Genomic DNA, 62,052 nt, shown 5'->3' with positions numbered 1-62,052 from the left:
GTTATATTATGTAAGACAATGGTGCAACACAAATAAAAATAATATTATTTTATAACAAATGCGCTTTCTCCCACGTTGGATAGTGGTTACTGTCCTGAAACACATCAGTGTGCTGTTGAATAGGCGCCTTTTCCTAGACCATGTTGCTATGTGCATAATAGCTAAGTTAACTAGCATATTGGCGTTGAGAACAATGCGGCGGAGGCAGTAGCGGAGTTAGGAGATGAGAAAACAGCCCTTGCCTTAATTGTCTAAGAAAAGTGAGGAGAGAGGAAACCTTAATTTAATTAGGTCTATAATCAATGGCCTAACTTTTAAATATGCCTGGCTTTATAAATCATCCATATACAGTGCATTCGGAAAGTATTCAGACCCCTTGACTTTTTCCACATTTTGTTATGTTACAGCCTTATTCTAAAATTGATTAAATTGTCTTTTACCCCCTCATCAATCTACACACAATACCCCATAATGACAAAGCAAAAACAGGGACTTGGACTGTCAGCTGGAGGAAGTGAGAGAAGCAGGGCAGAGCTTGCCTGAGACCCAGGTCACTGATCCAGCTGCTGCTTGGACTCCGCTACATGCATAACAGGTTCATTTAAAAAAAGAATCTGAAATATCACGTTTACATAAGTATTCAGACACATCCAGCTTTTGTTGTTCCATTACCCCCCATATACACACAAAATATACTTTTCCCCATTACACAGAAGCTCAGCTGCATGCTCGTAGACACATGCACACACACGCGCACACACACACACACACACACACACACACACACACACACACACACACACACACACACACACACACACACACACACAGTCAGAGCATCATAAACCTACTCAGTGCCTCTCAGAATGAACCAGTGAGGCCATTACCGGTCCCACACCCCCACAGTTCCATTAGAAATTCCCTAACGCTGTTCTGTTCTCTCTGGAAGTCCCATTAGAGAGAATGAAGTGAGCTCAGACCTCACTCCAGCTTAACCTCACAGACCGTTAAATGGTCACAATGGCAGCTGACAGAGGACCTTTCTGTCTGGAGTTTAATATAGAGACAATGATTCAGAGCTCTCTTAGAGTTCATGCACTTAGCTCATAGAGTTAGAGTTCATGCACATTTCCCCCAGAATGGAATATTAATGAAATTAAAGCCGTATCGGAATGGGTATTTTGTGAAAGGTTTTCCACAATGGTGTGTTGGTGGGTGTGTGTGTGTGCATGTGCCTGTGTACGCTTGCATGTATTTATTATGATGTGGGTATCTGTAGGAATCTCTGAATCTGTTGCTATAATACTCTATGCTCTAGGACAGGGACGTGGACTGTTGCTATAATACTCTATGCTCTAGGACAGGGACTTGGACTGTCAGCTGGAGGAAGTGAGAGAAGCAGGGCAAAGCTTGCCTGAGACCCAGGTCACTGATTGGCTGATCCAGTTGCTGCTTGGACTCCACTACATGCATAACAGGTTCATACTGTATTTATACTTTTAAAGTCCAAGACTCCATTTGTCTAAAATGAAGAGTACATAAGGGGGAGGTCTTAGAACTACAGGGATCTAAACACGGATATATTTTGGACTTCAAAGTATCGTGATTGCATTGTGCAAGTATTATTTATTCATTGTACTCCTCCCTGTCTGCTGATGTCTGCTTGTCCTGCCTCCTCCGTCCCAGGCGCGTCCTCCACAGAGATCTGAAGGCCAAAAACATCTTCCTGAAAAGGAACATAGTTAAAATCGGTGAGTTCCATTGCAGCAGGGCCCCATGGGAGTTTTTTTATGTTTGTTTGAAATCTTTGAGTCCTTAAAAGTGCAGGGAGGCTGTGTCACTCCTGTTAAATTCACAGGCTCTCTCGGTGTGTCTGCGGCATACACTTATCTACAAAGGGAGTGGATGAATACAAAACTGTTGAAAGTACACACACTATCACCTGTAGATGAAAGTTGATACAAAACACACAATCTGTAGCCCACTGTGTAAATCACTACAAGTTGTTTGTTTTACAAGGTTTAGATCAAATATGTAATTCACTTTAACAAATTAAGACAATAGAACATAATAAGGGCTTGCACTTTAATGGTTAAATTCCAAACAGAAAATGTGCTAATGTTTAATTTCCAAACAGAAAATGTACTGATGGTTCAATTCCAACAGAACATTTGCTAATGGTTCAATTCCAAACAGAAAACCATCTACTTTAATGTGCTAATGGTTCAATTTCAAACAGTAAATGTGCTAATGGTTCAATTCCAAACAGAAAATGTGCAAATAGTTCATTTCCAAACAGAAAATGTGCTAATGGTTCAATTCCAAACAGAAAACTGTCTACTTTAATGTGCTAATAGTTCAATTTCAAAGAGAAAATGTGCTAATGGTTATTTTCCAAACAGAAAATGTGCTAATGGTTCAATTCCAGACAGAAATTGTGCTAATGGTTCATTTCCAAACAGAAAATGGTCTTTCTTTCCTCTTCCTGTGATGACTCATCCTCGTCACTCGAGAGAGGACTGGATAGGTGAAAGCAATATGGCGGACACTTCTTTCAGCCTTTTGATTGGCCTTCTCCATAGTGCTCACACCCATCCCCCTGGTCCTTTCAGATGGAATCAATAGGGGCACAGGAAATAAGACAAGGTTCCAGTTTGAAATTAATCACCCCATAATGCTTGATCAATTAATCTGCTTAGTCTATATTTTGCATTAGTAGGTCATGTTTTGATGTATTGTTGCTGTTTATTGTTCTTTGTTTTGTTTCCTACGTTATGCGAATCTACAAATTAAATATTATTATTATTATTATAAGTGTTGCTCTTCCTCTGTTCAGGTGATTTTGGGGTGTCCTGTCTGCTGATGGGGTCATGTGACCTGGCCACCACCTTCACGGGCACGCCTTACTACATGAGCCCTGAAGTACTGAACCACCAGGGTTACGACTCCAAGTCTGATGTCTGGTAGGTAGGGGGAGCAGCACACTACGGCTAGGCTCAAAGACAGAAAGGTCAAAGTTAGGTTAAAGTTCAAATGTAAAGAAAGGTAAGGTTAGATAGGTTGAGCGGTGAGTTGACATTGACATTTGTCTTGATGATGCACTGTTTGTTATATGTCTAGTAACTTTCTTAACACTTGTAACACTTGTTTTGTGTTGCGGCAGCCACTACAAGTTTTATTGTGTGAATGTTTTTCATGTTTAAAACTTGAGACAAACACCTGTTTAAAGCTCTGCGTTTTGAAGATGAGTTCTTTTTTGATTATCATACCCCTCCGAACCTCGAGAGTTGTTGACATCCAGTTTCCTCCTCCGTCTCTCTGCTTCCTGCTGAGGCTACAGTGCTGAGTTCAGATTGCTGTGTAATGCTGTCACGTATCAAGCAGACTCTCACTGTGAGATTTGGCTGGCATTTCATGAGAACTTGCTACTCACTTCAAAGCAGTCCAAAAGGAGCATGGCTAAGAGGCACTTTGGATATGGACTGGAATATGTGATCAGTAATAAGGTGTAGAAGAGTGGTAGAAATAGATTAATGTATAATGATGAATGGAGTCGATACGGCCGTTGGTCTGATCAGCAGATGAGCATAAAGAACACCTTTAATACCAAGAGCGACGATAGATCCCTCATTTTTCACTGCATTCTGCAGTGCAAGCATCTACTGAACTCGCAAAGTTCTTTGAAAAGAATGGAACAGTGGTAACTGTGCATGACTTTCTTTAGCACCAGTGCTCCACGTATAGTGATATTCCATGGTTTCAAATAATAATATTTTTGAGAAGTTAGTCATAAAGAAGAATCTGATTTCTTGAAGAAAAAAGTACCGCCGGTAGAACATAGTACTGAATGGAGACAAAAGCACTGGCAACTCTGCACTATCCCTCCCAGCGGCTTCGTTCCACCCCTGTCCTTCCTTCCCTATTCATCTGTTTTCAAGAGGAAATTACCACTAATCCCAGAGTGGGAGTGGAAAATTGGCTTATTTTATCCGACAGAGAGGAAGAGAGACGGACAGAGAGGAAGAGAGCAAGAAGCAAATTGAGGAGATGGTGGTGATCTCAGACACCAATACACAGCCCTCTGGGTAGTCTGTTGCCTCCCACTCCTCCTCACTCCGCAAGGCTCAACGTCTCTTCCATAGACCACACTAATGAGAGAGTAAGTGGTCACCTCACGCCTCGACCGCTCTACTGTACCACACACGGCCCCTTTATCTGATCTCACAAGGACGAGAGGGCTCACTGTAGGTAATCAGTAAAGACAGGAAGTGGGAGATGGAGTTAAAGGGTTAGAAAGAGGACGAGGAAGAGGAAATAAATGGAAGGGGACAGAGAGCAACAAGAGCGTTAAGGCAGATTGAGGGAGTCTAGGAGCTAGGTGGAGGTGTGAGAGATGGTGGACTGTGAAGGTAGGTGGAGGTGTGAGAGAGATGGTGGACTGTGGATGTTGGTGGAGGTGAGAGAGAGATGGTGGACTGTGAAGGTAGGTGGAGGTGTGAGAGAGGTGGTGACTATGTAGTAGGTGGAGGTGTGAGAGAGGTGGTGGACTGTGTAGGTGGGTGGAGGTGTGAGAGAGATGGTGGACTGTGTAGGTGGGTGGAGGTGAGAGATATGGTCGACTGTGTAGGTAGGTGGAGGTGTGAGAGATGGTGGACTGTGGAGGTAGGTGGAGGTGTGAGAGAGATGGTGGACTGTGTAGGTAGGTGGCGGTGTGAGAGAGGTGGTGGACTGTGTAGGTGGGTGGATGTGTGAGAGATGGTGGACTGAGTAGGTGTGAGAGATGGTGGACTGATTAGGTAGGTGGAGGTGTGAGAGATGGTGGACTGTGGAGGTAGGTGGAGGTCTGAGAGATGGTGGAGTGAGTAGGTGGGTGGAGGTGTGAGAGATGGTGGACTGAGTAGGTGGGTGGAGGTGAGAGAGATGGTGGACTGAGTAGGTGGGTGGAGGTGTGAGAGATGGTGGACTGAGTAGTTGGGTGGAGGTGAGAGAGAGATGGTGGACTGAGTAGGTGTGATAGATGGTGGACTGAGTAGGTAGGTGGAGGTGTGAGAGATGGTGGACTGTGGAGGTGGGTGGAGGTCTGAGAGATGGTGGAGTGAGTAAGTGGGTGGAGGTGTGAGAGATGGTGGACTGAGTAGGTGGGTGGAGGTGAGAGAGTTGTGGACTGTGTAGGTAGGTGGAGGTGTGAGAGGGTGGACTGTGGAGGTAGGTGGAGGTGTGAGAGAGATGGTGGACTGTGTAGGTGGGTGGAGGTGTGAGAGATGGTGGAATGAGTAGGTGGGTGGAGGTGTGAGAGAGTGGTGGACTGAGTAGTGGTGGAGGTGAGAGATGGTAGTGGACTGGTAGGTGTGTGGAGGTGAGAGATATGGTGGACTGTGGAGGTGTGAGAGATAGTGGAATGTGTAGGTAGGTGGAGGTGTGAGAGAGGTGGTGGACTGTTTAGGTAGGTGAAGGTGTGAGAGATGGTGGACTGAGTAGGTGGGTGGAGGAGAGATGGTAGACTGAGTAGGTGGTAGGTGAGAAGATGTGACTGAGTAGAGTGGTGGAGTGTGAGAGAGGTAGGTGAGGTGTGAGAGATGGTGGAATGTGTAGGTAGGTGGAGGTGTGAGAGAGGTGGTGGACTGTTTAGGTAGGTGAAGGTGTGAGAGATGGTGGACTGAGTAGGTGGGTGGAGGTGTGAGAGAGATGGTGGACTGAGTAAGTGGGTGGAGGTGAGAGAGATGGTGGACTGAGTAGGTGGGTGGAGGTGAGAGAGATGGTGGACTGTGGAGGTGTGAGAGATGGTGGAATGTGTAGGTAGGTGGAGGTGAGAGAGGTGGTGGACTGTTTAGGTAGGTGGAGGTGTGAGAGATGGTGGACTGAGTAGAGTGGAGGTGTGAGAGAGTGGTGGCCTGTGTAGGTGGGTGGAGGTGTTAGAGAGCTGGTGGACTGTGTAGGTGGGTGGAGGTGTGAGAGAGATGGTGGACTGAGTAGGTGGGTGGAGGTGTGAGAGATGGTGGACTGAGTAGGTGGGTGGAGGTGAGAGAGATGGTGGACTGTAAGGTGGTGGAGGTGAGAGAGATGGTAGGACTGTGTAGGTAGGTGGAGTGTGAGAGATAGTGGACTGTGTAGGTAGGCGGAGAGTGTGAGAGATGGTGGACTGTGTAGTGGTGGAGGTGTGAGAGAGGTGGTGGACTGTGTAGGTAGGTGGAGGTGTGAGAGATGGTTGACTGAGTAATAGGGTGGAGGTGTGAGAGAGATGGTGGATTGTGTAGGTAGGTGGAGGTGGAGAGAGATGGTGGACTGTGTAGGTGGGTGGAGGTGTGAGAGATGGTGGACTGTAGTAGGTGTGGAGGTGTGAGAGAGGTAGTGGACTGTTTAGGTAGGTGGAGGTGTGAGAGATGGTGGACTGAGTAGGTGGGTGGAGTGTGAGAGAGAGTGGTGGACTGTGTAGGTAGGTGGAGGTGTGAGAGAGGTGGTGGACTGTGTAGGTAGGTGGAGGTGTAGAGAGATGGTGGACTGTTAGATTGTAGGTGGGAGAGTGTGAGAGATGGTGGACTGTGTAGGTAGGTGGAGTGTGAGAGATGGTGGACTGTGTAGGTAGGTGGAGGTGTGAGAGATGGTGGTGACTGTGTAGGTAGGTGGAGGTGAGAGAGGTGGTGACTATGTAGTAGGTGGAGGTGTGAGAGATGGTGGACTGTAGGTAGGTGGAGGTGTGAGAGATGGTGGACTGTGTAGGTAGGTGGAGGTGTGAGAGATGGTGGGACTGTGTAGGTAGGTGGAGGTGTGAGAGATGGTGGACTGTGTAGGTAGGTGGAGTGTGAGAGATGGTGGACTGTGTAGGTAGGTGGAGGTGTGAGAGAGTGGATAGGGTAGGTGCTGAGGTAGGGTAGAAGTGGAGGTGTGAGAGAGATGGTGGACTGTTGTAGGTAGGTGGAGGTGTGAGAGATGGTGGACTGTAGAGTAGGTGGAGGTGAGAGAGAGGTGGTGGACTGTATAGGTAGGTGGAGGTGTGAGAGGTTGGACTGTGGAGGTAGGTGGAGGTGTGAGAGATGGTGGCCTGTGTAGGTGGGTGGAGGTGTTAGAGAGCTGGTGGACTGAGTAGGTGGGTGGAGGTGTGAGAGAGATGGTGGACTGAGTAGGTGGGTGGAGGTGTGAGAGATGGTGGACTGAGTAGGTGGGTGGAGGTGAGAGAGATGGTTGACTGTGGAGGTGTGAGAGATGGTGGAATGTGTAGGTAGGTGTAGGTGTGAGAGAGGTGGTGGACTGTGTAGGTAGGTGGGTGTAGAGAGATGGTGGACTGTGTAGGTAGGTGGAGGTGTGAGAGATGGTGGACTGTGTAGGTAGGTGGAGGTGTGAGAGATGGTGGACTGTGTAGGTAGGTGGAGGTGTGAGAGAGATGGTGGACTGTGTAGGTGGGTGGAGGTGTGAGAGATGGTGGACTGTGTAGGTAGGTGGAGGTGTGAGAGATGGTGGACTGTGTAGGTAGGTGGAGGTGTGAGAGATGGTGGACTGTGTAGGTGGGTGGAGGTGTGAGAGAGATGGTGGACTGTGTAGGTAGGTGGAGGTGTGAGAGATGGTGGACTGTGTAGGTGGGTGGAGGTGTGAGAGAGGTGGTGGTCTGTGTAGGTAGGTGGAGGTGTGAGAGAGATGGTGGACTGTGTAGGTAGGTGGAGGTGTGAGAGAGATGGTGGACTGTGTAGGTGGGTGGAGGTGAGAGAGATGGTGGACTGATATGTAGGTGGAGGTGTGAGAGATGGTGGACTGTGTAGGTAGGTGGAGGTGAGAGAGAAGTGGTGGACTGTGTAGGTGGGTGGAGGTGTGAGAGAGATGGTGGACTGTGTAGGTAGGGTGGAGGTGTGAGAGAGATGGTTGACTGTGTAGGTAGGTGGAGGTGAGAGATGGTGGACTGTGGATGTGGTGGAGGTGTAGAGATGGTGGACTGTGTAGGTAGGTGGAGGTGTGAGAGATGGTGGACTGAGTAGATGGGTGGAGGTGTGAGAGATGGTGGACTGAGTAGTTGGGTGGAGGTGAGAGAGAGATGGTGGACTGTGTAGGTGGGTGATGTGAGAGAGATGGTGGACTGTTAGGTGAGGTGTGAGGATGGTGGACTGTAGTAGGTGGAGGTGTGAGAGATGGTGGACTGTGTAGGTGGGTGGAGGTGTGAGAGAGATGGTGGACTGTGTAGGTGGGTGGAGGTGTGAGAGAGATGGTGGACTGTGTAGGTGGGTGGAGGTGAGAGAGATGGTGGACTGTGTAGGTAGGTGGTGTGAGAGATGGTGGACTGTCGAGGTAGGTGGAGGTGTGAGAGATGGTGGACTGTATGTAGGTGGAGGTGTGAGAGATGGTTGACTGTGTAGGTAGGTGGAGGTGTGAGAGAGATGGTGGACTGTGTAGGTGGGTGGAGGTGTGAGAGAATGGTGGACTGTGTGAGAGTAGTGTGGAGGTAGAGAGATGGTGGACTGTGAGGTAGGTGGAGGTGTGAGAGATGGTGGACTGTGTAGGTAGGTGGAGTGTGAGAGATGGTGGACTGTGTAGGTGGAGGTGTGAGAGAGATAGTTGACTGTGTAGGTAGGTGGAGTTGTGAGAGATGTGGACTGTGTAGGTAGGGTGAGGTGTGAGCGAGATGGTGGACTGAGTAGGTGGGTGGAGGTGTAGAGAGATGGTGGACTGAGTAGGTAGGGTGAGAGTAGAAGATGGTGGACTGTGGGTAGGTGGGTGAGAGATGGTGGACTGTGGAGTAGGTGGTGTGAGAGAGTTGTGTGACTGTGTAGGTAGGTGGAGTTGTGAGAGATGGTGGACTGTGTAGGTGGGTGGAGGTGTGAGAGAGATGGTGGACTGAGTAGGTGGGTGGAGGTGTAGAGAGATGGTGGACTGAGTAGGTGGGTGGAGGTGTGAGAGATGGTGGACTGTGTAGGTAGGTGGAGGTGTGAGAGATGGTGGACTGTGTAGGTAGGTGGAGGTGTGAGAGATGGTGGACTGTGTAGGTCGGGTGGAGGTGTAAGAGAGGTGGTGGATATGTAGTAGGTGGAGGTGTGAGAGAGGTGGTGGACTGTAGGTGGGTGGAGGTGTGAGAGAGGTGGTGGACTATGTAGGTAGGTGGAGGTGTGAGAGAGGTGGTGAACTATGTAGAGTGGGTGGAGGTGTAGAGAGAGATGGTGGACTGTGTAGGTAGGTGGAGGTGTGAGAGAGATGGTGGACTGTGTAGGTAGGTGGAGGTGTGAGAGATGTGGACTGTGTAGGTAGGTGGAGGTGTGAGAGATGGTGGACTGTGTAGGTAGGTGGAGGTGAGAGATGGTGGACTGTGTAGGTAGGTGGAGGTGTGAGAGAGGTGGTGGACTATGTAGGTAGGTGGAGGTGTGAGAGAGGTGTTGACTATGTAGTGTGGGTGGAGTGTGAGAGAGATGGTGGACTGTGTAGGTAGGTGGAGGTGTAGAGAGATGGTGGACTGTGTAGGTAGGTGGAGGTGTAGAGAGATGGTGGACTGTGTAGGTAGGTGGAGGTGTAGAGAGATGGTGGACTGTAGTAGGTAGGGTGGAGGTGTGAGAGAGATGGTGGACTGTGTAGTTGGGTGGAGGTGAGAGAGAGATGGTGGACTGTATAGGTAGGTGGAGGTGTGAGAGGTTGGACTGTGGAGGTAGGTGGAGGTGTGAGATAGATGGTGGCCTGTGTAGGTGGGTGGAGGTGTTAGAGAGCTGGTGGACTGAGTAGGTGGGTGGAGGTGTGAGAGATGGTGGACTGAGTAGGTGGGTGGAGGTGTGAGAGATGGTGGACTGTAGGTAGGTGGAGGTGTGAGAGATGGTGGACTGTAGTAGGTGAGGTAGGTGAGAGAGGTGGTGGACTGTAGGTAGGTGAGAGTGATGAGAGAGGTGGTGGACTGTGTAGGTAGGTGGATGTGGGAGAGATGGTGGACTGTGTAGGTAGGTGGAGGTGTGAGAGATGGTGGACTGTTAGGTAGGTGGAGGTGTAGAGAGATGGTGGACTGTTAGGTAGGTGGAGGTGAGAGATGGTGGACTGTAGTAGGTGGAGGTAGAGAGATGGTGGACTATGTAGGTGGGTGGAGGTGTGAGAGATGGTGGACTGTAGTAGGTGGTGGAGGTGTGAGAGAGGTGGTGGACTGTGGAGGTAGGTGGAGGTGTGAGAGAGATGGTGGACTGTGTAGGTGGGTGGAGGTGTGAGAGAGATGGTGGACTGAGTAGGTGGGTGGAGGTGTGAGAAGATGGTGGACTGTGTAGGTGGGTGGAGGTGAGAGAGAGATGGTGGACTGTGTAGGTAGGTGGAGGTGTGAGAGAGATGGTGGACTGTGTAGGTAGGTGGTGTGAGAGAGATGGTGGACTGTATGTAGGTGGAGGTGTGAGAGATGGTTGACTGTGTATGTAGGTGGAGGTGTGAGAGATGGTGGACTGAGTAGGTGGGTTGAGGTGTGAGAGAGATGGTGGACTGAGTAGGTGGGTGGAGGTGTGAGAGATGGTTGACTGAGTAGGTGGGTGGAGGTGAGAGAGATGGTGGACTGTGGAGGTGTGAGAGATGGTGGACTGTTTAGGTAGGTGGAGGTGTGAGAGGTTGTGGACTGAGTAGGTGGGTGGAGGTGTGAGAGATGGTGGACTGAGTAGTTGGGTGGAGGTGAGAGAGATGGTGGACTGTGTAGATGTGTGGAGGTGTGAGAGAGATGGTGGACTGTGTAGGTGGGTGGAGGTGTGAGAGAAATGGTGGGACTGTGTAGGTGGGTGGTGTGAGAAAGATGGTGGACTGTCGAGGTAGGTGGAGGTGTGAGAGATGGTGGACTGTGTAGGTGGGTGGAGGTGTGAGAGAGATGGTGGACTGTGTAGGTAGGTGGAGGTGTGAGAGATGGTGGACTGTGGAGGTAGATGGACGTGTGAGAGATGGTGGACTGTGGAGGTGTGAGAAAGATGGTGGACTGTGTAGGTAGGTGGAGGTGTGAGAGAGATAGTGGACTGTGGAGGTAGGTGGAGGTGTGAGAGATGGTGGATTGTGTAGGTGGGTGGAGGTGTGAGAGAGATGGTGGACTATGTAGGTCGGTGGAGGTGTGAGAGATGGTGGACTGTGTAGGTGGGTGGAGGTTTGAGCGAGATGGTGGACTGAGTAGGTGGGTGGAGGTGTGAGAGAGATGGTGGACTGTAGGTAGGTGGAGGTGTGAGAGATGGTGGACTGTGGAGGTGTAGGTGGAGGTGTGAGAGATGGTGGACTGTAGGTGGGTGGAGGTGTGAGAGCTGGTGGACTGTGTAGGTAGGTGGAGGTGTGAGAGATGGTGGACTGTGTAGGTGGGTGGAGGTGTGAGAGATGGTGGACTGAGTAGGTGGGTGGAGGTGTGAGAGAGATGGTGGACTGAGTAGGTGGGTGGAGGTGTGAGAGATGGTGGACTGTGTAGGTAGGTGGAGGTGTGAGAGATGGTGGACTGTGTAGGTAGGTGGAGGTGTGAGAGATGGTGGACTATGTAGGTGGAGGTGTAGAGAGGTGGTGGACTAGTAGGTAGGTGGAGGTGTGAGAGAGGTGGTGGACTGTGTAGGTGGGTGGAGGTGAGAGAGATGGTGGACTGTAGGTGGGTGGAGGTGGAGAGAGATGGTGGAATGTGTAGGTGGGTGGAGGTGTGAGAGAGGTGGTGTACTGTGTAGGTGGGTGGGAGGTGTGAGAGATGGTGGACTGAGTAGGTGGGTGGAGGTGTGAGAGATGGTGGACTGTGGTGGAGGTGGGAGAGATGGTGGAGTGTAGGTAGGTGGGAGGTGTGAGAGAGGTGGTGTACTGTTTAGGTAGGTGGGGGTGTGAGAGATGGTGGACTGAGTAGGTGGGTGGAGGTGTGAGAGATGGTGGACTGAGTAGTTGGGTGGAGGTGAGAGAGAAATGGTGGACTGTGTAGGTGGGTGGTGTGAGAGATGGTGGACTGTGGAGGTAGGTGGTGTGAGAGATGGTGGACTGTGTAGGTAGGGGAGGTGTGAGAGATGGTGGACTGTAGGTGGGTGGAGGTGAGAGAGAGATGGTGGACTGTGTAGGTAGGTGGAGGTGTTAGAGATGGTGGACTGAGTAGGTAGAGTGGAGGTGAGAGAGATGGTGGACTGTGTAGGTAGGGTGGAGGTGTGAGAGATGGTGGACTGTATGTAGGGTGGAGGTGTGAGAGATGGTGGACTGTGGAGGTGGTGAGAGATGGTGGACTGTGAGGTAGGTGGAGGTGTGAGAGATAGTGTGGACTGTGTAGGTAGGTGGAGGTGTGAGAGAGATGGTGGACTGAGTAGGTAGGTGGAGTGTGAGAGATGGTGGACTGTGTGGTGGAGGTGTGAGATATGGTTGACTGTGGAGGTAGGTGGACGTGTGAGAGAGGTGGTGGACTGTTTAGGTAGGTGGAGGTGTGAGAGATGGAGGACTGTGGAGGTGGGTGGAGGTGTGAGAGATGGTGGACTGTGTAGAGTAGGTGGAGGTGTGAGAGATGGTGGACTGTGTAGGTGGGTGGAGGTGTGAGAGATGGTGGACTGTAGTAGGTGGAGGTGTGAGAGAGTGTGGACTGTAGGTGGAGGTGTGAGAGATGGTGGACTGTGAGGTAGGTGGGGTGAGAGAGATGGTGGACTGTGTAGGTGGGTGGAGTGTGAGAGATGGTGGACTGTGGAGGTAGGTGGAGGTGTGAGAGATGGTGGACTGTGAGGTAGAGTGTGGGTGGAGGTGATGAGAGATGGTGGACTGTGTAGGTGGGTGGAGGTGAGAGAGATGGTGGACTGTGTAGGTAGGTGGAGGTGTGAGAGAGATGGTGGACTGTGTAGGTAGGTGGAGGTGAGAGAGATGGTGGACTGTAGGTAGGTGGAGGAGTGTGAAAGAGATGGTGGACTGTGTAGGTAGGTGGAGGTGTGAGAGAGATGGTGGACTGTAGTAGGTAGGGTGGAGGTGTGAGAGATGGTGGACTGTGTAGGTGGGTGGAGGTGTGAGAGAGATGGTGGACTGTGAGGTAGGTGGAGTGTGAGAGAGATGGTGGACTGTGGAGAGTGGAAGTGGAGGTGTGAGAGAGATGGTGGACTGTGGAGGTAGGTGGAGGTGTAGAGAGATGGTGGACTGAGTAGGTGGTGGAGGGTGAGAGAGATGGTGGACTGAGTAGGTAGGTGGAGGTGTGAGAGATGGTGGACTGTGTAGGTAGGTGGAGGTGTGAGAGATGGTGGACTGTGTAGGTAGGTGGAGGTGTGAGAGATGGTGGAATGTGTAGGTAGGTGGAGGTGTGAGAGATGGTGGACTGTGGAGGTAGGTGGAGGTGAGAGAGATGGTGGACTGTAGGTAGGTGGAGTGAGAGATGGTGGACTGTGTAGGTAGGAGGTGTAGAGAGATGGTGGACTGTGTAGGTAGGTGGAGGTGTGAGAGATGGTGGACTGTGTAGGTGGTGGAGGTGTGAGAGAATGGTGGACTGTGTAGGTAGGTTGAGGTGGGAGAGAGATGGTGAATTGTGGAGGTAGGTTGAGGTGTGAGAGATGGTGGACTGTGGAGGTGTGAGAGTTGGTGGACTGTGGGGGTAGGTGGAGGTGTGAGAGGTGGTGGACTGTGGAGGTAGGTGGAGGTGTGAGAGAGATGGTGGACTGTGTAGGTGGGTGGAGGTGTGAGAGAGATGGTGGACTGTGTAGGTAGGTGGAGGTGTGAGAGATGGTGGACTGTGGAGGTAGATGGACGTGTGAGAGATGGTGGACTGTGGAGGTGTGAGAGATGGTGGACTGTGGATGTAGGCGGAGGTGTGAGAGATGGTGGACTGTGGAGGTGTGAGATATGTTGGACTGTGGAGGTGTGAGAAAGATGGTGGACTGTGTAGGTAGGTGGAGGTGTGAGAGAGATGGTGGACTGTGGAGTTAGGTGGAGGTGTGACAGATGGTGAGGTAGGTGGAGGTGTGAAAGAGATGGTGGACTGTGTAGGTAGGTGGAGGTGTGAGAGAGATGGTTGACTGTGTAGGTAGGTGGAGTTTTGAGAGATGGTGGACTGTGTAGGTGGGTGGAGGTGTGAGAGAGATGGTGGACTGAGTAGGTGGGTGGAGGTGTGAGAGAGGTTGTGGACTGAGTATGTGGGTGGTGAGAGAGAGATGGTGGACTGTGGAGGTGTGAGAGATGTTGGACTGTGGAGATAGGTGGTGTGAGAGAGATGGTAGACTGTGGAGGTGTGAGAGAGATTGTGGACTGTGTAGGTAGGTGGAGTTGTGAGAGATGGTGGACTGTGTAGGTGGCTGGAGGTATGAGAGAGATGGTGGACTGAGTAGGTGGGTGGAGGTGAGAGAGATGGTGGACTGTGGAGGTAGATGGAGGTGTGAGAAAAGGTGGACTGTGTAGGTAAGTGGAGGTGTGAGAGAGGTGGTGGACTGTGTAGGTAGGTGGAGGTGTGAGAGATGGTGGACTGTGTAGTTAGGGTGGAGGTGTGAGAGATGGTGGACTGTGTAGTTAGGTGGAGGTGTGAGAGATGGTGGACTGTGGAGGTGTGAGAGAGATGGTGGACTGTGTAGGTAGGTGGAGGTGTGAGAGAGATGGTGGACTGTGGAGGTAGGTGGAGGTGTGAGAGATGGTGAGGTAGGGGTGTAGGTGTGAAAGAGATGGTGGACTGTGTAGGTAGGTGGAGGTGTGAGAGAGATGGTTGACTGTGTAGGTAGGTGGAGGTGTGAGAGAGATGGAGGACTGTGTAGGTAGGTTGAGGTGGGAGAGAGATGGTGAATTGTGGAGGTAGGTTGAGGTGTGAGAGATGGTGGACTGTGGAGGTGTGAGAGTTGGTGGACTGTGGGGGTAGGTGGAGGTGTGAGAGGTGGTGGAATGTGGAGGTAGGTGGAGGTGTGAGAGAGTAGGTGGACAGTGGAGGTAGGTGGAGGTGTGAGAGAGATGGTGGACTGTGGAGGTAGGTGGAGGTGTGAGAGAGATGGTTGACTGTGTAGGTAGGTGGAGGTGTGAGAGAGATGGAGGACTGTGTAGGTAGGTTGAGGTGGGAGAGAGATGGTGAATTGTGGAGGTAGGTTGAGGTGTGAGAGATGGTGGACTGTGGAGGTGTGAGAGTTGGTGGACTGTGGGGGTAGGTGGAGGTGTGAGAGGTGGTGGACTGTGGAGGTAGGTGGAGGTGTGAGAGAGTTGGTGGACAGTGGAGGTAGGTGGAGGTGTGAGAGAGATGGAGGACTGTGTAGGTAGGTTGAGGTGGGAGAGAGATGGTGAATTGTGGAGGTAGGTTGAGGTGTGAGAGATGGTGGACTGTGGAGGTGTGAGAGTTGGTAGACTGTAGGGGGTAGGTGGAGGTGTGAGAGGTGGTGGACTGTGGAGGTAGGTGGAGGTGTGAGAGAGTTGGTGGACAGTGGAGGTAGGTGGAGGTGTGAGAGAGATGGTGGACTGTGGAGGTAGGTGGAGGTGTGAGAGAGATGGTGGACTGTGTAGGTAGATGGACGTGTGAGAGATGGTGGACTGTGGAGGTGTGAGAGATGGTGGACTGTGGATGTAGGTGGAGTGTGAGAGATGGTGGACTGTGGAGGTGTGAGATATGTTGGACTGTGGAGGTGTAGAGAAAGATGGTGGACTGTGTAGGTAGGTGGAGGTGTGAGAGAGATAGTGGACTGTGGAGGTAGGTGGAGGTGTGAGAGATGGTGAGGTAGGTGGGGGTGTGAAAGAGATGGTGGACTGTGTAGGTAGGTGGAGGTGTGAGAGAGATGGTTGACTGTGTAGGTAGGTGGAGTTTTGAGAGATTGTGGACTGTGTAGGTGGGTGGAGATTTGAGCGAGATGGTGGACTGAGTAGGTGGGTGGAGGTGTGAGAGAGATGGTGGACTGAGTATGTGGGTGGTGAGAGAGAAATGGTGGACTGTGGAGGTGTGAGAGATGTTGGACTGTGGAGGTAGGTGGTGTGAGAGAGATTGTGGACTGTGTAGGTAGGTGGAGTTGTGAGAGATGGTGGACTGTGTAGGTGGGTGGAGGTATGAGAGAGATGGTGGACTGAGTAGGTGGGTGGAGGTGTAGAGAGATGGTGGACTGAGTAGGTGGGTGGAGGTGTCTGAGATGGTGGACTGTGTAGGTAGGTGGAGGTGTGAGAGATGGTGGACTGTGTAGGTAGGTGGAGGTGTGAGAGATGGTGGACTATGTAGGTCGGTTGAGGTGTAAGAGAGGTGGTGAATATGTAGTAGGTGGAGGTGTGAGAGAGGTGGTGGACTGTGGAGGTAGGTGGAGGTGTGAGAGATGGTGGACTGTGTAGGTGGGTGGAGGTGTGAGAGATGGTGGACTGTGGAGGTGTGAGAGATGGTGGACTGTGTAGGTAGGTGGAGGTGTGAGAGAGATGGTGGACTGTGGAGGTAGGTGGAGGTGTGAGAGATGGTGAGGTAGGGGTGTAGGTGTGAAAGAGATGGTGGACTGTGTAGGTAGGTGGAGGTGTGAGAGAGATGGTTGACTGTGTAGGTAGGTGGAGGTGTGAGAGAGATGGAGGACTGTGTAGGTAGGTTGAGGTGGGAGAGATGGTGGACTGTGTAGGTGGGTGGAGGTGTGAGAGATGGTGGACTGTGGAGGTGTGAGAGAGATGGTGGACTGTGTAGGTAGGTGGAGGTGTGAGAGAGATGGTGGACTGTGGAGGTAGGTGGAGGTGTGAGAGATGGTGAGGTAGGGGTGTAGGTGTGAAAGAGATGGTGGACTGTGTAGGTAGGTGGAGGTGTGAGAGAGATGGTTGACTGTGTAGGTAGGTGGAGGTGTGAGAGAGATGGAGGACTGTGTAGGTAGGTTGAGGTGGGAGAGAGATGGTGAATTGTGGAGGTAGGTTGAGGTGTGAGAGATGGTGGACTGTGGAGGTGTGAGAGTTGGTGGACTGTGGGGGTAGGTGGAGGTGTGAGAGGTGGAGGACTGTGTAGGTAGGTTGAGGTGGGAGAGAGATGGTGAATTGTGGAGGTAGGTTGAGGTGTGAGAGATGGTGGACTGTGGAGGTGTGAGAGTTGGTAGACTGTGGGGGTAGGTGGAGGTGTGAGAGGTGGTGGACTGTGGAGGTAGGTGGAGGTGTGAGAGAGTTGGTGGACAGTGGAGGTAGGTGGAGGTGTGAGAGAGATGGTGGACTGTGGAGGTAGGTGGAGGTGTGAGAGAGATGGTGGACTGTGTAGGTAGATGGACGTGTGAGAGATGGTGGACTGTGGAGGTGTGAGAGATGGTGGACTGTGGATGTAGGTGGAGGTGTGAGAGATGGTGGACTGTGGAGGTGTGAGATATGTTGGACTGTGGAGGTGTGAGAAAGATGGTGGACTGTGTAGGTAGGTGGAGGTGTGAGAGAGATAGTGGACTGTGGAGGTAGGTGGAGGTGTGAGAGATGGTGAGGTAGGTGGAGGTGTGAAAGAGATGGTGGACTGTGTAGGTAGGTGGAGGTGTGAGAGAGATGGTTGACTGTGTAGGTAGGTGGAGTTTTGAGAGATGGTGGACTGTGTAGGTGGGTGGAGATTTGAGCGAGATGGTGGACTGAGTAGGTGGGTGGAGGTGTGAGAGAGATGGTGGACTGAGTATGTGGGTGGTGAGAGAGAAATGGTGGACTGTGGAGGTGTGAGAGATGTTGGACTGTGGAGGTAGGTGGTGTGAGAGAGATTGTGGACTGTGTAGGTAGGTGGAGTTGTGAGAGATGGTGGACTGTGTAGGTGGGTGGAGGTATGACAGAGATGGTGGACTGAGTAGGTGGGTGGAGGTGTGAGAGAGATGGTGGACTGAGTAGGTGGGTGGAGGTGTCTGAGATGGTGGACTGTGTAGGTAGGTGGAGGTGTGAGAGATGGTGGACTGTGTAGGTAGGTGGAGGTGTGAGAGATGGTGGACTATGTAGGTCGGTGGAGGTGTAAGAGAGGTGGTGAATATGTAGTAGGTGGAGGTGTGAGAGAGGTGGTGGACTGTGGAGGTAGGTGGAGGTGTGAGAGATGGTGGACTGTGTAGGTGGGTGGAGGTGTGAGAGATGGTGGACTGTGGAGGTGTGAGAGAGATGGTGGACTGTGTAGGTAGGTGGAGGTGTGAGAGAGATGGTGGACTGTGGAGGTAGGTGGAGGTGTGAGAGATGGTGAGGTAGGGGTGTAGGTGTGAAAGAGATGGTGGACTGTGTAGGTAGGTGGAGGTGTGAGAGAGATGGTTGACTGTGTAGGTAGGTGGAGGTGTGAGAGAGATGGAGGACTGTGTAGGTAGGTTGAGGTGGGAGAGAGATGGTGAATTGTGGAGGTAGGTTGAGGTGTGAGAGATGGTGGACTGTGGAGGTGTGAGAGTTGGTGGACTGTGGGGGTAGGTGGAGGTGTGAGAGGTGGTGGACTGTGGAGGTAGGTGGAGGTGTGAGAGAGTTGGTGGACAGTGGAGGTAGGTGGAGGTGTGAGAGAGATGGAGGACTGTGTAGGTAGGTTGAGGTGGGAGAGAGATGGTGAATTGTGGAGGTAGGTTGAGGTGTGAGAGATGGTGGACTGTGGAGGTGTGAGAGTTGGTGGACTGTGGGGGTAGGTGGAGGTGTGAGTGGTGGTGGACTGTGGAGGTAGGTGGAGGTGTGAGAGAGTTGGTGGACAGTGGAGGTAGGTGGAGGTGTGAGAGAGATGGTGGACTGTGGAGGTAGGTGGAGGTGTGTGAGAGATGGTGGACTGTGGAGGTAGGTGGAGGTGTGAGAGAGATGGTGGACTGTGGAGGTAGGTGGAGGTGTGAGAGATGGTGAGGTAGGGGTGTAGGTGTGAAAGAGATGGTGGACTGTGTAGGTAGGTGGAGGTGTGAGAGAGATGGTTGACTGTGTAGGTAGGTGGAGGTGTGAGAGAGATGGAGGACTGTGTAGGTAGGTTGAGGTGGGAGAGATGGTGGACTGTGTAGGTAGGTGGAGGTGTGAGAGATGGTGGACTATGTAGGTCGGTGGAGGTGTAAGAGAGGTGGTGAATATGTAGTAGGTGGAGGTGTGAGAGAGGTGGTGGACTGTGGAGGTAGGTGGAGGTGTGAGAGAGATGGTGGACTGTGGAGGTAGGTGGAGGTGTGAGAGAGATGGTTGACTGTGTAGGTAGATGGACGTGTGAGAGATGGTGGACTGTGGAGGTGTGAGAGATGGTGGACTGTGGATGTAGGCGGAGGTGTGAGAGATGGTGGACTGTGGAGGTGTGAGATATGTTGGACTGTGGAGGTGTGAGAAAGATGGTGGACTGTGTAGGTAGGTGGAGGTGTGAGAGAGATGGTGGACTGTGGAGTTAGGTGGAGGTGTGACAGATGGTGAGGTAGGTGGAGGTGTGAAAGAGATGGTGGACTGTGTAGGTAGGTGGAGGTGTGAGAGAGATGGTTGACTGTGTAGGTAGGTGGAGTTTTGAGAGATGGTGGACTGTGTAGGTGGGTGGAGGTGTGAGAGAGATGGTGGACTGAGTAGGTGGGTGGAGGTGTGAGAGAGGTTGTGGACTGAGTATGTGGGTGGTGAGAGAGAGATGGTGGACTGTGGAGGTGTGAGAGATGTTGGACTGTGGAGATAGGTGGTGTGAGAGAGATGGTAGACTGTGGAGGTGTGAGAGAGATTGTGGACTGTGTAGGTAGGTGGAGTTGTGAGAGATGGTGGACTGTGTAGGTGGCTGGAGGTATGAGAGAGATGGTGGACTGAGTAGGTGGGTGGAGGTGAGAGAGATGGTGGACTGTGGAGGTAGATGGAGGTGTGAGAAAAGGTGGACTGTGTAGGTAAGTGGAGGTGTGAGAGAGGTGGTGGACTGTGTAGGTAGGTGGAGGTGTGAGAGATGGTGGACTGTGTAGTTAGGTGGAGGTGTGAGAGATGGTGGACTGTGTAGTTAGGTGGAGGTGTGAGAGATGGTGGACTGTGGAGGTGTGAGAGAGATGGTGGACTGTGTAGGTAGGTGGAGGTGTGAGAGAGATGGTGGACTGTGGAGGTAGGTGGAGGTGTGAGAGATGGTGAGGTAGGGGTGTAGGTGTGAAAGAGATGGTGGACTGTGTAGGTAGGTGGAGGTGTGAGAGAGATGGTTGACTGTGTAGGTAGGTGGAGGTGTGAGAGAGATGGAGGACTGTGTAGGTAGGTTGAGGTGGGAGAGAGATGGTGAATTGTGGAGGTAGGTTGAGGTGTGAGAGATGGTGGACTGTGGAGGTGTGAGAGTTGGTGGACTGTGGGGGTAGGTGGAGGTGTGAGAGGTGGTGGAATGTGGAGGTAGGTGGAGGTGTGAGAGAGTAGGTGGACAGTGGAGGTAGGTGGAGGTGTAGAGAGATGGTGGACTGTGGAGGTAGGTGGAGGTGTAGAGAGATGGTTGACTGTGTAGGTAGGTGGAGGTGTGAGAGAGATGGAGGACTGTGTAGGTAGGTTGAGGTGGGAGAGAGATGGTGAATTGTGGAGGTAGGTTGAGGTGTGAGAGATGGTGGACTGTGGAGGTGTGAGAGTTGGTGGACTGTGGGGGTAGGTGGAGGTGTGAGAGGTGGTGGACTGTGGAGGTAGGTGGAGGTGTAGAGAGAGTTGGTGGACAGTGGAGGTAGGTGGAGGTGTGAGAGAGATGGAGGACTGTGTAGGTAGGTTGAGGTGGGAGAGAGATGGTGAATTGTGGAGGTAGGTTGAGGTGTGAGAGATGGTGGACTGTGGAGGTGTGAGAGTTGGTAGACTGTGGGGGTAGGTGGAGGTGTGAGAGGTGGTGGACTGTGGAGGTAGGTGGAGGTGTGAGAGAGTTGGTGGACAGTGGAGGTAGGTGGAGGTGTGAGAGAGATGGTGGACTGTGGAGGTAGGTGGAGGTGTAGAGAGATGGTGGACTGTGTAGGTAGATGGACGTGTGAGAGATGGTGGACTGTGGAGGTGTGAGAGATGGTGGACTGTGGATGTAGGTGGAGGTGTGAGAGATGGTGGACTGTGGAGGTGTGAGATATGTTGGACTGTGGAGGTGTGAGAAAGATGGTGGACTGTGTAGGTAGGTGGAGGTGTGAGAGAGATAGTGGACTGTGGAGGTAGGTGGAGGTGTGAGAGATGGTGAGGTAGGTGGAGGTGTGAAAGAGATGGTGGACTGTGTAGGTAGGTGGAGGTGTGAGAGAGATGGTTGACTGTGTAGGTAGGTGGAGTTTTGAGAGATGGTGGACTGTGTAGGTGGGTGGAGATTTGAGCGAGATGGTGGACTGAGTAGGTGGGTGGAGGTGTGAGAGAGATGGTGGACTGAGTATGTGGGTGGTGAGAGAGAAATGGTGGACTGTGGAGGTGTGAGAGATGTTGGACTGTGGAGGTAGGTGGTGTGAGAGAGATTGTGGACTGTGTAGGTAGGTGGAGTTGTGAGAGATGGTGGACTGTGTAGGTGGGGTGGAGGTATGACAGAGATGGTGGACTGAGTAGGTGGGTGGAGGTGTGAGAGATGGTGGACTGAGTAGGTGGGTGGAGGTGTCTGAGATGGTGGACTGTGTAGGTAGGTGGAGGTGTGAGAGATGGTGGACTGTGTAGGTAGGTGGAGGTGTGAGAGATGGTGGACTATGTAGGTCGGTGGAGGTGTGAGAGAGGTGGTGAATATGTAGTAGGTGGAGGTGTGAGAGAGGTGGTGGACTGTGGAGGTAGGTGGAGGTGTGAGAGAGATGGTGGACTGTGTAGGTGGGTGGAGGTGTGAGAGAGATGGTGGACTGTGGAGGTGTGAGAGAGATGGTGGACTGTGTAGGTAGGTGGAGGTGTGAGAGATGGTGGACTGTGGAGGTAGGTGGAGGTGTGAGAGATGGTGAGGTAGGGGTGTAGGTGTGAAAGAGATGGTGGACTGTGTAGGTAGGTGGAGGTGTGAGAGAGATGGTTGACTGTGTAGGTAGGTGGAGGTGTGAGAGAGATGGAGGACTGTGTAGGTAGGTTGAGGTGGGAGAGAGATGGTGAATTGTGGAGGTAGGTTGAGGTGTGAGAGATGGTGGACTGTGGAGGTGTGAGAGTTGGTGGACTGTGGGGGTAGGTGGAGGTGTGAGAGGTGGTGGACTGTGGAGGTAGGTGGAGGTGTGAGAGAGTTGGTGGACAGTGGAGGTAGGTGGAGGTGTGAGAGAGATGGAGGACTGTGTAGGTAGGTTGAGGTGGGAGAGAGATGGTGAATTGTGGAGGTAGGTTGAGGTGTGAGAGATGGTGGACTGTGGAGGTGTGAGAGTTGGTGGACTGTGGGGGTAGGTGGAGGTGTGAGTGGTGGTGGACTGTGGAGGTAGGTGGAGGTGTGAGAGAGTTGGTGGACAGTGGAGGTAGGTGGAGGTGTGAGAGAGATGGTGGACTGTGGAGGTAGGTGGAGGTGTGTGAGAGATGGTGGACTGTGGAGGTAGGTGGAGGTGTGAGAGAGATGGTGGACTGTGGAGGTAGGTGGAGGTGTGAGAGATGGTGAGGTAGGGGTGTAGGTGTGAAAGAGATGGTGGACTGTGTAGGTAGGTGGAGGTGTGAGAGAGATGGTTGACTGTGTAGGTAGGTGGAGGTGTGAGAGAGATGGAGGACTGTGTAGGTAGGTTGAGGTGGGAGAGAGATGGTGAATTGTGGAGGTAGGTTGAGGTGTGAGAGATGGTGGACTGTGGAGGTGTGAGAGTTGGTGGACTGTGGGGGTAGGTGGAGGTGTGAGAGGTGGTGGACTGTGGAGGTAGGTGGAGGTGTGAGAGAGTTGGTGGACAGTGGAGGTAGGTGGAGGTGTGAGAGAGATGGTGGACTGTGGAGGTAGGTGGAGGTGTGTGAGAGATGGTGGACTGTGGAGGTAGGTGGAGGTATGAGCGAGATGGTGGACTGTGGAGGTAGGTGGAGGTGTGAGAGAGATGGTGGACTGTGGAGGTAGGTGGAGGTGTGAGAGAGATGGTGGGCTTTGGAGGTAGGTGGAGGTGTGACAGATGGTGGACTGTGGAGGTAGGTGGAGGTGTGAGAGATGGTGGACTTTGGAGGTATGTGGAGGTGTGAGAGATAGTAGACTGTGGAGGTAGGTGGAGGTGTGAGATGGTGGACTGTTGAGGTAGGTGGAGGTGTGAGAGAGATGGTGTACTGTGGAGGTGAGCAGAGAGCAGGAGAAAAGGGAAGAACTAGGAAAGAGAACTGTAGAGAGAGAGAGGCAGAGAGGGAGGGAGGCAGAGTGGGGGAGGGATAGAGATAGAGAGAGGGAGGCAGAGAGGGGGGAGGGAGGCAGAGAGAGAGGCAGAGAGAGAGGCAGAGAGAGAGAGAGAGAGAGAGAGAGAGAGAGAGAGAGAGAGAGAGAGAGAGAGAGAGAAGGGATGTTCTCACATATCATCCCATCCTCCTGTGTCAGACACCCTTGAGACAGCAGGAATATTGGCTTCAATGTCAGGGTCAGAGGTCAAGCTGATCAGATCTGTGAAACACAATAGTTTTTCCTGGATACTTACTGTAGGTCACAATGAGACATTGACTGTGATACATGGATCTCCACTCCTCTTCCCAATCCATTCTTCTTATTTTACATCAAATAATGCAATTATTACTTGATATAAAAACAATGGAATATGTTATATGGAAAACAAGATGGAGGTTTCCAGGGAAATGCAGATGATATTGTCTGTTCATCCTCCATTATGGTATATGAATACATTCATATTCATTGTAGAATCACTCTGTCCATTTTTATTACTTGTATTGTTATTCTTTCGTACTGTGTGGCAGGATGCAATAAAAAAAAGAGAGTGAGACTAAAGACAAAGAGGTGGATGATTGACAAATAATACCTTTAACTCTGACTTCCATCTGCTTCCTGTCATCGTTTGGTTATCTCTCTATTCCATCAAGAGTAATAACGGGAGCTAGTATATTATTTCACGTATGTCTGGTCGGGCTGTTATTATTCTACCATCTAATCTGTTTATTCATGTCCACTTTCCATTGATACCAAACAACCCGCAGGAGAAGTGAGCTTTATTACACCTCAATATAAGATGTATGCAGTTCCATTACCAGATGGTGTTAATGTTCTCACTTCTTACTGATCTGTTTAGAGTCCATGTGGGGTATTAGTCATATTGGAATATGAGACGACATTGATTTACCGATTCAATTACACAGCAGATCAGAGTGTCAGGTCGCACCCCCCCTTCCAAGCGCATGTAATGAATATGGAATGGAATGACAGTCTTGCTACAGTAGGGGTCCTTATCACTGCTCAGATGGATGGGGACCTCAAAGGTTACCTCAATTGGCATCGACTGTTCCGTACGACTGGGCTTCAGGTCAGGACCATTGGATCCTGGTGCAGTTTTATCCTCAACCAATGCAGGTGTACCCAGAGGAGGTGATGATGTCACTACCATTGTGAACTGTGTTGGCTGATTGTGTGTGTGTGTGTGTGTTTCAGGGCCCTAGGCTGTATCCTGTATGAGATGTGTTGCCTGTCACACGCCTTTGAAGCACACAACTTCTTGTCAGTTGTGATGAAGATAGTGGAGGGGGAAACCCCCAGACTGACAGCCAGCTACTCTCTGGAGCTCAACACACTCATGCAAAGGTGAGAAGGTATTCGCTGGAGAATGTACACTCAGTAACACATAGGTCAGAGTTCAATTCTCTCACGTAGTGCTTCAAAGTGTACAAAAAGATACAGGATAAAGAAACTCTTACCCTACTTCAAACCCTTAACTTAGCCATAACCATGGACTGTCTCTCTTTTTGGTCCCAGGATGCTGGAGAAAACCCCGTCGTCCAGGCTCTCTGCTGCAGAAGCTCTGAAGACAAAATTCATTGAGGACAGTATGCAGGTTAGACCTATCCTGGAAACATAACACACATCACAACAATATAAATACTTCTTAAGGCTGACTGATTGGTTGGTTGATTGATTGGGGTGGCTCCAAAGGTCAAATAGGCGGAGCTACGGTACCAGAATCACAGACTAATCAAGCCTATTGGCTGGTTGGAAATACTCAATGCTAAATTGACTTCCTGTCATAGTTCCCTTTTTTCCACAACACATTTTCTGTGTTCATGACCTTTTCTACCATGACAGGTTAGAAAATCAGTATTTCATCTGTCGTCCACATTCTTTTTGACAATTATGAACGCATGCACACACTCATATACGCATAATGTGTCTTACACACACACAGGAATATGAAGCTCACTGAAACGTAAAGCCAGCTAAGCTCATGTGAGATGTCAAATAATGTACTGTATCTGACAAGCATGTATGTAAATGTCCACATTACATGGACACGTCTGGTGGTCTGTGTTTAGTTTCTGCCTTGTGCAGTTTGGTAACCTGACTGTACATGATGTATTCTGTTCATCTTTCTGTCTTTCATCACTGCATTTTATGCATTGCATTTCTCTCTAGCACCTATGGCTGAATGTGCAAGTAAAGTGTATGATGTGGCTATCCCCTTGTATGTCTGTATGCTAGCCTGACACTGTTGTGTCTCCTTCTCAGTAAACATGGTCATTAGTGTTGCCTGGCTGTTCTGTGATGACATAAAACACAATGGTTATTTGATGTCTCTTTTCAATCTCTCCTCCTCCGTCTCTCCTCCATCTCTATCCCTCCTCCTCTGTCTCTCCTCCTCCATCTCTCCTCCTCCATCTCTATCTCTCCTCCTCCATCTCTCCCTCTGCCTCCTCCGTCTCTCCCTCCGCCTCCTCATCTCTCCTCCTCCATCTCTCCTCCTCTCTCTCCTCCTCCATCTCTCCTCCTCCATCATTCCTCCTCCTCCATCTCTCCTCCTCTCTCTCCTCCTCCTCCATCTCTCCTCCTCCATCTCTCCTCCATCTCTCCCTCCTCCGTCTCTCCTTCTCCATATCTTCTCCTTCATCTCTCCCCGCCTCCTCATCTCTCTCTCCATCTCTCCCTCCGCCTCCTCCGTCTCTTCCTCCGCATCTCTCCTCCTCCATCTCTCCTCCTCTATCTCTCCTCCTCCAACTCTCCTCCTCCTCATCCATCTCTCCTTCTCTATCTCTCCTCCTCCAGCTCTCCTCCTCCATCTCTCCTCCTCCATCTCTCCTCCTCCATCTTTCCTCCTCCATCTCTATCTCTCCTCCTCCATCTCTCCTCCTCCATCTCTCCCTCCGCCTCCTCCGTCTCTTCCTCCGCATCTCTCCTCCTCCATCTCTCCTCCTCTCTCTCCTCCTCCATCTCTCCTCCTCCAACTCTCCTCCTCCTCATCCATCTCTCCTCCTCCAACTCTCCTCCTCCAACTCTCCTCCTCATCCATCTCTCCTCCTCCATCTCTCCTCCTCCAACTCTCCTCCTGCTCATCCATCTCTCCCTCTATTTGTATCCAGTGTGGGGCGTGACTGGTGTTATTTGTCCATGACAAGTTTCTTCTATTGTCCTGTGAATATTCCCTCCCTCCCTCGCTCTCTCTCGTGCTCTATCGCTCTCTTTCTCTATCGCTCTTTTTCCTCTCTCTCACTCTCTCCCCTGTGGTTTACCCTCCATGTCCCTCTTTTCTCTTGTTAAAAGATTTCAGTGAGAGAATGAGGGACACAGAGATAGCACCACCCTCTATAATGCTGAGAGAGAGAGAGAGAGAGAGAGAGAGAGAGAGAGAGAGACTGTTAGTAATAAAGCAATAATATTGATCATGTCAACCTTTCTTTATCTCTCTCTTTCTTTCTCTCTCTTTTATTCTGTCTCTTTCCCCCCCCCCTTTCTCTTTCTCTGTCTTTCTCTCTCTCTCTCTACAGATCTTAAAACACAAGTTCTGCAGTCTGACACTGAGAGACAAGCCATCGGCGGGAGAAAGAGACGCAGCACAGATATCGAAAGCGATGTAAGGACATGCTCTATATTCTGTATGGTTTGTCTTTGGTTTGGGTTATTAAGAGAATAACTAAAACCACTATCATCCTCAGACATGAAGAATGAACACTGGCTCCTCAGTTTAGAGCTATGTGGCTGCATCAGTACAGAGGGATTTTCAAGCATTTACCCAAACACACAAATACTGCCATACTCTGTCCCTCTCCATAACCCCCTCTCTATCTTTCTCTCTCTCTCTCTCTCTCTCAATCTCCCCCTCTCTCTCTCACTTCCTCACACTCACATTTTCTCACTCACTCAGACATGGAAGCACAGTTAGTAGCAGCTGTCTCTTAAACAAACCAGACCGTCACTGATTCAAACTGGCACCAATCAGGGAAGGTGCCTGTCAACATTAGTTTAGCTGGCCACACACTCTCCTAGATGTCAGAGCAGCCAGGTGTAACATGCTACAGAGAAAGCCCAGATTAGGTCTAGGTTTTAGCATTCACCACACCCATCTCTTTAGGATTGACACGATCATGTCATTTGGTGTCTGACAGACCACATCTGTAATGACTTGCCAAGGTGCCTTGGTAGCATATGGACAATGCGATATGGTTGTGAGAAATTGTGATTAACTAGGGATTATGCATGAAATGATTCTCTGATATGATGTTACGCTTATTAACTGGTCAGTGACATGATCGTGTTATTCCACTTTTTACATACTTCCCCTGATGACTTGTCGAATGGAATTCTACACACCTTATAGTTAGAGTTAGAATTGTGGTTGAAGCCAGGGTTGAACTGGGATGTGGACATGAAGCTAGGGTTAGGGTTGTGGTTGAGGGTTAGGGTTGAACTGGAATGTGGACATGAAGCTAGGGTTAGGGTTGAACTGGAATGTGGACATGAAGCTAGGGTTAGGGTTGAACTGGAATGTGGACATGAAGCTAGGGTTAGGGTTGAACTGGAATGTGGACATGAAGCTAGGGTTAGGGTTGTGGTTGAGGGTTAGGGTTGAACTGGGATGTGGACATGAAGCTAGGGTTAGGGTTGAACTGGGATGTGGACATGAAGCTAGGGTTAGGGTTGAACTGGAATGTGGACATGAAGCTGGGGTTAGGGTTCAAATAAAATGTTATTTGTCACATGCGCCGAATACAAAAGGTGTAGACCTTTCCGTGAAATGCTTACTTACAAGTCCTTAACCAACAATGCAGACTTTTTAAAAAGTAAGTAAGAAAATATTTGCTAAACATAAAATAAATAAACTAAAGAAGAATAAAAAAAGTAGCACAGTAAAATAACAATAACGAGGCTATATACAGGTGGTACAGGGACCCAGTCAATGTGCGGTACAGGGACCCAGTCAATGTGCGGTACCGGGACCCAGTCAATGTGCGGTACAGGGACCCAGTCAATGTGCGGTACAGGGACCCAGTCAATGTGCGGTACCGGGACCCAGTCAATGTGCGGTACCGGGACCCAGTCAATGTGCGGTACCGGGACCCAGTCAATGTGCGGTACCGGGACCCAGTCAATGTGCGGTACCGGTCCCCAGTCAATGTGCGAGGTACAGGTTAGTCGAGATAAATCAAGGTAATATGAGGCTAGGGTTGAACTGGGATGTGGACATGAAGCTAGGTTGAGGGTTAGGTTTAGGGTTAGGTTTAGGGTTTGGGCATAAGTTCTGGTTAGAGGATCGTGGGAGACAGATTTGAATCAGGGTCTCCAATTAATATCCCTCTGGATTAGATCATCTCTTTCACATGTATATTGTTTGTCTGATTACTGCCCATCTCACTCTAAATGACCTTGTTACATACATTACATGTTGAAAGATGTATTTACATTTACATAGGAAGTGACCTCCAAAAGGTAAACACTAGAATTAAATCAAACCCACCACACTGAGGTGTTTACAGTGCACAGTATCTCTTTTTGACATGGTAAATTCAAAATCCCATTAAGGCAGCAAATATTAATTTTTTAATAAACAGCGCAGAGGTAATTGTGTGTAGGAGTATCTGACCTCTGACCTATCTTACTCGCCAATACTCCAGCCCTCCCAACCTCTGACAGTTGCCCTTTGACCTTTGCCCTTTGAACAGGCAGAGGAAGGTGCACCTGCAGACACTGAGGGAGAAGTCAGAGCTAGACAGAATGACCCCCAGGGAGAGAATGAGGCTGAGGAAGCTGCAGGCTGCCGACGACAAGGCCAAGAGGCTTAGGTAGGATAACCACACACAAACATAAACACACACACACACACAGCCCACACCACAGTCATTCGGTCCATGACCAGTATAGAGCCTGTGAGGTCCCGTTGGGATTCTCCTGGGGCTGATGCATGGCTGGGTTCCCTTTAAAGATGAGGAGAGATTTGTGTAAATGCATTCTCCCCTGCCCTAGTTTCCTTGGGCTGAACTGTGTTGGAGACCTGAATAGGGTAGATGGGAAGGACAACAGGCCAGGCAACAGGGCTAGTAAAGCGCTTTATGGAGTTCTATCTTTTAGCAGGACGCTGATATTATACAGACCATGACCTTCTCTCTCTCTCTCCCTCTTCTTCTGCCTCTCACTTTATCTTTATCTCTCTCTCTCTCTCTCTCTCTCTCTCTCTCTCTGTCTCTGTGTCTCTGTCTCTGTCTCTCTCTCTCTCTCTCTGGGTCTCTATCTCTCTTTCCTCCTCTCTCCCTCTTTCCCACACCCTGTTGTTTCTGGTTGATAACTACAGTGGTATGACTTACTAGTCTTAATGACCAACATAACCCACTACTACCTCACTTTTATACTGTGTTGCATCATTCATCTACAGGTAACTGCCAAAATAAAGGAAACATCAACATAAAGTGTCTTAATAGGGTGTTGGGCAACCATGAGCCAGAACAACTTCAATGCGCCTTAGCATAGATTCTGCAAGTGTCTGGAATGCTATTGGAGGGATGCGACACCATTCTTCCACGAGAAATTCCATCATTTGGTGTTTTGTTGATGGTAGTGGAAAACGCTGTCTCAGGTGCTGCTCCAGAAACTCCCATACATTTTCAATTGGGTTGAGATCTGGTGACTGAGACGGCCATGGAATATGGTTTACATTGTTTTCATGCTCATCAAATCATTCAGTGACCACTTGTGCCCACTTGTGTGGATAGGGGCATTGTCATCCTATCGGGGCATAGCCATGGTAGCCAAAATAATGGCCAAGATTTCAGGGGTTGGTGTGAGGTGTGACCCAGGTGCGGTGCGACCCAGGTGCGGTGCAGGATAGACAGTAGGCAGTAGGCAGAGATGGCGAAACAAGGATCTTTACTGATGGTCCCGAAGCCATGATACAAAATAACGGACTTTACAAGAAAAAGAAAGGCGGAGCAAATAAGACTCCAAAAAACAGGTTGACAGCCAAATATGAAATACTAACTGTGACTGAAATAATAAATAAACAGGGAGAACACTTCTCACATACCTGTCCATACGTCCCGCGATCAGACACTGATTAGTACTGCTAGGCATAGTGAAACTAGCAGAGAAAACTGAGCAAGGGAACACAGGGAAGTGAGGGCATAGATACACAGTTGAACAGGTAGACACAGGTGACACCAATAGGATCATGATTAGTCCAGACTGTGAGTGAGGAGGTGGCTAAGGTTGTGGGAGGATGACACCTAGTGGGTCGCTCCGGAACTGCGACCCCCTCCTGTAACACAAAATAATGGCCTGCCCAGCATTTTTATACATACATTTTTACATTTACATTTTAGTCATTTAGCAGACGCTCTTATCCAGAGTGACTTACAGTTAGTGAGTGCATACATTTTCATACTGGCCCCCCGTGGGAATCGAACCCACAACCCTGGCGTTGCAAGCGCCATGCTTTACCAACTGAGCTACACGGGATATACATGACCCTAAGAATGATGGAACGTTAAGTGTTTAATTAACTCAGGAACCACACCTGTGTGGAAGCACCTGCTTTCAATATACTTTGTATCCCTCATTAACTCAAGTGTTTCCATTATTTTGGCAGTTACCTGTATATTATAATGTAACACTACAGGAGACTTGCTGAGGAGAAATACCAGGAAAACCACATCCGAATGCAGGAGCTGAGGAGCCGCCATTTTGAGAAAGTCAGTTTGGACGTATTGAATGTAAGAGAGACACAATTCAAAAAGTTTAATCAAAAGCTCTCTTAGGAAATAATGCATATAATTGGATGAAAATTATTACTTTTTTTTTTCTCTACGACTTTAATTACTTGAATTCACTAATCGTTTAAGTGCAATTAGTAGCCTGTTCTTTGGCCTGAGTTAAACTCTAAGGGTTTCCATTCTCCGTGAACCTCGTTTGGTATTCCCTTATGGTCTCATTAACCAATCACTCGCTTCATAATTGAAAAAACATTTGTCTTGTTTAAAAAATAAAATAGATACTTATGAGTAATTGAATTGAAAACTCCATCACTTCCACCCAATAGGAGAGTGCAGGAGATGCTGTCCACCAGACTGCACCAATCACAGCCGAGGACTACCAGTCGCTGGGGTGCTCACAACCAATGGGAAGGCAGCAGCAGGACAGGATGCGCATGTCTGAGCCAATGGGGCGTGGTGAGTATACTTTCTTCTCCTACCTTTTATTTCTGTTAACGATAACCTGCTATAGCATCATGTTGTTATGCAGTACATCTTGGTTGGCCTGCAGTACATCTTGATTGGCCTGCAGTGCATCTTGGTTGGCCTGCAGTACATCTTGGTTGGCCTGCAGTACATCTTGGTTGGTCTGCAGTGCCTCTTGGTTGGCCTGCAGTACATCTTGGTTGGCCTGCAGTATATCTTGGTTGGCCTGCAGTACGTCTTGGTTGGCCTACAGTGCGTCTTGGTTGGCCTGCAGTACATCTTGGTTAGCCTGCAGTACATCTTGGTTAGCCTGCAGTACATCTTGGTTGGCCTACAGTGCGTCTTGGTTGGCCTGCAGTACATCTTGGTTAGCCTGCAGTACATCTTGGTTAGCCTGCAGTACATCTTGGTTGGCCTGCAGTACATCTTGATTGGCCTGCAGTACATCTTGGTTGGCCTGCAGTACAGTACATCTTGGTTGGCCTGCAGTACAGTACATCTTGGTTGGCCTGTAGTACAGTACATCTTGGTTGGCATGCATTGTGTGTCTCTGGTGGTTTCAGACAGAATATGACATTCTCCTGTTGTATCCTGACATCTCTGTCTCACCTGAACCTGTCCCAGTCCCCATGTCAATGTCTGTGGAGAACCATACCCTCTGTCCCTCTCCTCTCAAAGTGTAAAAAAAGAGGGGAGAGTTCACTTCGATGTGAATGGCTACATCTTTTCAGACGGGGTGAAATTCGTTTTTATCTAATCAGTTTGTCTAATCAAAGTTGTCTCAAGCTGAGCGCTGCTGCATATTTTGAGGGCATAAACAGAAAAAGTATGGTTGCATTGTGACTATATCCCTGAACATTAAAACGGCAATCAGCAGTTGAAACAATAACAAAGCGTACTCCCCACCACTGTTTCAGTAAAAGGCTGAGCGATGGGGCTGGAGAAATGTAACCACTCTCAAATTCATAGGCAGAGCTATGGATGCAAGGACTGACCATCTATGATATCAAAATGATAGTTGTAACCATATTTTGAAGCTATACAGTGTTTGTTTACATTTACTTTGTTTACAAACATCAGAGTAAAACAATATTTTATTTTGGGTTCTGATGGGGTACGACAGTTGAACTAAGCTCATGAGGCATTTATAAGTTATATTCTTCAAGAATCAATGGATACCATTAATTTATAAAATGTACTGTATGTAGCAACTGCAGAAAGGTTTGTTGAAATTAAACCTTATGTAAACCCTGATGAAAATGTTGCTTTGGCAAATAAAAACCTGTTTAGTTTTTCCCCAGTACACCTTAAAATGTGTTGTGTGCTTGAATCTTCACCAAATGTTTATCCTCTATTTGACAACGCTCAGGCACTTGGAGGAATACACACACGCACACGCATACACACACACACATCTCTGTATCTGTCCACACTGCCAATACAAACATGCCATAATAAACAGGTAAACACCTTGTATATAAACTGTGGGATCTAGGGAGGTTAGGAGATTATTGTCTGCTGTGCTCTGGGACTGTCATGTAATTTTCACACACCCAATTAGGGCCGGCCCTTCGCCCAATCACACGCCCAATCAGGGCTGGCCCTCCGCCCAATCACACGCCCAATCAGGGCCGGCACTTCGCCCAATCACACGGCCAATCAGGGCCAGCCCTTCACCCAACCATCTCAGATCAGTGAAGACCAGGACTTAAGAATAAGAAAATAGGAGACTTCAACAACTGTTGTACTGTAGCAGCTGTAGTGCCCATCAGGGTTGGGGTCAGTCTGTTGTACTGTAGCAGCTGTAGTGCCCATCAGGGTTGGGGTCAGTCTGTTGTACTGTAGCAGCTGTAGTGCCCATCAGGGTTGGGGTCAGTCTGTTGTACTGTAGCAGCTGTAGTGCCCATCAGGGTTGAGGTCAGTCTGTTGTACTGTAGCAGCTGTAGTGCCCATCAGGAATTGAGGTCAGTCTGTTGTACTGTAGCAGCTGTAGTGCCCATCAGGGTTGGGGTCAGTCTGTTGTACTGTAGCAGCTGTAGTGCCCATCAGGGTTGGGGTCAGTCTGTTGTACTGTAGCAGCTGTAGTGCCCATCAGGGTTGGGGTCAGTCTGTTGTACTGTAGCAGCTGTAGTGCCCATCAGGGTTGGGGTCAGTCTGTTGTACTGTAGCAGCTGTAGTGCTCATCAGGGTTGGGGTCAGTCTGTTGTACTGTAGCAGCTGTAGTGCTCATCAGGGTTGGGGTCAGTTTAGTCTCTTGTTGCCATACCTCCAAAATCACCACATTGTCACGCCTCCCATTTTAGGGAAGGCGACGAGGCTAGGGTCAGTTCAAACTCAAGTGTAGAAGTGGACAATTGATTTCAATTCAAAATAAGGTTTGCAATTCACTTTGTAATCCGCCATTAATTTAAATGACTATCATTTAAATGACCGACCGGCTCGATTCGGTCTTTTGTAGCAACATTTGAAATTGTGTTTTTTACATGGGATAAAAGTAAAGACTCAGAGCTAGAAAATTGTATATCATACACTACAGTTGAGGAACAATGGGAAAGTTATTCTGCTTTGAAAGTTGATAAACTTGTAACCTCACTTTTGAGAAAATGGCCCTTGAATGTTTTGGTACCTACTGGAGAGCTCTTTTTTGTCTACACCCATTCAGCATCATTCACACCCTTTTAAGCTTTAGCCCACCCATCTCTTTAAGGATTCACATGTGAGGGCATGTACTAAACAACCAAAGATTTCAAGACTAAAGGCTGGCTTATACTATGGGTGTGCTCAGAGTGCCAGAGTGTGCTCTGGGCGTTCATAAACTCAGAGCATTGTCAGACTGGCCTTTTGTAAATTCTGAGCGTTTTTCTCTCGGAGCATTCAGAGCGCACACTGGACGCTCTGGCCGAAAAGTAGGGTTGATCCGAGCGTTCTGCCCTAACAACAGCAGTTAAGCACCCAAGCTAACTGGCTAAAGTTGGCTAGAACAGCTCACTCTGACCATTTTACTCGCCTTAGCAGAGCTGGTTAGGCTGTTTTTATGTTATCCAGAGCATTGGTGACTGCAACTGTGCTGCTGGCAACAATTTAATTATGCTTTTTCCCCAACGTTTACTGACACCGGCCATATTCAACGGGTGTTGAGCGTTCGTAAATTCGTCAGTTATTCTGCGCTCTGGCACACTCAGACAAGAGTGCTCTGAAATCGGAGTAGATAGCCAGAGCAAATGTATCAGCTACATCTATCGACAGTTGTAGCAGTGACATCATAAACATTATATTGAATAGTTACTTGCATAGCGGAGTCTTTTGTTTAGACATGTAGCTAGCTAGCTAAACAATGAACCATCATTTACATTTACATTTAAGTCATTTAGCAGACGCTCTTATCCAGAGCGACTTACAAATTGGTGCATTCAACTTAGGATAGCCAGTGGGACAACCACCCCCTTTTTTTTTTTTTTTATGGGGGGGGGGGGGTAGAAGGATTACTGTTATACTATTCCAGGTATTCCTTAAAGAGGTATAATAATCCCAACTCATAACGTTACTTCCCTGCATGAATCTGTAGGTAGCTAACCAACCAGGTTCAATGTTAGCTAGCTAACATTAGGCTGTAACTAGCAATGCAAATGACTCTGAGATACTACTAATATTACTACACAGATCATACACGTAACGTTAGCTAGCTAGCCAGCCAGCTAACGTTAACTAGCTAGCTAACAGTACACTTTAACTTGAAATGAAAATTACTTTCTGACAACATTTGAAACATGTAATATCTGAAAATGTAGCTAGCTAGACTCTCTTACCCGTATACATGGATGGATGCTTCTCCCTCTCTGTCACAGATGCCATGGTTGCTCTTAGTTTGAAGATGTAATCCGGAGACAGGTGTTTTATGTTGTCAACAGCCTTCTGTGTGTTCTCTTTTCGACTCCGTCTGCATATTTGCAATCAAACGCCAGAATCTTCTCCATCTCCTTAGCTATCATACTCTAATTCCACTGATTTCAAAACTTGGTCCTCCAGAAAGTGGAGAGCAACACTTATGCAGGTCTACTACGTGATATCTTTCAAACAAGCCCCGTTAGAAAGGATTACCTACACATACTGACCAGCTCATATTATAGACAGAAGCGTGCTACATGGCAGACCAATCTGAACTCATCTCTCGTCATGTCCAGCTCACTCATTATCTCAGCCAATCATGGCTAGCGGGAAGGTTGCTCTCTTTTTCTGTGGCTAAACCAACTAGGCTCGTAATTTAACAATTTTATTCGTATTTACAGATGGCATACAAGTTTGTTAATAAGGCACATGAAAGTTCACATGTTCCAGAAGGCATTTCTGCCAGAAAATGCATTTTGATTTTTAAAAAGTTCAAATGGCTCTCCTGTGAAGTAGTGACGCGCGACATGCGCCTAGTTTCCTAAAATTAGTCACCAATATTCCTTGGTGAAAAAGCAGTCGAATGTCCAAGCCCTTAGCCCAACCCCCTGCTTAACACTCGCCCCACTTCCACTTCACTGTGGTACCCCCATGGTGGGAGATCCAGGGGGTCCCTCAGATCTCCTATGCCCCAGATTCCCTCACCTCGGCAGGGATCAGAGTCACTGAGAGCCCCTGGTGGCATGAAGCCTCTCCTACTCTGACAGACCAGCCGTAAAGTACAGAAGCCCAGGCAGTATCATCAAAGGCTGAGGAGCAGTGTGAACATGCATCACACAGTGTGCAGGAGAGAGTGGAACATAGATGACGGCTCATAGTAATGGATGGCATGGAGTGAATGGAATGGTATCTAACACATGGAAAACCAGGTGTTTGATGACTTCGATACCATTCCATATATTCCGTTCCAGCCATTACTATAAGCCCGTCCTCCCCATTTAAAGTGCCACAAGCCACCACTGCTACAGTACTACACACCCACACACCCACACACTCCCTCAAGGTGCACACACAGACACACACACAGTCACACACACAGTCACACACACACACACACACACACACACACACCCTCAAGGAGCACACATTAAAAAACAAACAAGCGAACAAGAAAGAAAATAGAAAAGTGCTTTCTTATTTTTACTGAACCACATTAAACAAAATCTCAATGGCCCATTACCCCCTTTCCCCTTTCAACTGTAGACATGGTCTGACATTAAACATACCTCAAGCAGCCTCACTGGGGAATAAAGTCAAGCATTAGACATTGAATAAATCATTGAATGATGCATGACGATGACCTCCATCCTTAGTATAAATAAACATACAGTATCACTGAGAGCCACAGGCAGTCACAGATGCAACATGGTCACAGTTTTCAGCACGGTGTGGTAGGATATAGGGGTCAATGAAGATTATATTACCTGAGTTTGAGGTCAGACGACAGAGGTCTCTCTCTCTCTCTCAGCTCTCTTTCTCTCTCTCTTTCTCTGACAGTCCCAATTTTCCCAGTGAAGCACTTTTTCAGAGACTCGAACTCTTTGCAGTCGGTCTCAGAGAGTTGCAGGGCCGGGACAGGGAGGGAGGACAGATTGACTGATGGGAGTATCTGGCCCTCTGTAACCTTGGCCGTGGTGGGGGAGGCCAATATTCATGATACCGGGGGTGGCAGAGGGCGCATTAATTAAACATTCTGGATTACAGAAACAGTTAGAGCTCGTTTGCATAAGTGATTATTCTGGTCTGGTATTAACATTGCTAATTAAAATCAATGAAGCACTGAATCAGGTGAGGAGGGACAGAAACCGCTGACAGAAATCGCCATCAGGTTATAAGCATCAGACAGACTGTGTGTGTGTGGGTGAGTGTGTGTCATTCTCTGTCGTTGAGAGTCTGCCTACTGGTTGGACTGTGGGATGCCGGGTCATAGGTCACTGATCTGATCTGCTTCAGGCTCTGCTGGACTCACTCTAAGAAAGCCACGAAAGGGAAGGCTTTTAGGAGGCTTATAGTTTGTGTGATGTAATCAGTGTATTGTGTTATACTAGTACTGTATACTGTAATTGACTTGACTGAGACATCATTATTTATCTGGTTCTATTTATCTGGTTCCTTTATGATACTTTGATCAATTTTCAGAGGCGCTTGTTTTTTTTCTCTCCATTTCATTCCCTGTCTCTTTATCTCCATTTCATTCCCTCTGTCTCTTTATCTCCATTTCATTCCCTCTGTCTCTTTATCTCCATTTCATTCCCTCTGTCTCTTTATCTCCATTTCATTCCCTCTGTCTCTTTATCTCAATTTCATTCCCCCTGTCTCTTTATCTCCATTTCATTCCCTCTCTGTCGCTTTATCTCCATTTCATTCCCTGTCTCTTTATCTCCATTTCATTCCCTCTGTCTCTTTATCTCCATTTCATTCCCTCTGTCTCTTTATCTCTATTTCATTCCCTCTTTCTCTTTATCTCCATTTCATTCTCTCTCTCGTTATCTTCATTTCATTTCATTCCCTCTGTCTCTTTATCTCCTTTTCATTCCCTCTGTCTCTTTATCTCATTTCATTCCCTGTCTCGTTATCTTCATTTCATTCCCTCTCTCGTTATCTTCATTTCATTCCCTCTGTTTCTTTATCTCTATTTCATTCCCTGTCTCTTTATCTCAATTTCATGCCTTCTGTCTCTGTCTTCATTTCATTCCCTCTGTCTCTTTATCTCTATTTCATTCCCTCTGTATCTTTATCTCTATTTCATTCCCTCTGTCTCTTTATCTGCTTTCCCCATTTTTATTGGCCATATTTCTCAGAAGAAATGGTTTTGTCTTTAAGGATTAAGGATAAGTCTTTGTAATGTGTACAGATTTATATTGGAGATTGTCCCGGTTTTTAAATTGAACTTTTGTCTCCAATACCAGTCAACACTTTATATTGCAGGCTTCTGTGGTAGATAGGAAAGAAACAATTATTGAAAATGTAATTAAAGTGATTTCCACTCTCTTCCACACATTTTCTTTCTCTGTCTCGCTCCTCAGTGCTCTCTGTCTTCCTCTTTTTCTGTCTCTATCTCTTTTCTCTCGATCTCTTCCCACCCATTTCCCTCTCATTCAGGCAGACAGTAAGCTGCTGCAAAAGTAACTCAACGCCATAGAGCTGGGACTCTTCTTTTCCTCTCTCTTTCTCTTGTTCTTTCTCCCGCCACTCCCCCTCCCTCTCTGCTTCACTCCGCCTAGAGGAGTCCCTGGTCAGGCTGGTGCTCAGGTGCAGAGCACTAAGTGAGAAAATGGAAGTGTTCAGGAAATGAGCGGGAGATTCCCAGTAGCACAGACACCCACCACAGCTGTGTGTGTGTGTGTGTGTGTGTGTGTGTGTGTGTGTGTGTGTGTGTGTGTGTGTGTGTGTGTGTGTGTGTGAGAGAGTGAGAGTGAGAGTGAGAGTGAGAGTGAGAGTGAGAGAGAGAGTGAGAGAGAGAGAGAGAGAGAGAGAGAGAGAGAGAGAGAGAGAGAGAGAGAGAGAGAGAGAGAGAGAGAGAGAGAGAGAGAGAGAGAGAGAGAGAGAGAGAGAGAGAGAGAGAGAGAGAGAGAGAGAGAGAGAGAGAGAGAGAGAGAGAGAGAGAGAGAGAGAGAGAGAGAGAGAGAGAGAGAGAGAGAGAGAGAGAGAGAGAGAGAGAGAGAGAGAGAGAGAGAGAGAGAGAGGTCTGTATTCTCCCTACATTACATCACTTCTTTTGTTTTTGTTTGTTCCCCACTGTGTGTATCTGTATGTGTAGAAATCCCAGAGGACCCTCAGACTGCAGAGGTGTATTATTATCAGGATGGATTTGAGTCCTGCTCTGATGAAGAGGAGGAGGAAGGAGAGGAAGGTGACACCCTGACCTCAGAAACGCTTTGTCACTCCTATGGACAGGTGAGGTGTGTGTGTGTGCAAGCTCTGGAGCTCCTTGAATTACTTCTCCCTGCTACTTGAAGAGTGAGACAGGCAGAGAGTCAATCAACTCCTCTCTCCTGTGTGAAGACAGATAGTCAATCAAGTCCTGTCTCCTGTGTGAAGACAGATAGCCAATCAAGTCTTCTCTCCTGTGTGAAGAAAGGCAGACAGTCAATCAAGTCCTCTCTCCTGTGTGAAGACAGATAGTCAATCAAGTCCTCTCTCCTGTGTGAAGACAGACATACAGTCAATCAAGTCCTCTCTCCTGTGTGAAGACACAGTCAATCAAGTACTCTCTCTTGTGTGAAGACACGGTCAATCAAGTACTCTCTTGTGTGAAAGTGGAAGGGGGAGAGTTCCAATGAAGGATGTGGAGATGTATTGCCCTTTAGAGTGGGACTGACAGCTATCAGTGTCTCTCAGCCTTTTTCTCAAGTTGAATAGCTTTTTTATGGTGTCTCTAATGGCAACCATAGAATAAGCATGCCATGATTATGAATCCATTATTTAGAGTTGGGTCATAATGTCGTCATTGTAACATCTGTGTCTTTATGATGTCATGCATTTTTTCATAAAGTAATGTATTCATTTTATGTAGTAATTTATGGTGACAATAATGGCATTTGACATGTCATTTTCTGTAGAATATCAATAACCATCTAAACCTAGCTGTAGGCTACGGTGCTCAAGCACCCTCTCCCCGTAACTTAGTCCTGATGTGGCTAGCACCCTCTCCCCGTAACTTAGTCCTGATGTGGCTAGCACCCTCTCCCTGTAACTTAGTCCTGATGTGGCTAGCACCCTCTCCCCGTAACTTAGTCCTGATGTGGCTAGCACCCTCTCCTGTAACTTAGTCCTGATGTGGCTAACACCATCTCCCCGTAACTTAGTCCTGATGTGGCTAGCACCCTCTCCCCGTAACTTAGTCCTAAAGTGGCTAGCACCCTCTCCCCGTAACTTAGTCCTGATGTGGCTAGCACCCTCTCCCCGTAACCTAGTCCTGATGTGGCTAGCACCCTCTCCCCGTAACTTAGTCCTGATGTGGCTAGCACCCTCTCCCCGTAACTTAGTCCTGATGTTGCTAGCACCCTCTCCCCGTAACTTAGTCCTGATGTGGCTAGCACCCTCTCCCCGTAACTTAGTCCTGATGTGGCTAGCTAGCCTCCATTGACTGTCTGTCTTCACACAGGAGAGAATACTTGATTGACTGTCTGCACCAATTACTTTAATACATTCAAAATGATAGACAGACTATGAGTGGTGGGCCACGCAGCATGGAACACAGCTTTAAACCTTTGTATTCTTTACTTCTGCCTGTTCTAATGCTCTGGTTTGTATTCTGTAGTGGTGGTGCATTTGGGTGGTGATTCAGGAGGGATTACTGTTGAATAATACTGTGCTGGAGACTGTGGATAAATGTGTCCATTGTGACGGCTGGTTCAGGGGGCTCGGGACATTTTGGAGCATTGTTCACTGGCACACTTTAGTGTTTGCCCCTTTATCAGTGAGATAATGTTTTAATCCGTTTGGCTCCGCTGGCTCTCGGGTTTGGCCTGTCCAGAGTTGCACAAAGCCAACCACTATTCATCGTTGAAGAAACACAAACGAGAACAATGTGAATTCAGAGAGTAATTTTCCTCTGTGGCCGTATGCCAGAGGGGCGCCTTGGCAGGAAGAGACTCTATGGTGTTACCCAGGGATTCTCAGCTCTGTAGACATGGTGTAGGATGACTTTCATCTCTCTCTCTCACTCTTTCACTCACTCACTCACTCACAACACACACACACACATTCTCATCATCATTGGATTAGCATGATACATATCATCATAACACACATTAGCAGGTGGTTATTCCCACTGCTTGTCCTGGTCATAAATACAACAGAAGCGGTTTACACATTTGGTCTTTATAAGTTGATATTAAATTCACTTACAGATGTAGGATCTTAATTTGAGCCAGTTTGCTACAGCAGGAAAATAATCTTGCAACAACAGGAAATGTAAATTATTATGTGGATTATAATTAATGGACATTGTTTGTAGGGGTTGATACATTTTTCGTTAGGGCAAATCAAGTCTGACATTTTTAAGTGGAAACTACAAACTTTTTTCTTGTTGTACTTTTTACCCCTTTTTCTCCCCAATTTCGTGATATCCAGTTGGTAGTTACAGTCTTGTCCCATCGATGCAACTCCACTACGGACTCGGGAGAGGCGAAGGTCGAAAGCCATGTGTCCACCGAAAGACGGCCCTGCCAAGCAGCACTGCTTCTGGAAGTATCATGCTAACCTGGAAGCCAGCCGCACCAATGTGTCGGAGGAAACACCGTACAACTGGTAACCGAAGTCGACTGGCCAAACCCTCCCCGGACATCCCGGCCGGCCAAACCTCCCCTAACCCGGACAACTCTGGGCCAATTGTGCACCGCCTAATGGGTCTCCCGGTCACGGCCGGCTGCGACACAGCCCGGGATCGAACCCGGGTCTGTAGTGATGCCTCTAGCACTGCGATGCAGTGCCTTAGACCACTGCGCCACTCGGGAGGCTAGAAGCCTTTTTAAACCTCAAATACACTACAAGTTTGCATTTCTTGCTATGCAGGAAAATTCTCAGCAACAAAAGAGTGATCAAATTAAGATCTACATCTACAAGGTTAGCATCAGACCAGTGGAGGCTCCTCAGAGGAGGAAGGGGAGGAATTTCATAAAAATTCAAATAGGTTTTTAGATAAAACTATACTAAATATAATCACGTCACCAAATAATTGATTAAAACACACTATTTTGCTAAGAAGGTCTACAGTAGCCTCAAGAGCACTCTGTAGGGTAGCACCATGTTGTAGCCGGAGGACAGCTAGCTTCCGTCCTCCTCCGGGTACATTGACTTCAATACAAAACCTAGGAGGCTCATGGTTTTCACCCCCTTCCATAGACTTACACAGTAATTATGACAACTTCAGAGCTCTTCCAGCATGAACTGACATGTTGTCCACCCAATCAAAGGATCAGAGAATGAATATAGTACTGAAAGCATAAGCTACAGCTAGCTAGCACTGCAGTGTATAAAATGTGGTGAGTAGTTGACAATAGTTGAACAGTTTAAAAAAAAGTAATTTATTTCAAAATGAAGGAGAAGCAAGAGAGAAATAGAGAGAGATTTCTTCATTTTTTGTTCACTTTCAGTTTCACTTACTTTAGCCTACTAAAACACCCTGCTCAAACAGAGGGATGCTATGTTAGCTAGCTGGCTATGACTTTCCAACACAACACTGGAACTCTTCCAAGTCAAGGTAAGCTTTTGGTATGACTAATTTATTGCCACCGGGGCTGCCGGTGTAACTGCTTACTGACTGTACACTGTAACGTTACTGCATGATTGTAGCTGGTTTACTAATGCGTTAGTTCTAAAAGCTATGCTGACTATGACGTTACTTTAGCTAATATGGTGACAATGATGTAGGCTGTGTGCAGCGGTTTGGCTTGGAAAGGTTTTTTCGCCTGGTCACATACAGCCGATGTGTTGTGCATTGAAGTCCACAAGCGAAGGGAAGAGGTGAGTGGAGGAGAGTGCATAGATGCGACAAGGAATACAAAGTGGCTGCTATGAAAGTTAACTGTGTTTACGCGTGATCAGGGGTGTATTCATTCCGCCGATTCTGTTAAAAAATGTTTCTTAAATGGAAGCAAACGGAACAAAACAGGGATAAACATACCTGAATTTGTCCAATAGAAACTCTCGTTTGGAACTGTTGGACTCATGATTATACCCTATATCAGCTAGGCAAGCCAGGCAAGAGTGTGCAAGGTGGTATTGAGTGTCACTGTCTGTCACCTCAAATTTGTCTCTCGACCTGTGTGCACCTACGTTGTAAACTTTAATTCATAGGCTAGGTTGTAGCAACCTCATGATGGGTATAAGGAACATTTGAGTATCATGTAGTAGCCTAAACCTATCAATGTTACATTGAACTGGGTGAATGTCCAATAAGTTGTAATAGAGATTAGGCCATGCTCATGAAAAAAAAAAGTCCTCCCTCATCTTAAACGGCACTGACTGCCGCTGCATCAGACCTTGCCCAAGGCCACGAGCATCACTGTGTAGTTAATTTGTGTTAATGTGCTGCGCTGTGCTGTGGTTCTACACTCCCCTATGCAGCATTATGGAAATGTAATGATTCCACGTTGTTCAGATCAATCTAATCCCTACTAATTGCAGATTTATGAGACAATACAACACAATGCAATGCAACACAATGCAATGCAACACAATACAATACAATGCAACACAATACAATGCAATACAATGCAACACATTACAATACCATAAGTATTCAGACCCTTTGCTATGAGACTCGAAATTGAGCTCAGGTGCATCCTGTTTCCATTTAGCATCCTTGAGATGTTTCTACAACTTGATTGAAGTCCACCTGTGGTAAATTCAATTGATTGAACATGATTTGGAAAGAAACACACCTGTCTATATAAGGTCCCATAGTTGACAGTGCATGTTAGAGCAAAAATCAAGCCATGAGGTCGAAGGAATTGTCCGTAGAGCTCCAAGACAGGATTGTGTCGAGGCACATGTCTGCAGCATTGAAGGTCCCCAAGAACTCAGTGGCCTACATCGTTCTTAAATGGAAGAAGTTTGGAACTACCAAGACTCTTCCTAGAGCTGGCCGCCTGGCCAAACTGAGCAATCGGGGGAGAATGGCCTTGGTCAAGGAGGTGACCAAGAACCCAATGGTTACTCTGACAGAACTCCAGAGTTCCTCTGTGGAGATAGGAGAACCTTCCAGAAGGACAACCATCTATGCAGCACTCCACCAATTAGGCCTTTATGGTAGAGTGGCCAGACAGAAGCCACTCCTCAGTAAAAGGCACATGACAGCCTGCTTGGAGTTTGCCAAAAGGCACCTAAAGGACTCTCAGACCATGAGAAACAAGATTCTCTGGTCTGATGAAACCAAGATTGAACACTTTGGCCTGAATGCCAAGCGTCACGTCTGGAGGAAACCTGGCCCCATCCCTACGGTGAAGCATGGTGGTGGCAGCATCATGCTATGGGGATATTTTTCAGCGGCAGGGACTGGGAGAGTAATCAGGATCGAGGGAAAGATGAACGGCGCAAAGTACAGAGAGATCCTTGATGAAAACCTACTCCAGAGTGCTCAGGACCTCAGACTGGGGCGAAGGTTCACCTTCCAACAGGACAACAACCCTAAGCACACAGCCAAGACAACACAGGAGTGGCTTCGGGACACGTCTCTGAATGTCCTTGAGTGGCCCAGCCAGAGCCTGGACTTGAAACCGATCTAACATCTCTGGAGAGACCTGAAAATAGCTGTGCAGCGATGCTCCCCATCCAACCTGACAGAGTTTGAGAGGATCTGCAGAGAAGAATGGGAGAAACTCCCCAAATACAGGTGTGCCAAGCTTGTAGCGTCATACCCAAGAAGACTCGAGGCTGTATTTGCTGCCAAAAGGTGCTTCAACAAAGTGCTGAGTAAAGGGTCTGAATACTTATGTAAATCTAATATTTACGTTTTTTATTTTTTATAAATTAGTTTAAAAAATCTAAAAACCTGTTTTTGCTTTGTCATTATGGGGTATTGTGTGTAGAATGATGAGGGGAAAAAATGATTTAATCCATTTTAGAATAAGGCTGCAACGTTATAAAATGTGGAAAAAGTCAAGGGGTCTGAATACTTTCCGAATGCACTGTAACTGTCTGTTGCTGTACATGCAATATGCTTTGTGGACTTCACTGGACAGAGGTTGCTATCCGGTTTTGTGATAAAACAAAGGTGTGATTGAATTTATTCTGCCACTGTCTTCTTATTGTCGTGGCCTTTAGGCCTATATATCATGGTGTCAAGGCATAGGAACTAGCAGGTTATAGAGCAAACAACGCAATTATCACAACACATAGGTTGTAATATGGCTTTTTCTTTGGGGGGGGGGCTTGGCTTCCATAGTGATTTTACCCACGCACCGCTACTGCTGCTGAGTCACGGTAATCTACTCCTATTCTGCGCTCTGTAAACCTACGTGAATGGTGCTGATGCGTTGGTAGTACCCAACTCACTAACGGCCATCAGGTTGCTAATGAATGGCCTGGTACTCAGTGCTCTATTGTCCCTCTAATCACTCTGACATCAATGCAAATTAAATCGATTGCATTTTTATAATCTGAATGATGAGAATAAATGCTGATGGGAGTTAAGGGGTACCGTTTTGAAATGGACGCGGGGCTTTCCCAGCTGGCCACAATACATTTTTAAAACATAGACCCGGGTCCACACCATGTCCAGTCCGATCCGAGTGAGGGAAGTAGCAGAAAAGGCTATTTTTTTTTGGGTGCTTTATCAACCGAAGCGGAGGAAGGGAGAGAAACAGAGCATGGTGCTAGGGAGCAGGGGAGAGGCCGTGCGGTGTGTGTGTGCAATGTGAGTGACACGGGAGCTGGCACAGAAAGAGAGGTAGAGAGAAAGAGATAAGGCACTGTTAACTCCCACTAGTAGACTAACTTCTTGCTAGTTATTTATCCTCCCATCTCATTACATAGTACCTGTCTTGACTGCATCAAACCAAGAGAAGCTAGTTCATTCTTAAATGTGCTAATTTATTTATTCAATGATTCGCATTCAGCATTCTAATCCCCCCCCTTCTCTCTTGACACATGAGGGGATATCTCAAGGCTACAACCCAATCTCTTCCCTCTGCACCATGAGAGTAAGAAGGCCAAGCTAGATTAAAACTATTTGTCACTGTTGGGAGAAAGGACAGAAGAAAGGAGAAAGGTAGAAATGAAGAATTCAGCTTTGGGAGTGTTGCCAGGGATGAGCATGGCAGTTAGTTGGATGTAGCCTTTCAGCTGTGGTAGTGTCAGAGTGAATCTAGTGGAGGAGAGAGGGTTTAGAGTAGTTCTCTTAATGATGCACTCTCTGCTTGTACAGGTTTGTCCTCCTGGATGAAGACATATTTCCCACAGATTCATTAGTTCTATAGTAGGGCACTGCACGCTTCACCTCACCTCAGATGGTGCCAGTGTGGCTTGATCCAAATATTCACTCATCACACTCACTCATCTTCTCTAGCTCCTTGTAGCTTGCGCTGCGACATTTGGCTCTCCACGGCGTCCTGTTGGATGACAGTAGCGCAGGGTAATAGGGGTGACTCCCTCTTTCCCCTCCATTGTCACATGGATGTGGCACACATCACACTTCTGTACCCAGGAGAGTCCAGCCAGTGTCTGACACACACTGAGGCCATGCAGCAGCTGCCTCATGACTAATGTTTGCATTTCTCAGCAGCAGCGGTGCGGTGGTGGTGTGGTGCCCTGGGGGCCACGGAGAGGGGGATGCTGGGATATGGGGTCTATACAGACAATGTGATTGGCTGTTGCTGTCTCTAGGGGGAGGGGATCGGAACCCCTACCTGACATATCTGACAGGGTCGGAGGAATCCCTGAGAGCGCTGCTGTGTGGTTGTTGTTGTTGTTCACTGACCTCCATCTCCTGAGATCCACTACCTCTCTGTGTGTAGTTGGACTGTTTGGACACCTGCTCAAATGATGCTCTAGGTTTGTTTTGTACCGGTAAAACATACTCAGGATACTCCAGCACATATACTGTAGCACTATGACCATTTACATCTAAATGCCAAGTTAAACAGCTGTAAATATGATGAACGATAAATAACTGAGTGTGAACTCTGACCTCTGTTCCTCCTCAGGACAGCGACCTGGAGGCCATGATGAGACACATGGAGCAGGTTCTGGAAGGAGAGCTCAGCGGTGAGTTAGAAGACACACAGGCACGCACACACACTACCATGCAGGAGGTTGATGGACTTGTCCTAATGGTAGTAGAGTAGTGAGAAACCAGGTTACAAGTGCTCTGCAGTGGTAATTGATGTAGCTGTAGTCTACCGATGGTGAGGATATTGATGTGTTTCCACACCGTGAACACTCTTACATTAACTGTACTGGAAGGCCTGTGGTGGGCTGAGAGCATATCTGGTTGGAGCATTGATCAGGTCTTTCACTGTGCTGCTATTTACCGGTACTAGAGTAGCTATATCAGATGTACTGTGCTTACCTTCATATCGATGTCTGGATAGGGCTTGGATGTTTTTCTGAATCTCAGTAGTTTTCCGTGCATTACATCCTCTCTATACCTTATTAGGGTTCTTTTTCCTGATGTGTTGAACATGTTGATGTTGTGTGTACTGTAGGTAGGTGTAAGTCCTCCTCTCTCACCGTCCAGCATGCTCACCACAACACCGTTGAATGGATTTCCTGTCAAGTTCCCTTCTTTCTAAACAAGTCAAATAAGCACATATTTTGCCTCTATTTTTCAAGTTCTCCATTTGATCTGTGAAGAAGTTACTCTAGTTACTCCTGTGTGTTCAAGCGCTAGATTACTGTCTGTTCTGTCACCTACAGCAGACAAACTAGTTACTCCTGTGTGCTCAAGCGCTAGATTACTGTCTGTTCTGTCACCTACAGCAGACAAACTAGTTACTCCTGTGTGCTCAAGCGCTAGATTACTGTCTGTTCTGTCACCTACAGCAGACAAACTAGTTACTCCTGTGTGCTCAAGCGCTAGATTACTGTCTGTTCTGTCACCTACAGCAGACAAACTAGTTACTCCTGTGTGCTCAAGCGCTAGATTACTGTCTGTTCTGTCACCTACAGCAGACAAACTAGTTACTCCTGTATGCTCAAGCGCTAGATTACTGTCTGTTCTGTCACCTACAGCAGACAAACTAGTTACTCCTGTATGCTCAAGCGCTAGATTACTGTCTGTTCTGTCACCTACAGCAGACAAACTAGTTACTCCTGTAGTATCTGCGGAATTATGACTTTGCTAATGTTTTCAAAGTGGAACCTGAGAGGATGTTTATTCAGTTTTAGGGGGAGCAGTTTTAGAGGGACACCCCATAGAACAGAGGAAGTCTGTTGTGTGGAGACAGGTGATTGGTCAGTATGGGAAACCACCCATATCCTGGTAAAGATTATAAATACTTGGTTTGAGACAAAGAAGATCAGAACAGACATATTATTTTGGGACACTGTTCTCCAGATGCTGCAGACGTCTGTAAACTTATGCTGAAATCTTGTGATATAAATAAAACTTATAATCAAAGTACAGCATAAGCGGACTCCTTGGTTTCACAGCATAATTAGCAATGTTTACTCGACACAACACTCCTGTGTGTTCAAGCGCTAGATTACTGTCTGTTCTGTCACCTACAGCAGACAAACTAGTTACTCCTGTGTGCTCAAGCGCTAGGAAAACTAGCTAAAAAGAAATGCACAAAAACAAACTACAATTCCAGTATATTCAGCTGTACTCAGTTGATATTCTAATGGTGTATTGAATACTGTAGCTGTCCTCTTAGGTTCATGTGTTCATTTGCATATTTTGGGCTCTACGCTCTATGTATCCCTCCATGGTGTTTAGTTAAACAGGGAAGGGAGTGGAGAGCAACAGTGGTCTGGTGGAATAGAGAAAAGACTAGTCTCCATGCACACCAACACATTGCCATAGAGGCTGTAGAATGTAAATATATGCCTGTTTATGCCACGGAGAATGGAAATGAATGCATGTTTATCCATGTATATGGACCCATGTATTCTCTCCCTCTCATTATATCTCTCATATCTCTCTTCTTACAAATAATGACCGACTCCGATTCTCACACAAACACACACACACACACACACACACACACACACACACACACACACACACACACACACACACACACACACTCTTTGCTGGCCCAGTGAACCGTGGAACCTCATGTCAGATACTGGCAGCTCCTAGACACAGCCTCTCTGCCTGCTCACCTGTGGCGAAGCTCTACTCTCAGCATCTGCTTTTATTTAATATTGGCCTAGATAAGTCTGGAAACATACAATGAGAAACTTTCTTCCAACCCACTGTGAAAGTGCTGCAGTAAGTACTGCCTTGGTGACAATGAGTTTAAACTTTCATTTAAATAACGAAAGAGAATAACCACACACCCAAAAGCGATTAGTGAAGGTGTTGGAGGCATGCTCAGATGAAGGTTGACTGAACGAAAGCTCAGCTACTATTAATCACATTTGCATCAGACTGGAAGTGTGCCGAGACTTTTCCCTGTTTCTCCAGTAGAAATAACAAAACAAAATTCAAAAGAAATCAAGTTACTACTTTACCTGGATGTAAAGCAGTTGTGTATTTCTCTAAAAGTGACCATGTGTTGTGTTGATGTCTTTTTCTCTCACCTATCACTCTGTTTTAGGTTAGACACTGTCTGGGACATCTACACCACACAGTCTCTCTCTCTCTCTCTCTCTCTCTCTCTCTCTCTCTCTCTCTCTCTCTCTCTCTCTCTCTCTCTCTCTCTCTCTCTCTCTCTCTCTCTCTCTCTCTCTGTCTTGGGATACACTTCCTCTGCTCTCTTTACATAAATCTGCTTTTTAATAACTCAAAACAGCCCAAGCTAAATGGTGCCTACAACTCTCCCAAGCACTCTGGCAGTATTTCATCTGAGTGGAGACAAGGTGACACACAGCATTATTTACTGTGATTAGATAGCCAAGGACAGAGATAATATCACAATCCCACAGTGGTTGAGAAAATATGTGGTGTGTGATGCAAGGTTGTGATGGATACTGTTGAACTAACAGAGATCATTGTTGTTTTCTGTCTATGTGTTGTCATGCAGGAAGTGATTGTCACAGACGAAGGAGCTCCTTTATTAGAATTTGCTTTGATTTTATACTAAATTTGAGCATACATTTACATTTACATCATTATATTATCCAGTTTAAAAGATTGCTCACAAAATTATGAAATCATGTAAATGCGAAAATATCAGTTTAATTTTTCTGTATTTTTAATTAATGTATTGCCCATGTGCATCCCCAATAATCACACTTTCCTCTACAGTGGCTGAAGCAGTGCCAGAAGAGGGCCAGTGTGTCCCCATGGGGCCTCCAGTCATCAATAGCACCATGGCTGAGACCAGGATTCAGCGCATGACAGAGTGAGTATGAGAGCCTCAACTTTCACCTGACTTCAAATTTGATTTGATTTGTTTTTTAAAGTGACGATAAAAAAGTATTTATTAACTCTGAACAATTATGTTAATTATCTCATGAAATGTAACCGTGCAGTTCAATAATGTTTTGGAAAAGCCTAACTTGTAAAACAGAAACTACAACACCGTATATTCATTGCAGCTAAACAGCGGCTAACATAATTTCCATCCCTGCACATGTTGGCAACGGCAAACTTAAACATTTTCAATACACTCAGCATTGAAGTTTTAAATTCAAGTAAGATGTATCTCACCTCCAGGCAGAGTTTGTTTCCCTGTCTGCCTGTGGTCTCTCTATCCATCCACCCTCTTGTTGTCCTGTACATCGATCTGTGGTGTGCACCAATATGGACATCACATCAGCCTGGTGTAGCTGTGAGAGAGGGGCCCGTCACTTTGCTGTCTGCCCAGTGAAGGGGAGTGTCAGAGCCTGACTGTGCTGCTGGCCCAGGGGCCCAAACCTCACCTCTATTCCGCGCCACTACTCTCCTGTACAGACAGCTCTCTGGACTACAGGGGATAAAGGATTGACGATGAGAGAGAGAGAGAGAGAGAGAGAGAGAGAGAGAGAGAGAGAGAGAGAGAGAGAGAGAGAGAGAGAGAGAGAGAGAGAGAGAGAGAGAGAGAGAGAGAGAGAGAGAGAGAGAGAGAGAGGGGGAGAGAGAGAGAGAGAGAGAGAGAGAGAGAGAGAGAGAGAGGGAGAGAGAGAGAGAGAGAGAGAGAGAGAGAGAAGAGAGAGAGAGAGAGAGAGAGAGAGAGAGAGAGAGAGAGAGAGAGAGAGAGAGAGAGAGAGAGAGAGAGAGAGAGAGAGCACAGGACAATATAATAAATATTGATAATGTGAAAGATACACTGATCAATATTGTTCACACAGAGACAAAAGTCGCTGTCACTGTGACCAGGTTGGGTGTGATTGAGGTGATGGGGTTTGTAGTTTGTGCTAAGTGAAGCTGTAAGGGGCTGTTACCTGGACAACACAGCCCCTCTCTTCAAGCAATACACACTTTCCTTTTCACACAGCGACAATAGTATTCTGTTATACACACACAGTGTGAGTTTCTGCTCCATGCTCCCATGCTGAGACTGGTCCTGGTGTATTAATAACAGAAGCCCATATCCTGTGGGAGAGAGAATTAGACCCTGTCAGGTCCCTCAAAGCTGCCGCTTCATAAAGGCCCAGGAATAGGAGGGGGAATGGAGGGAGCGAGGATGAAGGGAGGGGAAGGAGGGAGGACAGGAGAACAGGTAGCAATTTATAGCAGCAGCATCTCTCACCATGGCTCTCTTGGCTCCAGGATGTTTAATTGTACCTCTCATTGAAACTCCAGGCTTAAGCCCACTGTGTGTGCCTCTGTGTACATGAGAACCTTCGGGAACCTGCTCAAAGCAAACCCTCCTCAAGCTAATGTTCTGTTCAACATTGGAACAATCCTATTATGGTGTTATGGGAAATGGTTATTTGTATTGAGTCAATGCACTAGGACAGTAAGCAAATAAAAACGTCTCCAATTTCTAACAACAGTCGGCTGGGGTGTCATGAGCTGCCATGGCCTGTTATGACAGATATTCAGCAAGAGGCCTTTACTACAGTGAAGGGTATCCATCAGGCTCACCGTGTTAGAGGTCCTCTGTCTGTTGTTAAGTGCTGCAGAAGGGGGCCATTTCTTGATAGAGATAGAGATAGAGAGAGAGAGAGAGAGAGAGAGAGAGAGAGAGAGAGAGAGAGAGAGAGAGAGAGAGAGAGAGAGAGAGAGAGAGAGAGAGAGAGAGAGAGAGAGAGAGAGGGGGGGGGGGGGGGGGGGAGAGGGGGGAGAGGGAGGGGGGGGGGGGAGGGGGGGGGGGGGGGGGGGGGGAGAGGAGAGAGAGAGAGAGAGGAGAGAGAGAGAGAGAGAGAGAGAGAGAGAGAGAGAGAGAGAGAGAGAGAGAGAGAGAGAGAGAGAGATTTGATGAACGATTTTTGTCCCATTCAGTATTTGGCCTCCGGTTTTTGTTATTCATCATAGTCATAGTCAATATTTTGCATATTTCTTTATCTCTGTAGACAGGAAATGGGTTCCCGCTGGTTTACAAATGCAGGAGCCAAAGTCGTGACTCAATGTAGGGACTTCCATCTGTAAAGGTCAACTGAAGAGGAGGAGATGGAGGAGAGAGGAGGAGAGAGAGGTGGAAGGAGATGGTGGAGAGGGGAGGAGAGAGAGGTGGAAGGAGATGGAGGAGAGAGGAGGAGAGAGAGGTGGAAGGAGATGGAGGAGAGAGAGGTGGAAGGAGATGGTGGAGAGAGCAGGAGAGAGAGGTGGAAGGAGATGGTGGAGAGAGGAGGAGAGAGAGGTGGAAGGAGATGGTGGAGAGAGGTGGAGAGAGGAGGAGAGAGAGGTGGAAGGAGATGGTGGAGAGAGGAGGAGTGAGAGGTGGAAGGAGATGGTGGAGAGAGGAGGAGAGAGAGGTGGAAGGAGATGGTGGAGAGAGGAGGAGAGAGAGGTGGAAGGAGATGGTGGAGAGAGGAGGAGAGAGAGGTGGAAGGAGATGGTGGAGAGAGGAGGAGAGAGAGGTGGAAGGAGATGGTGGAGAGGGAGAGGGAGCGAAAGAATCTACTCCGTAGTAAAGATGTCTGCTATCACAGAGCCTCAAAAATGGAATTCCATTATACAGTTCCATCAATCGTAAACAATCAGATGAATTTCATTATACAGTTCCATCAATCGTAAACAATCAGATACATTGTTGGTATGACAACTCATGCAGGGGGTTAGTGTGTACGCAATACGCATGGCCCATCTCCTATCATCAGTCTAACATAGGGAAAGTTCTGCCTCGTAGGGATAGCTACCATCCAGAGGGTGACACTCACTTCATCTTGACTGGAGGTGGATTTGGAATTAGTCCACCTGCTCACTGCCGAGTCTCAGAATGCCTGCCCAAAAAATCATATAAAGAGAGGCCCAGTTCAGTCTATACAAGCCACTTATGTTGAGGGAGGGAGAGAGGGAGAGAGTGAGACTCTAACACTCTATAACAAAGTGTCTCTAACACTAGGGACCCTTGTGCCTCTGCAACAATACTTCAGAGAGGACTATCAACCCTCTCACAATCCTAGCTGTTTCTATCTTCTTCTCACGCTATCCTTTCCATAGGAAGCCTCAAACCAGAGATGAGTTAGGATGGAATTATAATAATGAGACAGCATTTACTATGCCAGAATATTCTACTCTAAGAAAAAGACAAAGCCTAATTACACATTTATTGCTAAACTTAACTTCAGGCTTCTGAGGACACGTATAATGTTATGAGGGATGGCTAACTCTGGAAATTCATATGTTGCTACAGACTTAAGAAAAGCAGCTTTTAGTTTCTTCGCACCCCATGTATTAAGAACAATCTTCAGAGTTCCTTACAACGGGATGTACTGGTGTCATTTCGGCAGGTCAGAGTGCTGATTGAGGACCTCTCTGCTGAGGAATGTGATTGTTTGTCTTTAGTGTGTTTTGTATTTTTTTTATTCTCTTGAACTTTGTAAAGCAGTTTATTTTGTATTTCTTTGTATATTTTTCTGGTGTATTTTCTGTTGTATCAATTGTGTATAATTGTAAGATGCAGGCTCCCTTGTGAAAGAGACCTTGGTCTCAATGGGACTCCCTGTTAAATAATAAATAATGAACACACAACTATGAACATACAACTGAACTATGGACAGAAAACGCTGAACATACAACTATGGCCAACCAAACACGTTTTTTTGTTGGTCTGAAGCTTTGTCTGAGGTCCCAGGGTCATCTCCAAGATCACTATAGACAAAAAGACCATATAGCCCCAAATGTCATGGTACTTTTAGCTGAAAATGAATTACACTTCGGGGCCTTCCTCTCTCCCAGACAGCCCCAGAACATCAATAAAGTCCAATCTGAGATCCTAATGGTTCATTTCTCTGGGAGAGAGCTTTCACCAGCTTTATAGACCTGATAGGACCATTATCAGATGACTGGACAAACCAAAAGTAGACATTAATCTTTATGTCACAATAATAACTCCAGAAATAGTATCTGGTAAAAGGCGTCCAGGGAAGACAGGAAGGATCAGATAAATAAGTATTTTCTAAATGTCAGTTTTCTCTGGCTGTGACATCTCCAGAAAACAATGCAGTGAATCTCAACAGATCTCTCAATAGAGAGTTGACATTTGTCCCGTGACAATCGAGTACCATGTGCTCTGGGCATTAGAAACGGTTGATTTTGTGCCTGATTGATTGGACTGCTGGAGTTGTGTTGTCTCCTAGTGGAAGATGTGGACTTTGGTGTATGATACGTGGAGTTTCTTGGGCCCACAGGCCTCCGTCAAATTCACGAGGCCCGCCCCAATGCACCTGCTCTTTTCCTGCTGCCAGCTCCATGGCAACGGAGCACCCACTGAAGACAGAACACACACACTCTGGGAGTTTAGGCAGCTTAGCACTGGCTAGTGACACTGTATGTCTCCATGTCATGAAATATGATTTTTTACATTCTATTTGACAGACAGGTATAGTAATACTCTATCTCTCACAGCATCCATGATGCATTATGTGAGAGCATACAGGAACAAATAGACCACTCTTGTTGCTAAGGGGTACAAGAGTGGTCTATTTGGGGTCTCGTATGGCTCAGTTGATAGAGCATGGAGCTTGCAATGCCAGGGTTGTGGATAAATCCCACGGGAGACCAGTACGAAAAATGTATGCACTCACTACTTTAAGCTGTTCTGGATAAGAGTGTCTGCTAAATGACTCAAATGTAAATGCTAAGTGCTGTTATTCTGGCTGGATACCTCTGTTCACCTGCTTTAGCAACAATCATTCTGGTTCTGTTTAAGATTTGCTTGAGGTTGCCCGCAGTGCACACCATGCAAATGTTGAGCATGAAATATCACTAAAGTACAAGTTCAATGTAATTTCCTGCCTCCTGTCAATCACATCAAATCACTCTACACAGAGAGCACGTTATGGGAGCCAGGACAACATTTAAACTGTCAAAATGTCAGGCTGATGAGTGTGATTGGTTGACAGAGTTGACACCCAGTCTCTCTCCCTGTGTCTGTCCCAGGTCAGTGTCCCGTCGGCTGGGTCTGACCGTCTTCCAGAGGGTGTATGACTACCTGAAGGGAGCCAGGGAGAGGCAGGAGGGTGAGGGGAGCATCAGACAGGCCCTCAGCAGCCTGGTGGAGAGGCCCAGCGATGGCTTTGAAGTGGACCAACTACTGTACTACGAGGAGCAGCTCCAGGGAGCCAGAGAGGGAGCTGGGTGAAAGATATGTCTGACACTCACCAACCTGCAATCATGTTGCCTATCCAAGCCTTTCAGAAAGAGCACATCTTGTTGGTCTCCTGGACCAGGGTTGGTGAACTAGTAGGTCAACAGAGATGACAGACATTTACTTCATAATAGACCAGGGTTGGTGACCTAGTAGGTCAACAGAGATGACAGACATTTACTTCATAATAGACCAGGGTTGGTGACCTAGTAGGTCAACAGAGATGACAGACATTTACTTCATGATAGGCCAGGGTTGGTGACCTAGTAGGTCAACAGAGATGACAGACATTTACTTACATTTTCATTTACATTTTAGTCATTTAGCAGACACTCTTATCCAGAGCGACTTACAGTTAGTGAGTACATACATTATTTTTTTATTTTTCATACTGGCCCCCCGTGGGAATCGAACCCACAACCCTGGCGTTGCAAACGCCATGCTCTACCAACTGAGCTACATCCCTGCCGGCCATTCCCTCCCCTACCCTGGACGACGCTGGGCCAATTGTGCGCCGCCCCATGGGTCACCCGGTCGCGGCCGGCTACGACAGAGCCTGGTGACCTAGTAGGTCAACAGAGATTACAGACATTTACTTCATAATAGACCAGGGTTGGTGACCTAGTAGGTCAACAGAGATGACAGACATTTACTTCATGATAAACCAGGATTGGTGACCTAGTAGGTCAACAGAGAGATGACAGACATTTACTTCATAATAGACCAGGGTTGGTGACCTAGTAGGTCAACAGAGATGACAGACATTTACTTCATGATAGACCAGGGTTGGTGACCTAGTAGGTCAACAGAGATGACAGACATTTACTTCATGATAAACCAGGGTTGGTGACCTAGTAGGTCAACAGAGAGATGACAGACATTTACTTCATGATAGACCAGGGTTGGTGACCTAGTAGGTCAACAGAGAGATTACAGACATTTACTTCATGATAGACCAGGGTTGGTGACCTAGTAGGTCAACAGAGATGACAGACATTTACTTCATGATAAACCAGGGTTGGTGACCTAGTAGGTCAACAGAGAGATGACAGACATTTACTTCATGATAGACCAGGGTTGGTGACCTAGTAGGTCAACAGAGATGACAGACATTTACTTCATAATAGACCAGGGTTGGTGACCTAGTAGGTCAACAGAGATGACATACATTTACTTCATGATATACCAGGGTTGGTGACCTAGTAGGTCAACAGAGATGACAGACATTTACTTCATAATAGACCAGGGTTGGTGACCTAGTAGGTCAACAGAGATGACAGACATTTACTTCATGATAGACCAGGGTTGGTGACCTAGTAGGTCAACAGAGATGACAGACATTTACTTCATGATAGACCAGGATTGGTGACCTAGTAGGTCAACAGAGAGATGACAGACATTTACTTCATAATAGACCAGGGTTGGTGACCTAGTAGGTCAACAGAGATGACAGACATTTACTTCATGATAGACCAGGGTTGGTGACCTAGTAGGTCAACAGAGATGACAGACATTTACTTCATGATAAACCAGGGTTGGTGACCTAGTAGGTCAACAGAGAGATGACAGACATTTACTTCATGATAGACCAGGGTTGGTGACCTAGTAGGTCAACAGAGAGATTACAGACATTTACTTCATGATAGACCAGGGTTGGTGACCTAGTAGGTCAACAGAGATGACAGACATTTACTTCATGATAAACCAGGGTTGGTGACCTAGTAGGTCAACAGAGAGATGACAGACATTTACTTCATGATAGACCAGGGTTGGTGACCTAGTAGGTCAACAGAGATGACAGACATTTACTTCATAATAGACCAGGGTTGGTGACCTAGTAGGTCAACAGAGATGACATACATTTACTTCATGATATACCAGGGTTGGTGACCTAGTAGGTCAACAGAGATGACAGACATTTACTTCATAATAGACCAGGGTTGGTGACCTAGTAGGTCAACAGAGATGACAGACATTTACTTCATGATAGACCAGGGTTGGTGACCTAGTAGGTCAACAGAGATGACAGACATTTACTTCATGATAGACCAGGATTGGTGACCTAGTAGGTCAACAGAGAGATGACAGACATTTACTTCATAATAGACCAGGGTTGGTGACCTAGTAGGTCAACAGAGATGACAGACATTTACTTCATGATAGACCAGGGTTGGTGACCTAGTAGGTCAACAGAGATGACAGACATTTACTTCATGATAAACCAGGGTTGGTGACCTAGTAGGTCAACAGAGAGATGACAGACATTTACTTCATGATAGACCAGGGTTGGTGACCTAGTAGGTCAACAGAGATGACAGACATTTACTTCATGATAGACCAGGGTTGGTGACCTAGTAGGTCAACAGAGATGACAGACATTTACTTCATAATAGACCAGGGTTGGTGACCTAGTAGGTCAACAGAGATGACAGACATTTACTTCATGATAGACCAGGGTTGGTGACCTAGTAGGTCAACAGAGATGACAGACATTTACTTCATAATAGACCAGGGTTGGTGACCTAGTAGGTCAACAGAGATGACAGACATTTACTTCATGATAGTTCTTCTTCTTTTTGTTCTTCCTGTCATTTCCATCTAGAAGAACAAGCAATTATCTTTCCTTTAACTGAAGAGTGGATTATGGTAAGCTGGGTAACTAATTACATTGTTAGCTCTCCCAGCACTTTAAATTAAATCAATATTGAATATTAGTGTATAGATTTTTGTGTGTGTGTGTACATTCCAAACATGTGTGTGTGTGTGTGTGTGTGTGTGTGTGTGTGTGTGTGTGTGTGTGTGTGTGTGTGTGTGTGTGTGTGTGTGTGTGTGTGTGTGTGTGTGTGTGTGTGTGTGTGTGTGTGTGTGTGTGTGTGTGTGTGTACATTCCAAACTTTCATCTCCACACTGCTTGGGTTTTCTCTTTCATGTGAACCAGGAAACTCTCAGGAGATCCCAGAGTAACACACCATATTACTCTTGATCATCAAGCTGATGTTTTCATTGTGTGGTTTAGTAAACCACATGGATACCAAAAAATATCTTAACAAATGTATAAATAGGGAAATGATTTATGTTACCTGTCTGTATGTTCATAAAACATACATTACACGTCGTAAACATGGCATTATAACCATTAATTATGCTTCGTAGCTCTGTAATTGTAGAACTCTTTTTTTTTCTTTTTCAGAAATGTGATTACTGTAACTCTGCAAACTCATTAGAGTCTATTGACTGTTTGATGACAACTAGGGAGAGAGTTATTGTTCTTCCTCATCTTATTTAATTCCCATTTCAGACACCTATAGAATAAGGGCTTCAATAACAGGTGGTATTGATTAAGCTGGATGTGCATAGCTACTCTTGCCCCTGGGCTGAAGACAGTCCTGATTTCTGTACGGGCCTCCCCTCTCCAACATCAATAGTAATACTGTTAGCATAATCTTTTAGCTCTCCAGGGAGCTGCACATAATTTATGAATATTGCCCATTAAAAGTAAATGACATCTGAAGACAGTCATTGCCTGACCCTCTAACATCCTTTTAGATTTCGCTGTACTACATAAAGCCTTTTGCTTGACAATAAAGCATTTATGAAAATCCGGAGTTTGAGCACCAGCCTTTGATTTTAACTTTTGAAGACATGAAATATACAAGAAGTCCTCAAGCCACAGCCTAGCTACTAGCACTGCAGACGCTGCGGGAAAAACAGAGATCCAGTGAAAAGAAAGAAGAAGCTTCTTCCTGCCTGCCAGTGTGGATTCTCTTTTGTCTCTGTTGTACAGTAATCTCCTGGCTCGGATCTGAGGAAGGCACGGCAGCACGGGGGGGAGGTGGGAGATCAAACTCCAGATATGCCTCTCAGCTTCAATCTTCACGACAAACCAGAAAACATGACATGAAATGTGTTTGTTGTAGGCTGAACAGATTAACTGACGAGCGATGATGAACGACCAACAAACATCTCACCAACACCTCAATCAGATTCTCACATCTTACAGTGATTTAACAATATTTCAGACTCATAATTAAGAAAATGCAATATATCATGTGATTGGTTCTTACAGCCTGTTTCATTTTGACAGAAGATGTGTTATCCGAGGTGGAACATCAACAGGGAAATGTAATCAACCCACATAGAGGAAGTGCAGGATGTAATGCTAATTGGAGGTATCTTGGGGGATTTGGGATGATGATTGGAGGAAGATCAGGATGTAATGCTGATTGGAGGTATCTTGGGGGATTTGGGATGGTGATTGGAGGAAGAGCAGGCTGTAATGCTGATTGGAGGTATCTTGGGGGATTTGGGATGGTGATTGGGGGAAGAGCGAGATGTAACGCTGATTGGAGGTATCTTGGGGGATTTGGGATGGTGATTGGGGGAAGAGCGAGATGTAATGATGATTGGCAGTATCTTGGGGGATTTGGATTGTGATTGGGGGAAGAGCGAGATGTAACGCTGATTGGAGGTATCTGGGGGGATTTGGGATGGTGATTGGGGGAAGAGCGAGATGTAATGATGATTGGAGGTATCTTGGGGAATTTGGGATGGTGATTGGGGGAAGAGCGAGATGTAACGCTGATTGGAGGTATCTTGGGGGATTTGGGATGGCGATTGGGGGAAGAGCAAGATGTAATGCTGATTGGAGGTATCTCGGGGGATTTGGATTGTGATTGGGGGAAGAGCGATATGTAATACTGATTGGAGGTATCTCGGGGGATTTGGATCGTGATTGGGGGAAGAGCGAGATGTAACGCTGATTGCTGGTATCTTGGGGGATTTTGTTATAAAATTGCAAAAACCTATCTCCTCCCATGCCAATTTGTAATGTGTGTGACAGTGATGAGCCGGTGCTGTGATTAAATCTAGCCTTTTATTAGGAGTGAGGCCGTGGAGGTGATATGAATAGCTTTAATATGAGAGGTAAAGATGGCAGCCCCATGAAGGACCCATATTAGCACTACAGAGAGCGAGATTGAATTAAAACACATATGACCTAGCTATTCATCATTGATTTCCTCAATGACAATGACAGTTATAATAATACAGGCTGTGAGTGGATAGCGGATAGGTCTCTATGAAACTTTAATCAGTACTTACAGATGGTATTCATCCAGAAAGGTTCCCTCCATTGTTTATCTTTTTCTTTTCCAAACATATCTTCAATCCCATTACTTTTGATCACTGTTCAAAACTGTATGCTAGCTGCACAGCCTTTGGTGACTTTAATATAAAATTCATTGCAAACAGTAATGGAGAACCTCCATGTCCAATTCAACTGACTGGAATTGGCAGGATGACAGGTATGGGAGGAGAGGAACAGTTGGTTTGGCGAGGTTCGGGGGGTAGACACCCATAGCTCTCTGAAGAATAGAGCCTGATTAGGCCTCCCCATGCAGTCGTCTGGGAGACGTGTGTGAGATTGTACCTCTTCACACAGAAGTCTGGGAGCTGAGTGTGTGTGTTTGTGTGTTTTATTTTGTGTGTGTTATTATGTGTTACTGTATGTGTGTGTTATTCTGTGTGTGTGTGTGTGTGTTATTCTGTGTGTGTGTGTGTGTGTGTATGCCTTCCTCTCTCTCACACCATCTGTGTGGATCTCTCTTACTTGTTCATCCTCTAACATTGTCCTCTCCACTTCCAGCCTTTAAAGTTAGGATGAGTTTCATTCTTCATTCTGTTCACTTTCCATTCAGCAGAAGGTATTCCTGAGTGCATTGAGATGAAATGGGGTGTAAAGAAGCCTATGAGTTTAATGAACAATGACCAGCCTCTGGCTTCCTATTGTTGAAGCAATAACAGCTCCATCAACGTCAAACTGCAAATAATAAACATTATATTTCTATTTGTGAAATCCCTCCCCTCTCGACCCACACACACAAACACATTATTTCACTTAATGTCTCACCTTATCCCCCATCTCTTGTTCCTCTCACTTTCACTCTCTCCTTGCTCTCTCACCCTTTCTTCTCTCTCTCTCTCTCTCTCTCTCTCTCTCTCTCTCTCTCTCTCTCTCTCTCTCTCTCTCTCTCTCTCTCTCTCTCTCTCTCTCTCTCTCTCTCTCTCTCTCTCTCTCTCTCTCTCTCTCCCTCTCTCCCTCTATGTCTGGATGGCATTAGTATTCTCTGCTGTGTGAGCTGCTGTGTGCATGGCTGCAGGGAGATAAATTAATTGATATTTGGGCGGTGGAGAGAGGTAGCGACAGTTCCACTCCAACGGCCACACTTATACACGTTGACCCACTTTTGAAGCTGAGTGCTCACCGTCAAACTGAGGCTGCAAATCAGGAAGAGCTCAAGAGATCCAAGTCTATCACTTGAGGTCCAATTCAATCAAAGTACTAACCAGGAGTTTCTGGAATAATGCAAAACAAAGCTTGTCATGGCATCAAGCATGCTTAGACATTTATTTGTTTTTTCCTTTACACTGTAAACATTGTTTTGTTACGAACATGAATCAAAAATGTATTCTGTAGTGGGATGAAGCTGTTGTTTTGTATTTTCCTTGAAACCCTGGTTAGTGGTTTTGATTGATTAAGACCCCTTTAGTCAGTAAAATCGACTCAATCATTTATCAAAACACAATGAAACAATAGTGTTCTCTTTTATAAGAGTATTGTCCATATACAATAAATCAT

At 47.2% G+C, this 62,052-nt stretch overlaps 1 protein-coding gene across 1 annotated transcript; it reads left to right on the top strand.

The window, feature by feature from the left end:
* Window positions 1–1,359: 1,359 nt before the first annotated feature.
* Window positions 1,360–55,737, top strand: nek11 (NIMA-related kinase 11; the record flags this gene model as incomplete). The annotated part of the gene is made up of 13 exons (XM_045218583.1): window positions 1,360–1,478; window positions 1,687–1,751; window positions 2,837–2,963; window positions 24,182–24,331; window positions 24,503–24,581; window positions 26,503–26,588; window positions 28,675–28,794; window positions 30,621–30,714; window positions 31,041–31,170; window positions 38,885–39,021; window positions 46,776–46,836; window positions 49,985–50,081; window positions 55,208–55,737. Coding segments are annotated over 13 exons (1,467 nt in total), but the record flags the coding sequence as incomplete, so codon positions are not given.
* Between the last annotated feature and the right edge of the window lie 6,315 nt (window positions 55,738–62,052).

This window comes from Coregonus clupeaformis, unplaced genomic scaffold (assembly GCF_020615455.1).
Source record: "Coregonus clupeaformis isolate EN_2021a unplaced genomic scaffold, ASM2061545v1 scaf1674, whole genome shotgun sequence".
NCBI classification, from domain to species: Eukaryota; Metazoa; Chordata; class Actinopteri; order Salmoniformes; family Salmonidae; genus Coregonus; species Coregonus clupeaformis.
Note: the sequence above shows the minus strand (reverse complement) of the source record. Positions and strands in the feature narration are given on the sequence as shown.